At 38.9% G+C, this 72,089-nt stretch overlaps 2 protein-coding genes and 1 long non-coding RNA gene across 6 annotated transcripts; 1 reads left to right on the forward strand and 2 right to left on the reverse strand.

Moving 5' to 3' along the window:
• Positions 1–7,904: 7,904 nt before the first annotated feature.
• Positions 7,905–11,648, reverse strand: LOC130995146 (uncharacterized). Its single transcript, XR_009092075.1, has 4 exons — positions 11,118–11,648; positions 10,983–11,039; positions 8,839–8,901; positions 7,905–8,142 (listed from the first exon to the last, which is right to left on the reverse strand). It is a non-coding gene; the product is annotated as an uncharacterized LOC130995146 (long non-coding RNA).
• A 1,255-nt stretch (positions 11,649–12,903) lies between these two features.
• LOC130995147 (ankyrin repeat-containing protein At5g02620-like) lies at positions 12,904–20,029 on the forward strand. The gene is made up of 3 exons (XM_057920295.1): positions 12,904–13,353; positions 14,665–14,885; positions 19,038–20,029. Exons 1-3 carry the CDS (start codon positions 13,119–13,121, stop codon positions 19,734–19,736), a joined length of 1,155 nt encoding a protein of 384 aa, XP_057776278.1. The 5' UTR covers positions 12,904–13,118; the 3' UTR covers positions 19,737–20,029.
• Positions 20,030–39,891: 19,862 nt separating this feature from the next.
• LOC130995148 (CBS domain-containing protein CBSCBSPB3-like) lies at positions 39,892–47,700 on the reverse strand. 4 transcript variants are annotated; one of them, XM_057920298.1, is made up of 14 exons: positions 47,424–47,700; positions 44,979–45,144; positions 44,576–44,708; positions 44,270–44,446; positions 43,287–43,362; positions 43,075–43,188; positions 42,843–42,909; positions 42,435–42,540; positions 42,303–42,361; positions 41,109–41,215; positions 40,971–41,032; positions 40,450–40,532; positions 40,289–40,378; positions 39,892–40,199 (listed from the first exon to the last, which is right to left on the reverse strand). In XM_057920298.1, exons 1-14 carry the CDS (start codon positions 47,447–47,449, stop codon positions 39,990–39,992), a joined length of 1,476 nt encoding a protein of 491 aa, XP_057776281.1. In that variant the 5' UTR covers positions 47,450–47,700; the 3' UTR covers positions 39,892–39,989. The 4 variants fall into 4 exon arrangements, with proteins under 4 accessions (XP_057776281.1, XP_057776280.1, XP_057776283.1 ...); XM_057920297.1 differs by having other exon boundaries at positions 40,450–40,535; positions 47,424–47,635; XM_057920300.1 differs by having other exon boundaries at positions 40,058–40,199; positions 40,289–40,338; positions 47,424–47,635.
• Positions 47,701–72,089: the final 24,389 nt, after the last annotated feature.

The raw sequence follows: 72,089 nt of genomic DNA on the forward strand, positions 1-72,089 counted from the left end.
TAGGGCTCCAATTGGGTTGTCTCTTTTTTTTTTTTTGGTTTCTGGTTTCTGGGCGTCGAAACTCTGGTGAGGAAGAAGGCGTAGGTGATGCGACGGTGAGGAAGAAGGCGGAGAAAGGCAGAGGTGATGCGACTATGTGAAGGCGAAGTCTGGTTTGGGTGAGGGGGAGAATTTGGGGGTGGTTCGCCGGTCACCGGTCGCCGGAGAGTTACCGGCAGATTTGTGGTGGTTGTTGGGAGATTTACTAATTAAGCAATTAAGATAAACAAAAAGTCATTTAAAAATATAAACCACTCAATTAAAACATAACACTCAATTTCTTAATCTCCGTGCCGAAAAGAATGTGGCCAACAATATTAGGACGGAGGGAGTAATATTTTGCGAGAGCAAATTAAACAAACTACATCATTTTTTTCTTTTCTTTTTGTAATTATTTATTTTCAAACACTTCAAAACATGTTATAAGGCGCTTAATTTATAAGCTTCAATATCTTATAAAATGATACTAAATTTTATTTGAACACAAAAATTGCGACCCTAAAATGAAGAATACCATTTTAGGGCCTTAAGTCCGAGAGAAGTTGAATGCAGTATGTCTGGGCTGACCCATACATTAAGTTATTTTTTTTAATTATTTTTTTTTTGTTAAGGGGGTGTATTCAATTCAAAATTTAAAAATTTTTGATAGACTTTTTATAATCTGTGGATTCTACCAAATTTCATGGATTGTTTAATTCTATTTAGGGTGCGTTCTCTTTGGTTGTAAATTTATCATGGGAAAAAGAGGGATAAATAAAATTTTACCCTTTGAATTCCTTTCTTTTCCCTCATTTCCTACTTGACTCTTACTATTTCCTCATTTTCACTACAAACGAGGGATAATATTATCACACCATTTTTGAAGGGATAATATTATCCATTATTTGTAGTGAAAATGAGGAATTAGTAAGGGTCAAGTAGGAAATGAGAAAAAGAAAAAAAGGATTTGAAGGGTGAAATTTTAGTTTATCCCTCATTTTCACATGATAAATTAACAACCAAATAAAACACTAGAGTTCAGGAAATTCAGTTAATTTAATTTATCTATATTTTCATAGACTTTATAAGTCTATAGATTGTTATAGTAGTAAAAATATCTAAAAAAACATATGATACAATAAATAACTACAAATTACGTTCTTTCAAAGTTTTTATTTGGGTTAGATTTAGACTAATATTTGGATCCTTTCAATTTACCGAACTCTTAATTAAAATGGTTTTGTTGAGTTGAGATGTCGAAAGAATGAAGCACCAACGCGAAAAACTGTGTTGCTATACGTAGAAGATTTCTTGAACATTGAAATGAAACACTTTCGACATGATATGGATCTTGTTAATGTTTTGTTACATGACATAGAAGAGGTGGAGCGGCGGAAAGGCAAAGCCTTAGCCCCAAATCGGAGGCTGTGGAGCGGAGGCGGAGGCGGAGGCGGGTGAAGGAAGGCGAGGAGGTAGAGGAAGGCGGCGTGGGGTGGAAGAAATGGAGGTGTGGAGTGACGCTAGGTGGAGGGAGGCGGTGGAGGGCCAGATCCTCGCCGCCGTTCCTGCTATCGACGACAGCGGCGTCCTTGGCGACCCATCTCAGTGCGGCTAGGGTCCAGGCAAAAGTCATATTTCAGATCTCCCATGGTGATTTTCCGATGTGTGTGTGTGTGTGTGTGTGTGCAACGAGAGAGACATGAGAGAGCAGAGGCGAGGGAGAGTGAGAGGGAGGTCAGGGGACGGGGCAGCTGCCGGCGACGAGGTTGACCGCCGGAGAAGAAGAGAGAAGAGGGTGGGGCGCTGGGGGGGGTTGGCTGTGTGCGTGTGTTAGTGTGTGTTTTGTGTGTGTGTGTTTTTAAATAAAGAGGGTTTAGATTTAATTAGAAAATTTTAATTAAGGCGGGTGTATTCGTTGTGGAATTTAATAGATTTCTGTGGATTTTAAAAGTCTGGGTGTATTCGTTCAAGACTTTTAAAAGTCTGCAGAAATCTGGGTGTATTCGTTCAAGACTTTTAAAAGTCCATATAAATCTGGGTGTATTCGTTCCAGACTTTTTAAAATCCATACAAATCTAGGTGTATTCGTTATTCCATTGACTTAAAATCCGGAATGACTTTCATGGATTTCATCCAAAAAATACACACGATGAAATCCGGCCAAGAACCACGAGAATTGAAATCCATGAAATTTTAAGCGAGCGCTGAGTTCCAGCGCCCGCGGCCAAGAAGCCAGCGAGCGCCGGAACTCAGCACCCGTTGAGAAAGTTCAGCGCTCGCTGGGCTTGAGCGGACGCTGGGTTCCCAATAGTTATAGTTAATTAGATCTACCAGCTTCGACGCTTCATCAACAGGTGGAGGTGGTGATAAAGACTACGCTAGTTGTGATAGAGACTGATGTGATGGTGGTGCGTTATAATTCAGCTGCATATGAAGTATGAACCCCTTCAGAGTGTCGGAAAACGAGGGAATTGGTGGCAGCGGCGGTGGTGGTGGAATATCCGGTATTCCCAACATCAGCTTCACCTCAGGCTTCTTTATCACTGCAAATCGAGGAGCATTCGAAAAAAAATAAGAATTTGACAGGAGATTTTAAAACTGGAAATTTGAATACTACTCCATTATACATAAACAGGACTCACCCAATCCGTACGCAATGGAGAGAGAGAGAGAGACACAGACAGAGATAGCAAGTAGGCAGGCGACAAAGACATGTCAGGAACTCAGCGAAATATATTAGCTAACCATGGAAAAGGATTTTTTTTCTGGGAATCAAATCATGAGTTTGAATACTGATCTTAATACTTGGATCTTAATACTTGCCGGTATTTTCAAAGGAAAATCCCCAAAAAGGGAAACAATAAGTATCCGGATCATAGGAAGCAATAAAGAGGCATTGCTTCACAATTGTTTTTAAGGACGTGGAGACAATATGACGACTTCTTTATATGTGCAATACCACAATGAGGGTATATAATAAGTACAATAAATTTATCATGGCGAGGATGAGCAGTAAAAATGGAAGACTTGTTGTGATATAGGGCGTGACTTATTCCCAGCGGTCGCTGGGTTTCCAGCGGTGCTGGGACTCAGCGTGCGTTGGTTTTCACGGAATTCAATTCCAGAATTGTCCCGTAAAGTCTTCGAAAATCAGTGAAAATCGGGGTGAAATCCAACCACGAATTCTTTGAAAGTCATCTGGAATCTATGTAAATTCCATGGAATTTAAATTCCATGGACTTTTTAAAGTCTGTGGAAATCCACAACAAATACACCCCCCTAAATGAACTAATTGGACTTAACTAAAATAAATATTTCTATTTTTAGAAAGTGGCCAACTCTAGTGGGACAAACCAAAAAGAAAACGTGGCCAACTTTAATGGGACGGAGGGAGCACTAATATTGAATGAAAGTAGACTTATATTAATATAAGTATACATTTGTGATAACAAATGTTTAAAAGTAAATATTCCTATTAGGGTTTAGGATTTAGTGTTCAGAGTTTAGGGTTTACTGTTCAGGGTTTAGGGTTTAGAAAATATAATACTTTATATTTTAGTGTTGTTGTGTAAATTAATTATTGTTGTGAGAAAAAGTAATACTCCCTCCGTCCCAATAAACTTGTCCCACTTTTCTTTTTGGTTTATCCCAATAAACTTGTCCCATTTCTAAATTGGGTAAAATTTAGGGGAGAATTACTAACCTAATTAAACCACATTTTAATTAAGGGATCTTAATTAAGTCAAACCTATTATACCTATTCTACTCTCATTTCTCACTAGGATCTCTCTCTCTCTCTACTGCCGACTCTTCTCCTTCCTCCTAGAAAACCCTAAATCTCACCGACGTCGTCTTTCCCTTTTCCCCTCCGTTTCGCTGGCGCCTCGCCGCGTACCACATCTTGGTGTACCGGCGGTGGCTTGGATCGGTAAATCACGGTCGATTGGTGCTCTATTTCGTTAAATTCGGGGTTTCGCCGCCTCCCCCCTTGACCCTTCTGTTCCGCCGCTGCCCTCTGTTCATATTTGCACAAATCGATGCCAAGCAGCCCCGATCGGTAAATCTGCGGTGATGCGCAACCCTTGGGAGGGCTTCCTGAGCGGAACCTACGTTCCAGACACGGGAGAGGATTTCTCTACTTGGGGTGACCCGCCGGCGGTGTATTACCCGTTCTCAGCGACTTTCTCGGAGGATGAGGAGGAGTCTGACGTGGTGGAGGAGTTTGATGTTGTTTGTGAGTCGCCCGGAGCCCTAGCTTCGGAGAAATCAAGGTTTTCCTTGTTTAGGCGTCCTATGCCTTTAAATCGCACTAAATGTGAGGTTGTTCCTACTGTTGAAAACAAGATTTTTTAATTTCCATTGTTCTTCCCTTCTTTGTGAGGAAAAATGGGACGATGTAGTCCGTTATAATGGTCCGGAGGCCCCTGCAAGTAAGCTTTCGAGAATGTTTGAAGAATCGCCGAAGCTCCTAAAATTTATGCAAATAGTGCTCCCTTTTCCAGATTATTAGGTGAGATCTTCCAATTTTCTATTCTTTGAACTATTTTTGGCTATGCTCTTGGAACATGTTTGGGCTCTGATTGAGCCATTGTATGATTCTGTGTTTGGGCTCTGATTGAGCTGTTGTATGATGCTGTGTTTAGGCTCTGATTGAGCCGTTGTATGATTCTGTGTTTGGGCTCTGATTGAGCCGTTGTATGATGTTGTGTTTGGTCGTTGGTAAACATGTTTGAGATGATGACCTTATGCTCATATAATTGAATTTTTTAAGTAACCTATGATGAACAAGTAGAAGCCTGAGTTTGTAGACTTACAACCCCTAATATGTGTATATATGTTGGTGTGTGCCCTATATGCTTACATGTGTTGGTGTGTGCCCATGTGTAGTGCATTTTTTAGTGCTACATATGTTGGTGTGTGCCCATGTGTAGTGTTTTTTGTTGGTGTGTGCCCATGTGTACATTGTCTAAGGTTAAAACTAAACTGAAAATGCATTTCATTGATTACCTTGGCTGCTTGCTTTACATCATTTTCTATACAAAAGATTTTTCAAAAAACCAATCTACGAAAAGAACATATTCCACTGTGTTGGCAGTCACAGTGACCTCCTATGCTTCAAAAAAACTTGCTATTATGTGCAGCCTTCAAAAAAACAGCCTGTATTAAAAACCCAAACCATTCATTTGGAGTTCAATTTTATCTAATGAAATTGAATTTAATCCAAGTGCACTCCTTAGATGATCCATGCCACTAACAACACCGTTCTCCATGAGATAGTTAATGGCTTCCTTAACTAAATCATGTGGAACTTGAGTTCTCCCTGCCTTATCAGGGCCCTTTCTTCATATGTGGAATTTTGTAGCAATTGTGGCCTTTTACCTTAAGAATCTCTGTTAAACAACTTTGAAGGCTTAAGAACACATTATTGAGTGTTGTAGGAGATAGTTCGTCAAATGATCTCTTCACTGCCTCCACCAATTGATCAACGTTGGTACAAACTGATTCAGTTTGTAGGCTTTGCTCGAGTGTACCTGCCTCCCTGTTTTTGCTATTCCTCTTTGCCGGTACAAACTCTGTCAATGGGAAAATACCTATTTTTCCATCAAATAGTACAGTCCCGTCTTCTGCGAGGCCGTGCACACAGCGCACATGAACATGACTTTTTTTATGAACTTCTTTGATTTGTAACTCCTATGTGGTTCTGCCTCTCCGGGTGTCAAGTAGAACCTGTGATTTGCTTTGGTTATGTAAAATCATTTCTCATCGATATGCACCATGTTGTGCATACCCTTGAATTGAAAAACCTTGAGTATTATATCATACTCGATTGCTTCAAGAGAAAACCTTAGACGTAGCAACTTATTAGGGGTTGTTAAGTCGGGCTTTATCGCACTAGTATGAGCCCTGATCAAACCCTTGCTTATCCATCGCTCAACTGTGCTCTTACTGCAATTTATTACAGTTGCTAGCCGTCGAATGGTTGATCTTTTGCTTAGCTCCAATGTTGAAATTAATTCAATATCTATTTCAACTCTCTTGCGCCTTAGTTTGTTGATTTTTTCAATTATTGAATGCATATGCTGACCTTGACTTTGTTGCTTTTTTGTAGCGTTCCATAGCCGAGTCACCGTCCGACAGCAAATGCCAAATTTGACGACAGCAGCCTGCATTCTGCCCATTTTTGGCTTCCCACCATGGTTGTCTTCACGCACAAATTGCACTATGGAGTTTCTCTCTCCCGTTGTTAGATCTTTGCGCCCCATTTTTTTTTTTTTTGAAGGGTTTATTGTGGCTGCAAGTAGGCTGCCACAATTTTTTTAGTTTGAAGTGCAATAGTCGTGCAATATGTTGGTGTGTAGTGAATGGTAGATTTATAAAACTTGGCAATGTATTTTGGTGGGAATTTTGAAAGATGTTGATTTAATGAAAAATTTCAGATTTTTACTCAACTTTTCCCTCTTCTTTTTTCATTTCAATTTTTACTAACACTCCAACTTTTGGAGGGGAGAATTCTGCCGCCTACTAACTTAAACAATGGAAGTGTTTAATTTTAATTTTTGGCAGTTTTTAAAATTGAATTAAAATTAAAAAATAAATTTAAAATTAAATTAAATTTTTAATTTTAAAAAAAGTCGGTCAACATTTTATTAAAGTCAAACACAAGAATAATTAAGCTATACTTACTTTTTATTAAACACGTGGGGCCTTTTACTTTACAACACTAATCTAACACTCCTTAATTTATGTGCCCAAAAGAAAGGGGACAAGTTTATTGGGACGGAGGGAGTAATTGATATGAAAAATGTAGTCTTTCAAAATTATTATATTTGTTGTAATTATTGTTATAATAAAATGTAATTATTATTATGAAGAAATATAATATTTTTGAAACATTACATTTCTTCACAATAATGTTTATTTTTGTTCATAAGAACTTTTACTTTTAGTTATGTTCTTAAGTAATTATTTTTATAAGTAAAAATAATTATTGATGTAAGAAAAGTAATGTTATTTTCACTCGCTAGTACTTTTATTCTTAAATATTTTATCAAGTAATTATAGTCGTATAAAAAAATAACCATTGATATGAATAAAGATAAAATTAAAAAAGAAAAAATAAATGGAAAAAAGAAAAAAATTAATTATTGTCTTAATAAAAGTAATTATTCATATGAAGAAATGTAATGTTTCAAAATTATTACTTTTTTTCACGAAAATTATTATTTTTACTCACGAAAACTTATAATTTTAATTATTTGGTTAAGTAATTATAGTTGTAAGAAAAAATAACTATTAATGTGAATAAAGGTAATATTAAAAAAAAGAAATAAATGAAAAAAATAGAAAAAAATTAAAAAAAGTGTTGAAAAAAAAAAAACAGAAAAATAGAAGAAAATAAAGGAGCTAACAAAAAAAAAAGGAACAAAAAAAAGAAAAAAAAAGAAGAAAAAATGGAAAGTGTAAGAAAATCGAAGAAAAAAAAAAGGAACAAAAAAAAAGAATAGAAAAAAGAGAAGAAGACGGAAAAAAATGCTAAGTGTGGGTTTCGAAACCCACTACCTTTCGAATAGGTAAAATATCCGCTGTAATTCCCATTGCACCATTTCACAGTTTATGTTTAATTACCAAATTTATAATATATGTGGTCTGGGTTGAGCTAGTTGGCCGCATAGCATGCGGGCAGCCGCACCCGATACCAATTGCAAAATAAATACTACCTCTGTCACGACCGGCCTTAATTAGGGATAATTAAGTCGGGAAAACCATGACTGGGGAAGGGAAATTAAGAAGCGGGCTTAGAAAGGAGTGCATAAAAGAATACTCAAAGAGCTTGAATACGTGTGAAATATTCCTTAAAAAGGAAAAAGGCATAGTTCGCAATAAAAGGGTACTCAAAGAACTTGTATACGCGTTATATTCCTTAAAAGGAAAAAGGCATTTTTAGGGGCTTGGCTAAAACATTATCAGAGTTTGCAACGGAAGGTGCAACTGAAATAATCAGTGTTTACAGCGGAAAGCATAACTGAGATACATGTATGAAGACATGTATCCTTTCTGAGCCTACTTTAAGTTCGACAAAAGCTCTACTCAGCAACAACACTTCATCGCCCATCACAGCTCAACCTGCACAAACATAAATATCGAAGGGCTAAGTACAAGAGTACTTAGTGGGCAGTTGCCAAGCATATAACATAACATCATTAACAATTTCACAATATCGCATAAGAGGCATGAGTTTCTTTCATATCCTTTGCTCATTAAACATTTCCAAATTCATAAATAGCATAAGGGCATTCTTCATCATCAATCTTCATTAACAAACATCGTGTCGTGGAGAAGGCCTTCCCCAACGAACACGGGCATCGCGCCGTGAGAGGGGGCCTCCCTCAGCGGTCACGGCATCGTACTATTGAGGGAGGCCTCCCCCAATAGACGCTGTAACACTGGCATACTGGCATACTGGCATCGCGCCGCGAGAGAGGCCTCTCTCAGCGGACACGGGCATCGCGCCGTGAGGAAGGCCCTCCTCAGCGGACACGGCATCGTACTGTTGAGGGAGGCCTCCCCCAACAGACGCAAGCATCAAACATAAGCATAAACTTATCAGCGTAAAGCATTCAAGCGTAAATAAGTGTAATCAAGCGTAAATTACATAGGGCGTAAATAGTATAAACAGCATAGCGTAAATCATTTAACGTGCAGCATAATAAAGCTTAACTCATTTAAGCGTAATAAAGCATACCATACTTGAAGATCCAATTTGCATTTTAAAGCATAACATTTGCATAGCATTTTATTTACGCGTAAGGAATTGCCCACCTGATAGCAAAGTTTTGCTAAGGTACTCTAACTCCTTGTGTAGTTCTTACTCTCGCGCTTGACCTTAATCACGAGAATATAAAATAAGACATTGCCTCGAGGAAAATTCTTAATTAATGAGAAAGCGTAATTTAACTATGCATGAATCTGGTATGCATGAACTAATCTTCTGAGCGATAATCGGGAATTCTACTATTAATCCTCGTTAATAGATTTAGCTAATTCTCGTCTAGCGCGGTCGAATAAAACTGTGATTCTTCTTTCCTCATCGGAATATTCTAGTCGTGAAATAAACCTCGCATTTGTACTTGATTGAAAAAAAACTAACTCGGCTTTAAACGAGGTGTGACCTTGTAGAAATTATCGGGCTTTTCGATAGAAGCATCATTACTAGCGTAACCTCAAATAATTAATAGGCTCAAAAGAGAGTAGCCAATTAATTAAATAAACCAGTGGCTTAAATGAAATAAACAATAATGGCTTGCTTTAAAGTCGGAAGTCCAAAAACATTAATTAATAAACTGGGCGGCTCATTACTGATAAATAATTGGGCTCCATCAAAAATTGATACTGCTAGGCTTAGCTCAAAGGAGTAACTTCAGCTCAAGCTTTAAAAGAATTAAAGCCCAACTTAAAAAGTCTTCGACCCAAAACAGTTAAAATAGGGGTCCAAATAATAATTAATGTGGACTGAAAGGAATTAATCTAGCTTACTTATTCAAATAAAATTGGCCACATGAAGAAATAAATAGGCCGGATGAATTTATTTGGGACATGGAATAAAAAGTCTATCACAACTTTACATCAGCCCAAACTTAAAACAATTCGAGCCCAATCTTTTAAAATCAAGCCCAAACTTTTTTAAATAATATAGCCCAAATGAAATAAATCATCCAGCCCATCTCCTTTAAAAATTTAGAGCCCAACAGTAAAATAATAAGAATGACCCAACTGTAATAAAATAAATTAGGCCCAACTTAAATTAAAATCAGAGGCCCATACAATAATTAAAATCGGCCCAATTAAAAAAATAGAGGCCCAATTCGAATTAAAAATTGAAGCCCAAGTCACTAAAATATGAAAGCCCAAACTCTCTCTCTCTCTCAAAATTCTCGGTTCTTCCCTTTTTCTCAAATCTCACAACCGACACTCTCTCTCTCAAACTCAAAGCAGAACACGCTCTGCTCTTCTTCTCGATTCAAAAACCAGTCGATCGGCCCTTCCCAGCTCGCTCGACGTCTTCTTCTCCGGCCATCCAGCCGCCTGCTCCGGTCGTCGTCATCTGTCGACGCGTCAAAGCCCCGGCGCCGTCCTCTTTCCTCCCCGCAGAGCCCCGAAATCGCGCCCTAGATCTGAATCGTCATCGTTGCCGCCGAAATTGGGCGGTTAGTCGCCGCCTGGGAGCGGCGTTGCTCCGTACTCTGACCATTCCAGCCACCGGCGACTGCTGCTGTTTCGCCGGAGTCGCGGCCTGGAGTTGCTGCTGTTGCTACTCTTTCGCCCGGAATCCGGCGAGCGGTCGCCGTCTGAGGTGGGCGATATTTTGGAGCGTTGTTTCTGTGTTCAAAACCCGGCGGAATCCCGTGCCTGGTTTGCACCCATCGTCGTTGACGTTCTGGGAGTCGGCGGCTTTACCGCGATTCTGATTCGGAGCGCCGGTTGGCTTCTCCTTCTTTGGCCGCTGTTTCTGTCATTCCTATGCAGGCAAGACTACGAGAGTTCGCTGCCCATCTTCTTTTCCCGTTCGGCAGTAGGTGGTTCGCTGCCCCTTGGGCAGCCGGCCCTTCCCTCCTTTAAAGCTAAGTAACTCCCTCTCAATCCATTTAATCGATTCTTAATCGGACAAGGCAAGGTGAAATCTTCTTGTTTTGCTTACATCTCAAATTATGCTCGTTTACTCAATTCATTGTGAAACTATGGTGTTCTGTAATAGTCTTTGTTTCACTAGTTCTTGCGTGAAGTCTATAAGTATAAACTGAATGAGCTATTCATCAGCAACATATCATGGTTTATGCTGGATTATGGAAAGTGTGACTTTGCTAAGTCTATACGCATATATACTCGTTCTAAACTTTGTATCCTTTACCAAATCATGTATGTTGGATGAAATGCAAATGAATTGAATAAGGGAGCTTAGTATATACCTGTAATTGCTTGTTGTTGGTGGCTGTTTGTTGCTATTGAATTTAATGAGGAGATAGCTGAAATTTTCAGATGCTTATTGACATATGCAGGGGAATCAAGAATGGACTGGTGGAAAAACTTAAACCAAAGCTTACCTGTTCGAAGTTTGGGAGCAGTAAATGAAATCTCTCATTCCTTTGGTTGTTGAAGAACTAAGGAATGAGTAAAAGGGCTGATAATAACCTTAAAGAATCGAATATGGTGGGGAGCAAAGGGTGGTGGGTAGCCGATGAAGTAGGTGGGAAGTTTGGTGGAGCAAAGGCGTGTAAACTTTAATTGATTGGAAAAACTTTTGCTTTTGCTAATTGATTTGGTTGTCTTCTTGATTGATTCTGTATATTCTATGTCTCGGTGATTCTATAACTGTAATAAAATACTGGCTTCGATTTTCAATCATCGCATTTCTGTATCTTGCTTGATATCTTTTTCCTTGCCTGCTAACTTGATAAACTGTAATATAACTTAAATTAAATCCGTAGATTTAATCTGCGTTGCAGTCGGAATAATTTCTCGACTTCTAGTAGCACTAATAAAATATAACTGCTTCTGTTTTTCGATTAATAAATAACATGACTTTGCTAAGTCAGTTATAACTTGGAAATAATAATTATTGAATGGCTCAATAATCCTCGTCGCGTTTTTCTCATAGGTTATAAAAGTATAAAGCTAAAATAATAACTCCGTTTCTGATAAAAAAAAAAATCAGGACCATAAACTGGATTCATTTATAAAAATTGCATTTACTAATTTTAATCATAATTAAAAGAGCGGGCTACTACAACCTCCGTCCACCAAAATTGTAATACAAACACTTCTTCAAAACATGAATGTGATGACATCCACAACTAGGGGCCCTCTAGAAAGCCACCCCTCTCACAATAAGGCACTTTATAAGGTGGCTCTATAGATTTTTCATCATATTTTTAAACATTGAATCCTAAATAAAATTTAAAATCAAAATTTTCATTAAATTTAAATTAAGAAATTACAATAATCCTAAAAAAATTACATTAAAAAAATGAAATTTAAAATTATATTAATTTAACATTTCCTGAAAATCAAACCAAATATCCCATGTTCGATGTTGTGCGATCTCCTCCACCATTCAGTTATGTATGACTAATTCTTTAGCCCCTATTAGCTAAGTGTTGGTGTTTAAAATTCGGTTGTCGGCTATGCCACAATTCACTTGTTTTTGTTGGAATATAAGTATATATAATGGAGAATTTATTTAATTGGTAGGAGGAAATTTGGAGAAATTGGTTGTGGACGTGTGTATGCTTGGGAATTTGAGTGGGAGGATTGTAGTTTACTGGCTCAAATTTTTTTCAATTCACTTGTGGCTTGATTGATACAATCTCCACACATATATATAGTAGAATTCTAGAATTCTCTTGATATTTTACTATTTGTTAGTTGTACCATAGTACTTAGCTTTTAGAGCCTTCAAGTAATTAATACATTCTAGATAATTCTCTAATTTTCTTTTGATTTCTATCTAGATTTTTCCTATCAAAATATCTACTACAAAAATCAAGTCTATTATTTTTCTGCATTCCAACAGTTTTGTATCACCGAGCTTTTCAACGACCTTTTCCATTAAATTGTTCGGGACCGACAACGACTGACTCAACTTTTTTCCCTCTCTCTTTGCCGCATTAATTTTTCCGCGTTTTGACCTGGAGGTCTATTCATGCTGCTAAGGTCAAAGGGCCATCGGTAGAATTTTCTTTTGAATCAACCTTACTTATATGTGGTTTTTTCTTTAACAACTAGTGTGAAAATTAAAGTAAAATTTTCTTTTGAGTCAACGTAATTAATATATGGTCCTTTCTTTAACACTAGTGAGGAAATTAAGTAGAATCCTTCCCTCACAAGAAAAGAAAAAGAAAAAAGAATAAATTAAATAGAACCTTATCATCATGCCCTCAATTATGGCCTTATATATTGCCAGAGAAAGAAAGAAATGCATTTATAATTAGTGGGGAAGGAAGAATGGCTGCAGAACTCTACGATGCTGTATACAAAGGGGATGTAACAAAATTTCATAAACTAGTTGAACAAGATCCATATCTCGTTGAAACTGCTTCATTTTCATGTTCAAGAAATGTTCTTCACATCGGAACAATGCGGGGACAGACAGCCATGGTGGAAGAGGTGCTGAATATGAATCCGTGGCTTGCTCGGAGTTTAGACTCCCAACAACAGTCGCCTCTGCACATAGCAGCAGCAGAAGGGCGCTTCGAGATCTCGAGAAAATTGTTATCAGTAGCCCCGGAGACGCGCTGGTGGCGCGACTGTCGCGATATGAACCCGGTTCATATCGCGGCCGTAAATCACAACCAGAATCTGGCCGAACACCGACGGAATATTCCGTCGGTAAGAATCAAAATTCCGTCGGTAAATGGAGATACCGACGGATTACCGACGGATTTCACCCGTCGTGAAAACGCTCGTCGGTAAATGATTTACCGACGGATTTTTTCTGTCCGTCGGTGGATACCGACGGATTACCGACGGATGTCGCCGTTGGTAAGTCTCCGGCGCCGGCGTTGGCCGTGGTAGGTGGCGCGTTTACCGACGGATTACCGACGGAATTTTCCGTCGGTAAATTATTTTTAATTTTTAATTTTTAAATTTTAATTTTAATTTTTAATTTTTTTTTTTTTTTATCAACCTATCTTCGTATTCTACAAGTATTTCGTATTTCTAATGTATTTTGAACTTAATTGCATATGATTTGGCCAACTTCCCAGTGGGTCACCCATCTTACTAGTGCTCTGAGTCAAGCACGCTTAACCTTGAAGTTTCTTTCGAGTGGTCGCCAGTAGAGAACACGCGTATTATTGATATAACTAGCACCTATTAATTCATTTAAACCCTATTTCAATATACAATATCATTTATTCATAACCTTAGAATATGTCGAGATGATATCTAAGACTTGTGGTGCCGGCGAAAAAATGACGGTAAATATATGATCGAATTTAAGATAATAAAAAAAATTAATATTATCGTTTATTAAAAAGAGAAAATATTATTGCTAAAAATAACTATCAATTTTAAAATATTTTCAATAATTTAAAAATAATAATAATATAGAAAATTAATTTAAAATAATTTAAAAAAAATTAAATAATAAATAATAAAAAAAATAATAAAAAATAAATAATAAAAAAATAATTTACCGACGGACTTTATCCGTCGGTACTAATTTTAAAAATAATTTAAAATAAATAAAATAAATAAAAAAATAAAAAAAACAATAAAAATACAAATAATAATATTTATTGAAATTACCGACGGAATTTTCCGTCGGTAATCCGTCGGTAAAAATAAAAATAATTAATAAATTCGAAATTATCCAAATTTCCGACGGAGTTTAATCCGTCGGTAGGGCTTCCGTCGGTATTCCGTCGGTAAAAAATAAAAATAATTATTAAAATCGAAAATACCGAATTTACCGACGGATATTGTCCGTCGGTAGTGATTCCGTCGGTAGTCCGTCGGTATTTTCATCGGAAATAGATGCCGGCTCCGGCGATGTTGCCGGATGACGATCCGTCGGGGATCCGTCGGTATCTACCGACGGAAAATAGTCCGTCGGTGATTTCCGTCGGTGTTCGACCAGTTTTCTTGTAGTGAATGGGCATGTTGAGATGTTGGAACATCTCCTTGAAGAGAGTCGTTTGCCTGCAATGGAGAGGGTGGGTCGCGGGCAGACTGTGTTGCACTTGTGCGTCAAACACGGCAAGCTTGAGACATTGAAGGTTTTGGTGGGCAAGTTGTGGGAGCTTGTGGAGGCAGTTGATGAGGATGGGGAGACCCTATTGCATTTGGCTGTTAGATCCACTCAACTTGAGGTAATTAACCACCATCATTTGAATTATTTCATTTTATTAAGTGTTAATATAATAGCTATAAATAACTATTTTACTTAACAAAAGGTTAATGATAGTCATAAGCATAAATATGTATTAATTGTAATAATTTTATACTTAATGAAATTGTAACAAAAATAAAAATAAGATAATAAAAAGGATATTTTTATCAAAATATTTATATTTATATTATTATATATATTTTGTGGTTACTATTAATTAACTAAGTAAAGCGGCTAATTAAATATTTGCTTCTTAAGTGAATATACATTAACCAAGTATATGTTAAGACCATCTTGTGGAAATATGAATCAGATCCTTTGTCCCACAATTGATTGCGTACCACCCTGTTTCTCTTTTAATATTTCTCCATTTTATAAATACTTGTTATAAAAATAGAAAATATTATGATATAATTAGCTCTAATTAATATTTATCACTAAAAATTTGAAATTAAAAAAAAATTATATATCATAACTCTGAATTAAGCAATCCTGATACTCCCTCCGTCTTATTTATAATAGTCTATTCCAGAAAAGGAAACTACCTTCTCTTACAAAAGTTGTGGACTTCACTACATTCTACCACTTTTTATCATTTAATCATGGGTTAAGTATCTAATAAGCCCCTATCATAGTGGTCTTTATCACGTTTAGCTCCCTATAGTCGAAGTCGGGCCAACTAAACCCTCAAAGTGGCTAATTTTTAACAAACGAGCCCTCGCCTCTAACGGTTAATTGTCGCCGTCCGATTTTTTATTTTTTTTTAATTTTTTTTTATTTGAATGGCTCGTCGCCGCCGGATCCCTCCTCGCCAAGATCTCTAAAATAGGAATTTAACCCTAGTCTCAGCTCCGTCCCGTCAGCACCAGCCAGCCAACCTGAAAATATTTGAAAGTATTTTTGGGCTAAGTACTAATGTACTTAGTGGACATGCATTTTCTGAAACATTTCATATTTTCGTAAAGACAGTTTATCCAATTATACTTGACATAACTTAGAAGGTTTTAAATTGAAATAACTTCTAAGTATGTTAAAATAATTTCTTTCATTTGTGCGCACATGTCACACTCCCTTTCTGTTACTCGCTGTGATCCCGGACCTTTTAGCCACCTCTGATCCATTTCTCCCATTTATTTGAACTGAGGGCGTAACCTAGACAAGTTTCATTTGACCTCGGGACGCTATCCAAGCAGGCCTTACATTACATGCTCCGGAACACATCCAGCAAGCACCCTTATAACACCTCTTAGTTAGTGTCCGATGGAGATCAACCCACCAGGTCAGCTAACGAGTGTACACAATTCTCAAATAACGTGTTAGGCTATAAGAGAACTTCAATTGACTCGTTGTGGCGAGCCTTAAACAGAGCAGAGTGCACATAAACATTTTATTGGATAAACAGTTTGCATTTCATTGAATAAATAATTTGCATTTCATTGAAACATTTAGAGTTTAATAACTCGATCATACTTTATACATTTGGAAAGTAAGCCCACCTGATTAGGCAAAGCCTGTCGTTTAAACTTAACTATGAATCGGAATAGCAGCGCTAATCCTCCTGGTCCACAAAGTCTACAAGAAATTTATAATCTTAATAGGTCTCCAGAATCTAATCTTAAGTCATAGTGTAGTGCTTAACATTCTATGATTCACTTAGCCGGGTTTTCAAAAATTAATGAATAGATAATTGAAAACTAAAATTCTTGAGTTAAGGACACCAACAATATCCTTACTCGATTTTCTTAAATAATTTAATTTATAAATAAACTCAATTAAATCATAGTAAATACTTCCTATTGCATAATGCAAGTGCAAATGCAAATTCATTTCATGCTTAACTTATATAATAATACGTAATTACACTTAATGCAATCATCTTCTAAAGTAATTAATCAAACTCAATTACAAAGTCAAAATAAAAAATTAATTAAACAAGTCCAATATTTTGAATAAAGGCCCAGCCTAACAATTAAATATAGGCAGCCCATTTCATTATTAAAAATCGCAGGGCCCAAAACTTATTAAAAGAAATCGGCCCAGTTGATTGTATAAGGGACAGCCCATGCTATTAATAATTAAATCAGGCCCAATCAAAAATAATCTCAGCCCAACTCCTTTACAAATTTCGGCCCAGCCCTCTAAGGCTTCAACCACATCTGCCGCTCACACACACACATCTCGTCTCTCCCTTTCTCTCCTCGGTTCAGGAAGTTCGCCCCCTTCTCCCTCAGAATTTGCCGCCGAGCAGATCGCCGGAGGAGCAGCGGCGAGAAGCCGCCGCCACCACCTTTCCCTCTCCTCAGACACTGAGCCCCTGTAACACCCCCACCATTCCCTCTGCTCTCTCTTCTCCCTCATCTCCAGCAACTCAACAGCACCCTCCCCATTCGCTCAAGACCGAAGATTAAAACAGGGCTTCAAGACTAAATCTTTTCTTTTCCTTTTATTAAAAAAAAACATGTTTCATATGTAGTATGTAAACACAGATGGTATGCACATGTATATGAATGCCATTTGTTCAAAAGTCTTGGTTCAATTTATATGTGAAAGTAAGTGACATGCATACACAAAAACAGGAATTGTTATCTGCTGCACATTAGAGACTTGAATACTGGAGAAAATCGTTGAAACTGAATTTGGGGTGCTAACCGTGAATGGAGGTAAAATGGGCAGAGCGGTTTGTAGATGAAGTCTTTAGAGCTTTCAGCTGAGTTTGTGGAGTCTGAAACGTGTGGTATAGCTGAACTTCTGTGGGTGGAGCTCTGCACTTAGTTCCTTGGTATGTTGGAATAAGAGAGTAAATTGAAAGAGAAATGAGATAAGGTCTTACTAAGTGGAAGGGAATGGGTCTTTTGTTGGAGTATAATGACTTCGCAGAGAAGTTTGGGTAGATTTGATTGTTGCTTTAGGCATGGCTAAAGCTTGACTTTTGGAGTTGATTGGATTGACAAGGGATGGTGTAGGGAGGTAGAGTATGGGGTGTGGATTTGACAATCAAAACTGTAGGGATGAAATAGCGAATTTGTAAAAATTCATCGGGGTTCGCTAATTAAAAGCTCGTGTAAATGCTTAATGCTTAAATTAAATTAATATGCAATGCATGAAAATTTAAATAACTAAATTTACAAATACTTTTTGTAAATCATCTTTGTTGGAATTAAAATAAATTCGTTTTCTTTTATTCTGCGTGAATCATCTTTAATTCTAAATTCAAAATTACTCTAAACTTAGCTAGGGAAAAACGGGGTATTACAATGCTCATTTCTCGATTCGAGAGCTCGTCGTCGTTGCCGTCTCGCTGATTCTCTTCGTCGGCGATTCGCCGCGGAAGTGCATGTTCGAGGAAGGGGCTTTGGGTCCTCTGCTCCGATTCATGAAGCATTCCCGATTAACCGGCGATTTCGACGAATCGTCACTCGAATTTCAACGGAAGATTCTCGAGAGGTCATGCCTCGGCGACAAGACCTACATGCCGGAGGCGATGCATTCCATCCCACTGCAACCGTCAATGCAGACAGCGCGATAGGAGGCGGAGGAGGTCATATACGGCGCACTCGACAAATTGTTCGCCAACAAGTGTCAAGCCCAAGGAAATTGGGGTTTTGGTTGTCAATTGCAGCCTTTCAATCCGACGCCGTCTCTATCTGCCATGATTGTGAACAAGTACAAATTGAGGGGGAATATCAAGAGCTTCAATATGGGAAGAATGGGGGTGCAGTGCCGGCGTGATTGCTGTCGATTTGGCCAAGGATATGCTGCAGGTTCATCGGACTACCTACGAATTGCTTGTTCAGAGTGGGAGGCGCGACGGTGCTGCTCTCGAACAAGTGGGGCCCACCAATTCAGAAAAAAAATTAAACCATACGGTGTTATCTCGTCGTTAGGGCAGAGGGCCCGATTATTCGATTTTAGGTAGTATGAGGATTTAGTTGGCCCAACTTCGACTATAGGGAGCTAAACGTGATAAGGGCCACTATGATAGGGGCTTATTTATACTTAACCCTTTAATCATTCTTCTTTTTAATAATCATGGTGAATAGTAATGAGTCATTGTCAATGGGACGGATGAAGTAATTCATTATTAGTTCAAAAGAATTATAAACCCTAATGAAATGATGCATGAAAATCTCAGACTCTCCAATACTTGGTGCAAATCATGAAAATAAGGAGCAAGCCGAATTCCATGGGCAAAACACCGGCGCAGATCTTGAATCGGAGCCCTCCGGCAGGTACACCTCACTATTCCGAAATGGGGAGAATCATAGATACTTGGTTTGCACCAATTGTACATTATCACGAAATCCTGCCCAAGATGAGCGACGCAGTGATGGTGGTGGCCGTCCTGATAGCAACGATGGCGTTCCAGAACGCCGTCAACCCACCCGGCGGCGTGTGGCAGGACGACACGTCGTCGCACAAGGCCGGCGATGCTGTCATAGCATACACTCATCCCGACATATACCAATACTTGTTGAAAACTAATGGCATAGCATTCTTGTCATCCCTCCTCATAATCTTCGTCATCACCTCCGGAATGACATCCAAAAGCATCTATGTCTTGGGCAGCGCCATCTTCTGTATGTTGGTGGCGGTGACGGCTATTGCAATGAGTTGTGCTGCTTCCATACAGGCGACCACTCCGGGAACCAAACCGACGAGATCAACTGACACTATTGTTTTTAATTTGACAGAGTTATTAACGTTGTTTGCAATCTTTACCTTGTTTCCAATATCGACATATTTTTACGTCAAGAAGAAGAGAAGAATGCTGCGGCAGGGTGTTGCTGATCTTACACCCTTACGCGTCCTCCATCGGATGTTCGACATTTAAGTTGAAGGGATGTTTTAGAGACTATTATTCACCGTCCATTAGGGGACACCAAGCAGTGCGAACTCCTGTCTGCGAGTGAGGTCTAAGGTTCAAACTCCATCGCTCCTTCATCCCCAAGTAAAAAAAAAAAAAAAAAAGAGACTTATTCACCATTTCTAAGTGTTATAATTCAAACATAAAGGTCAAAAATATTTTATACTTAAATTAGTACTTTCTCTATCATTGTTCAATTCTAAATCTAATTATTTTCGATTATGTACTCTTTATTTATGCTAGTTGGGATTTTATTCTTAACATAAGTCATTCAAGAAAACATTCTCTCTACACATGCATCAACAATAGGAAGAATCAAAACCAATTTAATGAGTGTTTAGATGAAGAGTGCGCTTACACTTGCATCTACAATGGGCAGATTAATCAGAACCAATTTAATGAGGGTTTGGATAAAGAGTGCCTAGTGCAGTTGGTTGAAGTTCTTTATTGTGAGTAGAAGGTCTGCTGTTCGAATCTTCTACATCTCATTTGATAGATTTTTTTTCTTATAAATATTCAAATTATAAGTATGCATGGTTTGGCCTAACGATAGGAGGTTAATGCCCAAGACTGTCCTGATTCAAGTCCTCCGTCTCTTTAAATTTTCGTTATTTATTTATGTAATTTATCAAAAAAAAAACCAATTTAATGAGTAAAAACATAAATCATAAGTCACATGTTTATTTGTTTTAACAAGCTTCATCACATGTTTATTTGTTTTAACAAGCTTCATCGAAAGAGAACTAACACCGTAGATTACAAATACAAAAAATAAAAGTAATTTTCTTTATTTACTTCTTGATTCAAGTCTTCCATCGCGCGATCTTTAAGTTTTCTTTATTTACTTATGTAATTTATAAAAATAAAAAAAAACCAATTTAATGAGTAAAAACACTAAATCATAAGTCACATGTTTATTTGTTTTAACAAGCTTCATCGAAATAGAACTAACACCATAGGTTACAAATACAAAAAATAGCTAGAAGTAATTTTCTTTTATGGGATATTGGCATGTAAATACTCGAACTTTTTCCATTTTCTAGTTTTGCACCTAAACTTTAAAATCTGCCTATAAAAATACATGAATTTTGTATTCTTTGCACCCAATACAAAATACCCCCAAATCGTTGCTGACTTGGTAGTTGGATTAATTGACGTGACATGATCGGGGCAGTGCAACAAAACGACGTAGTTTCACACTTTCTAAAAATATCATCCTTTTGTGTTCTATCATTTTTTTTTGTATTTGGGGAATTGCACTGTGAATTAAGAGCATAGTTTTTTTTGTTTTTTTTTTTTTTTGCAGCATAGAGGAGATTGAGAAGAATCGAGCTAAGAACTGGGAGAGAAGAAACGAGCAAAGAACCGAGAGAGGAAGAAGTGCAACAAATCGCTCACCATGGCTAGTTCTTCGACATCATCATGGAACTTGCAGATGAATAATGGTCTTGAAACTCAAATCTGCTCGCACAATGTACCTGCTGAATCGAAAATATATATTGCACACCGATAAGAATCTAGAGAGGCGTTATCTTCTTTGTCATCACAGAAATGTAAGAATAATTTAGTGTAAAATTTAGTTTTTTTTTTAGTTTCATTGTATGACAATACATTATACATCTCTGGTGGTTTAGTGGGATGATTGTGAATTATGGGTGCAGGTTAATACAGAGCTTGTCTCACTACAAGCTTAGTTTTGCAAAAATGAAGCTCGAAAAGGAGAAGACAAATGAGCAATTGAATTATAGAATTATTTTGATGGATAGTGTGAACCAAGAAAAAATCAAAGAAGTGGATGCACTACAAGAATTAGGGTCATAGACATCAAGATATAGACGATAGGCTTCGAAAATCGTCGTCTAGTCGTTTATAGCTTGGCCGTAGGCTATAACCGAGATTTCAGACGACAATTCACCAAAACCGTTGTCTAATATATGCATAGACGACTGTAAACTTAAGCCTTTCATCTATATAATACGGTCATAGACGACGCTGTTGAAAACCATCGTCTATGTGATAATGGGCGACGATTTTTGAGGCCCATTGCCAATGACCGCATTATATAGATGACGGGCTTCCGTTGATTGTCGTCTATGTGTATAGTATGCTTGAAGAAATCTTACAAAGAAGCATGTGCCTCCATGGAAGAGCTGAAGATTATGAAGGAAGAAGAGATCAAGCTTAAGAATCAAGAATGGAAACTTATGATATTGCATGTTAAATTTGTTGTGCTGACTTTCTTATTTGCCTTCATGATGTTGTAAGAAGTCTTATTGTGGAAACAATTTGGCTGTTATGGGAAAATAGAAATGAAAGTCGTTTTCAGGGCAAATTTTGGGATATTGATAGACTTGTCTTGCAGATTAAGGGTAGGCTCTGGAGTTAGAATGAGGTTTACAAAGTTTTGGAGTTGTCCTTAGACTGCCTTAGCCTTTTTTTCTATTAGTATAGATAGATATATTGCGAGAGTAGGAAAAAGCAGAGAAAAGAAATAAAGAAAAGAATGGCTGCAAAGCATACATTGTAATCGTTCCCTAGGCGTCTAGGGTTTGTTGTTCTCTAGGTCTTACTAGGGTTTGGTTCTCCTCCGAGTTTGTGTCTAGGTTTTCTGCCCACTCCCGGTCGACGTGGTCTTCGTCGGTCCCCTTTCTCCGTAGTTTTCCTTTGCCCTTTTCTTTTCTGGTTTTTTTTCTCTTCTTCTGTTTTGACCGCTCCGGCACTTGACTCTGTGGGGTTTTAGGCCGGCGGTTGGCTCCTGGTTTTATTTTCTTTGTGCTGTGCAAGTTCTAATGGAACGTGGAGGAGCCTCGCAGGGTTATGGTTTTGACACTGGTCCTTAAGAGAGGACTGCTAGGGAGGCGGCTGTGGTGAATATTGATGGTATCCCTAATCTGGATGGGAACTCTGAAAATAACTCGTCGTGCTGCTTGGTGGGTAGATTAATTTGTCAAAAGTCCCCAAATGGATTCCATCTTTTGGAAATCATGAAAAAATCTTGGAGAACTCCAAATGATTTTACTGCTCGTGAATGGAGGAATAATTTATTCTTGTTCACTTTTGTAACTACGAAGATAGAGATTGGGTCATCCAAAGACAACCATGGCATTTCGATGGCCATCTCTTTGCCATTACTTGTTTGGATGGATCGGTTCAGCCATCTAACATTCGGATTGATCGGGGGAGTTTCTGGACTCGTGCTTATGATTTACCTATGAGATGCTTGACGCCTACAATCCTCCATAGTATTGCGTCACAGATTGGAAAGGTCGAAGAGGTGGATACAGACACAAATTTTGCGGGGTGTTTTGCTAGGTTCAAGGTTAACATTGACGTCACAGTCCCGCTCCTTAGGGGTATCACAATCTCTTTTGAAGGGAAGCAACTCTGGATTCCTCTAAAGTACGAAAATCTTTCCATCTTCTGTTACCAATGCGGTATTATGGGGCATCAAACTCGGGCTTGTGAAATGGCGTCAGAGGAAGATGATAATGGCAGGCACTTCGAAGATCTCTTGTATGGCCCGACCCTCAAAGCTTCTCCTCTCAAAAGATTACGCCATATTGGCAAGGTTGGAAATCTAAACAAAAATGAAAAACCCCCTCAACCCCCTCAGCCTCTCTGTCAAACACATGGAGACCCAATGGAATCTGGCCCTACTCACTTTTATGAGCAACCTAATCACACCCAAAAGCCAACAGACCCCGCCCTCAACCCCTCTCCTACAATCCCAATAAAGCTTGTGGTCCCAACCATCGACATGAAACCGAAGAGGCTGATTTCGAGGTTATTTTTTCCAAAGCTCCCCAGCCAAAAAACTCCGAAATCCAAGCTCTGAAGGAACCCCTTCTGCCCACTTCCACCAAAAACAGCAAAAAACTTTCGCACCCACTCCCATCGCCCCAGGTCTTATACAGTTCAGATCCTAACACCAAACCTCAGCTTGATATTTCGGCCCAAAACTCTTCTAAATCCACTCTTTTGCCAAACCCCGGTACCATGATGCTAATTTCTCTAAAGATCCCAAGCCAAAGAATTCCACTAACCAAACTCTGAAGGACACCCTTCTGCCCACCCCCAACAAAAACAGCAAAAAACTACCGCTCCCAACCCCATCACCCCACGCCTTATACAACTCAGACCCTAACACTCACCCCCAACTTGATTTATCAGCTGAAAACTCCTCCAAATCCACCCTTAAGCCACAATCCAGTACACTCTTCCATGATCAAGAATGCAGTGCAGCTCCCTTCACTCCAACCTCTAAACTCCTTGATATCCTCCAAATAAAACCAAACATCACCCAAAAAAAATGGACCCGCCATACCCGATCTCCAAACCAAAAGCTTAACCAGAAAACCCCTAACCTCCCAAAAAACCCAAAAGTTACTTCCCTGAAATGGCACTCGTGCGAGGAGGAGAGTGCCGTGGATCCTTTTAATGATGGTGCAGTTGAGCTCGTTCAAAAAAGGCTCAAATGTGCGGTTATTAATGATGAAACTCCCAAAAATGCATCAGCGGCGGAGATTGCTACGGAGCAATCCCGCCGAGCACAATGAGTTGCTTGATTTGGAATTGTCGGGGGCTTGAGAACCCAGCGACAATTCGTCAGTTAGTTTGGCTCACCAAACAGAAGCGCCCCGATTTGGTTTTCCTTATGGAAACCAAACTCGTTACTAATGAATGGAACCGAATTCTGGTGAAAGTTGGTTTTAGTAATTTTGTGGCTGTTGATTGTGTCTGCTCAGAGAGGGGTCGTAGTGGAGGTCTTTGCTTGTTATGGGCTGATGATGTTCAAATCTCGCTTAAGTCCTCCTCCAACAATCACATCTTGGCTTCAGTGAATGATAATTTGCATCCGGAGTGGGACTTCTGCGGATTGTATGGGTGGAGCAAAACTGAGGATCACCATCTCACTTGGTCCCTTATGAGATCTATTCTTCCTTTCGTGACTGAAAAGTGGATTTGTGGGGGAGATTTTAACGAAACAATGTATCACTTCGAGAAGGTGGGCGGACAATCCAAATCTGACTCTCGTCTCCAGGCTTTCCGAGAGGTGGCAGATGACTGTGGGCTAACGGATCTAGGTTTTACTGGAGACACTTTCACTTGGAATAACAACCAAAGTGGCAACCAAAATATTATGGAACGACTAGATCGCATCTTGGGCAGCATGCAATGGATGGATTCGTTCCCTGGTTTTGAAGTTATTCATCTGCTCCGTAAATCCAGTGATCACTGCCCTCTACTCCTCACTTTGGAAAGTTCAAGCGAGGAAACTCAAAATCGCCCGAAACCTTTTCGTTTTGAAGCGATGTGGCTAAAGGAATAGGGTTGTAAAAATAAGTGTAGGCAACTTTGGGAGGCGGGTGGAGATACGCATTCGGTCAGTGGAGTTCAAAAAAAGTTAGCTGATATGGGTCCGGAATTAAAACTTTGGGAAAAATGTGAATTTGGGCACGTGAAAAAAAGGTGTGAAAAAATTCGTAAGGAGTTGGCGGACATGCAGAAACCTTCGAGAGACCCGTTCACAAAAGAACAACAACAGGCCCTTGAGAATGAACTTGATGATTTGTTACAAAAGGAGGAGATAATGTGGAAGCAGAGATCTTGAGCGGACTGGATGGCAGAAGGAGATCGAAATACGGGGTTTTTTCATAGAGTGGCTGAGGGGAGGAAGAAGAGAAATAACATACGAGAGATCACGAGGGCTGATGGTTTGGTGACAAGAAAGAACCAAGAGATGGACGAGGTTTTTAAAGAGCATTTTCAGACTCTCTTTACGGCTGGTGATTTTCATAACCCTGCTGAGGTGCTCCGTTCTATCGAACCCATGGTCACTGACGATATGAACGAGGTCTTAACTGCCACCTACACCCATGAGAAAGTAGTCCAAGCTCTCAAACAGATGCCCCCTCTCAAGGCCCCCGGGCCCGACGGTATGCCTGTCATCTTTTATTCCTCTTGCTGGGCTACTGTGAAGTTTGATGTCGTGCCTATGATTCTTAGTATTCTTAATGAGGGTGCGTGTCCTCGACCTATCAATTCTACCTATATTTGTCTTATCCCAAAGAAAAAGAAGTGTTCCCTTCCCTCTGATTTTCGGCCTATTAGTTTATGTAATGTGATTTACAAAATTGTCTCTAAAGTCATCACGAATAGATTAAAGATTGTGTTACCCTCTATCATCAATGAGAGTCAATCCGCTTTCGTCCCAGGTCGTCATATAACTGATAATGCTCTATTAGCCTTTGAAAATTTTCATATGATGAAGCTTAATAAAGCTAAGGCTCATGGTGTGTTTGCTTTTAAACTTGACATGGCCAAAGCTTACGATAGGGTTGAGTGGAGTTTCCTCGAGTCTATGATGCGGAGGTTGGGTTTTCATTTTTCGGTGGTTGACTTGATTATGAGATGCGTTTCCACTGTCTCTTTTCGTGTTTTGGTTAACGGTTTTCCAGGTGACCAATTTGAGCCGGGACGTGGCTTAAGGCAGGGAGATGATCCGTTTCTTTTTCTCTTTTATGCAGAAGCTCTCTCCAGCTTACTCAGAAGGGCAGAGACTCAAAATATGATACACGAGGCTCGTATTTGCCGCTCTGCTCCCAGAGTCAGTCATTTGCTTTTTGCCGACGACTGCATCATTTTCGGAAGGGCCAACGCGGATGAAATTAGAAGGATTCGTGATATTATCGGTGACTACGAGCATGTGTCAGGGCAAAAAGTTAACCTTGAGAAATCCTCCATTTCTTTTAGCAGCGGAGTTGGGGTAGAGTTACGTGGTGAGCTTGCGGGTTTGCTTGGGGTGCAGTATATCGAGCAAGGAGGTAGATATTTGGGTATTCCAAGCACCGTGGGACGCTCGAAGACTGAGATATTCCAAATGTTGGTTGATCGGACTAGGAAAAAATCAAAGGATTGGAAGAGACAGTTTTTGTCGGGCGCAGGGAAAGTTGTTCTTATCAAGGCGGTCCTTCAAGCTATCCCGTCATATCTTATGAGTTGCTTTGTGATCCCGGAGCAGATTTGCCACAATCTTAACGGCATCGCGGCACGCTTCTTTTGGGGCCAAAAATAGGAAGAACGCCGCATTCATTGGAAGAGTTGGAAGAGTTTGTGCGTGCCGAAGAAAGAAGGGGGACTCGGATTCAGGGATTTGAGTCTCTTTAACCGTGCTATGTTGGCAAAGCAGGTTTGGCGAATTATTCAGAATGATTCTTCCTTGTTAGCACGTTCTCTTAAAGCGAGGTACTTTCCTCGGACGGACATCCTCCTTGCTAGTAAAGCCCATAATCCTTCTTACATTTGGACTAGCTTGCTTGCAGGTAGGGATCTCCTGAACGAGGGAGTGGCGTGGAAGATTGGTGATGGTTCTCGTATCCGCATTGGTCATGATGCCTGGTTACCTGATGGGGAAGGAAGGTTTCATGTTGCTCGGGTTGGGGAGAATCTCAGGACCATGAAGGTGTCGGATCTCTTCTTGGAAGATGGAGAGATGTGGGATGTGGAAAAAGTTCAAGAGGTACTTCCTCATACGGAGTGGTGGAAATTTACTGATTGTTTTCATGGAAATCGGACGGATGTGGACATGCCTTTCTGGCCCCATGATAAAGGGAATGTTTTCACAGTTAAGTCCGGTTATTTTCTTGCTATCTCCAATAGACGTAGATGAGAGGCTTCAACCTCTTCGAGGGAGGATCATCTCTGGAAATGGATTTGGGGCCTTGATGTCATTCCTAAAGTCAAACTGTTCCTCTGGCGATGTCTTTCTTCTTCATTACCGATTGCTTTGAGTCTTAGAGGACGATCTATTGATGTTGATCCCATGTGTAGAAGGTGCGGTCAGTTTGAGGAGACGGCAGAACATGCTCTGCGGGATTGTCAATGAACTGCTTTATTTTGGGCTTCTTCGCCGCTACGCTTGAGACCTCTTGGAGGTGAGGAACTGTGCAATATCCCCTCTTGGTTCGAGAAGATCAGACAAATCCCTCAGATAGAAGTTCACAACCTGTTTGCTACTCTCCTGTGGTCAGTTTGGTATGCTAGAAACTTACTCTTATTCCAAGATAAAATTATTGCCCCCATTGAGTGCTTCCAGATTGCATACAGAGCTGTCTGGGCAAAACCAATAAGCATTCCTAATGTCCAAAACTCCCCTTGTCAAGTGGAGTGCAGTAGACGAGGTCAATTCAAAATCCGGTGTGATGCGGCTTTTGCCTCTGGAGTGGGAATGGCTTTTGGGGTGGTGATTTCTGATGCTGAGGGAAAGAAAGCGGGATGCTGTTACGGGTTTAGGCCGGGAGCAGTCTCGGTGATGGAGGGGGAAGCTACTGCTGTGTTGGAAGGTGTTCGCCTCTGCACTGAGAAAGGCTTATCGGACGTGATTATTGAAATGGACTGCCAACGTCTCTACTGGAGTTTAGTGAACAAAAAATCTGATCCTTCTTATCTGGGAACCACTCTTGACAGAATTTGGTCTGCTGCCATGGCGTTACAACGGTGTTCTTTCAGCTGGACGTCTAGAGAAGGGAATGAAGATGCCGATCGCCTCGCCAAATTTGCTTTATGTAATCGTTTAGCTCCTTCCTCTGTTGAGGTGTTTCCTTCTTTGTTGAACTCGTTTTCAAGCTAGTAATATCAATACTGCTTTTCCTAAAAAAAAAAAAGAATGGCTGCAGAAGCAGTAGAAAAGAAACTCTATGATGCTCGGATTTTAGACTCCCCAACAACTGTCACCTCTACCCATTACAGCAGCAGCGCAAGGGCACGTCGAGATCTCGAGAAAATTGTTATCAGTAGCCCCGAAGACGCGCTGCTGGCGAGACTATCATGATATGAACCCGGCTCATATCGCGGCATCCCACCATTCAAATGAGTGATTGATAATCAACTCACATCCAATCATTCAAAATAGTGATTATTTACCACTTCAGAATTGGGTAGATTTTTTAATCAATTACCCCTCTAATCCTATTAATCTTATCTATCTCATCCACCAAACCAAACGCTTCCCGAGTGTTTTATAACTTTTTTTTTTATTTTTTATTTTTTTTATTTTTTATTTCTGGGTGAGATGAATGATTACATAAACATTGTTCAATCTTAAACCTAAGTCACTTAATTCAATATTATCACTCATTTTATACATGACGGGACCCTCTATATATATATATATATCTATTAAAAATACAATAGTCATTAACTTTCTTTATTAAAACTCGTGTCCAGCCAAAATAGTATATATGTTAAAAAGATAATTATGAAAGCTAATTGGATTAGTGAATCTAAATTAATTAATAAATGTAGTATCAAATTAAAGCAGTAGAAGTTTAAAAAAGTAATGATATATATAGTGGAACATGAAATGCAATACTAACTACGTTGATACCAAGGGCAGGTGTTTGAGTTTTTATGTTGGATTAACTAACTAACTATGATTAATTACTAGTAATTACAAGGCTCTGACGCCAAGCTCTAACATAGTTGCAGAAGGAGGACACCATGGGTGGACTGTATGGAGGTCGATCGGTTGTAGTAAGGAACAAGTCCAAGAAAGCAGAAGTAGGAAATGGCAGCTGATATGATGAGAGAACGATGTTTTGTTGGGTGATTTAGCATCCGCATGGAAGTCGTAAAACTTGTGCAGAAAAATACCAACGAGAGCCCCATGATTGTTAGCAATGACCAAAGAAAAGCACTCATGTTAGCATCTACGAATTCTTCGTACTTCTCGGGATCGGTAGACCCCATGATCGGTGTGCCGGCTTTGTGTGTTGCCGAGTCGTCCTGCCACACACCCCCGGGAGGGTTGATCGCCGCCTGGAACGTCATGCCGGCGATCAGGGCCAGAATCATCAACACCACCTCAATCGACACCTTGTTCAAACTGGTATTTGACAATTTTATCGTCGTTATATGTTCGAGGATTTTTGTTATCTGAGATTGAATTGTGTCTTGGGGGCTCTGGAGGGAGATGTCCAAAGCTGTTTCTCGATTGGAATTCCTTGAACATTGATATTCTACTCCATTGTTTTCTACCAAATACCGCACAATCTAAGATGATCAAAGGTCAGTAGTTTGAAGTATAAAGGTGAATTACTCATATTTAAAAAGTAAAGGTTTAACCAAATACACATACCGAAATTTGAACGAATCGAAATCGAAATTGGTGATTTTTTTACTAAAGATTGTTTAAAGTTGTTAGAAATTGATGATTTTTTAACTAACCCAAGTTGAGAGAAATTGAAATTCCGTCCCCATATAGGGATTTCAACGAATCGAAATTGATGATTTTTTTAACTAACCCAAGTTGAGAGAAATTGATTAATTTTATAGAGTTTATTAATTTACTAAAGATTGTTTAAAGTTGTTTAGTTGTGTAATCAAATAGATCATTTTTCCAAGTAAAAAAATAATACTAATATTAAATCAATATTTGATTAAATAATCTTTGCTATTATAAAAATGTTTAAAACCAAAATTGAGTCAATTAATCAAGTGAGAAAGTCGATGTAGACAACTTACTACCTAACAGCCAAATGCAAAACTGTTTCTCCATAATCATCCTGCAAATGGACAAGCTCACGAAAATGGTTCTTATAACATCAACTCTGATGGATACCTTAGGACTTGCTTCCTCATATTTGTTAAGAGGTATCCGTTCTTCGGGTACGGGAGGTCAGGAATCCCGGATGCCATCCTCATCATAATCCTAGTTCATAACTAGTTAGCTCAAACCGCTAGTGATTTAGTTGTTTTTTTTTTTTTTTTTTTTTTTTGTATATATGTTATTTGTATTTAAATTATTAACGAGCATTTAGTATTTTTTTTTTGTTATGTGAAGAATATTAGTGCGTCAAGTATTACGCTTATTTTGAGATATCAAGTTATTATTATCAATCCTAATTTTTATTATGTAAGTTGTTAAGACATGTTTTGATTAATCTTAGTACCTCACATCGAAAGAGATTTTTTTAATTTCATGTTTATAGTCATGGCCAGCTATTATTTGTGAGGTTGGCCCATTTCTCATTCCTTCTTCCTTTCCTTTTTGGGTCTAGGCCAACTTCAGGGCCCAGAACCGAGCCCACCCACTTATCCCAGCCCATTCCCAAACCCTAGCCCACTCCCCTTTTCGGATAAACCCCTCCCGCCTATCTCCTCTCTCTCAGACTCCTCGAATTCTCCATCTTCCACCGCCCTTTTACCTTGGTTACTCCACCGCCTTCAATGGCGCCCCCTTTTTACCGTTGCTGTTACTTCCCTTATATCCCAGATGCTCTCTCATGTTGAAAAAAACATAGTACGAAGGACAAAAAGGCTCTGCTATTCCTTTTGTGGTAGATTCCTTGATAATACGGGATTCCCTGCTTGGGTGGAGGTATCACCAGGCTTTCCTGACCATCGGAGCCCTGTTTGGTGGTTACTTGAGTAGATCTGAGCCATCAGAGTTCTGAACTTGGCTCCTGCTGTTGGCGGTTCTGTTGAGATCTGAGAAGCTGCTCCGTCGTCCATCCCTGGTCTTGATCATTCAGCTGCCGGAAGGGTTGCTGAATATAAGGGGGAAAATCTGAGCCCCTGTGTCCCGAGGACACCTTTTCCCCTTCTCTAACTTTCCTTGTCTTTCTTTCCTCTGACTTTCCCTTGTTTCTCTTTTACTTTCTGCTTGTCTTTGTGTGTTGCAGAGAAGTGGAGAAGACCAGAGGAATCGAGAAGGCCAGAGGGATCGGCACCAGAGGAATCGAGAAGGCTAGAGGGATCGGCGCCAGAGGAACCGAGAAGGCCAAAGAGATCGGCGCCAGAGGAATCGAGAAGACCAGAGGAATCGAGAAGGCCAGAGGGATCGGCGCCAGAGAAACCGAGAAGGACAGAGGAACCGGCGCCAGAGGAACCGAGGCCAGCGGGTTCCAGTCCAGCGGGATCGAGGTCAGCGGGTTCCAGGCCAGCGGGTTCCAGTCCAGCGGGATCGAGGCCAGCGGGTTCCAGTCCAGCGGGATCGAGGCCAGCGGGTTCCAGGCCAGCGGGTTCCAGTCCAGCGGAGTCGCCTCTCCAGTCCAGCGGAGTCGCGTCCTCCAGTGCAGCGGATTCCAGCAGAGCCGATTCCAGTCCAGCGGAGTCGGAGGCGCCAGAGAAATCGCGGCGAGCAGGGAAGTCACCCCGAGCAGAGAAATCGCGGCGAGCAGGAAAGTCACCCCGAGCAGAGAATTCGCCCCGAGCAGGGAAGATCAAGTGCTTGAGCACGAGTGGGGGAGACAGGAGGTTCGGGAACCAAGAGGTGTAACCCTGGCTAGGCGAAGATACCCAACAGTGGTATCAGAGCCACGGTGACCTAGCCAGGGCACCCTCCGAACTCATCTTACCCACCCCGCCGCCCTTTGGTTGCGCCAATTCGCTCCCGACGAGCAAGGATTGTGGTAGGTCCGGCTCTTCCTCCTGAAGAGTTCGGCTCTGGTAAAGCGGCTGTAACCTTAGCTCCTAGATTTAGGCTTGGTCAAGGTGCTGCTTTTGTTTTTATCTTTTGGTATCTTGCGTTCCTGAGTTTTTTGTTTGCTTCCGCTTGTTGGCATCTTAACTCGATAATCCCTTGGCATTTCAAGCCAAGTTAGATCTCCCTTGTAGTTGGTCCAGTTCGTCTGGATTCTCCTTTAAAGGAGTCTCCTCGTGCGAGTAACCTGGAAAGCAAGGAAGAAAGGGATTTATTCAGTTTGGTTGTCTGTGTTCTGCTTTCGTGTTACTTTTACTCTGTGTTTGAGTTCTCTGAAAGGTCTGTGTGCCTTAAAAACTCTCTTGGATTGAGAGTTTGTGGACTGAGTTAGTCCCCTTGGAACCTCTAGGGTGACCAGTGCGAACCTTGCTCCACAGATCAATCTGTGCTGAGATCTGGGCTCTCCACTGCTCTTTAACTCTAGGTGGATCCTCTCAGGTCAGTTCTGACCTCCCTTCTGTTGTGTGATTCCTTTGTGCTTGTGTCTGTTGTTTTCTCTTTACCTGTTGCATTTGCATAACCATGAACAACATGCATGTAGTGCCATTTAATGGCAGGGATGATTTCCAGAATTGGAAAATCAAGATAGAGTGCATTCTTGTAAAGGAAAAAGGTAAAAAGGGCTATAACCACTAAGATTGATGAGTCTGTCACTGATGCTAGGCAGCATGAAATGAATGATAGTGCTAGAGCCACTATTTTGTTAAACTTGTGTAGTTCTGTGGTTAGAAAGGTGTCTCATCATGAATGTGCTAAAGATTTGTGGGATGATTTGAACTCCATATATGCTGCACCTACTGAAGTGTCAACTTGGTCTTTGCAAAATCAATTTATGTCATTTCAAAGGGATTCTTCAAAGGATGTTGATACTAACATGGATATTTTCAATAAACTGCTGCATGATTTAAAACTAGCTGGAGATGACTCCATTGAGAAATATGCTCCCCAAATCCTTTTAAACTCCATACCCGAGTCTTTTTCTGAAGTAAAGTCTGCTCTGAAATATGGTGGTTCAAAAGTCACTTGTGAAATGATCACCAATGGTCTTAAGTCTAAAGAGAGTGAACTCAAATTGGTTAAGTCAAAGCCTCTGCATGGTGAAATCCTCTATGTGAATAAGAACCAACCCCAGAGCTTCAATAGGGGTCAGAACCTTGATAAGCCTAAGGACATGAGACCTTACCATCAGAAGGCTGAGCATAGTGGTCAAAACCAGAACCAAAACTCTAACCAAAAGCCTAGGAAGGTCTACTGGAACTGTGGAAAACCTGGTCACTTTATCAATAGGTGCAAACTCCCTAGGCAGAAAAGGCAACCTGTCCCTGAAGAGCCTAAACAAAATGCCCATAATGTGTATGAGGATGACTGTGTTTATATGATGCATGATTATGATTTCCAGTTCATCAGTTACTCAAATGTTATTTCAAAAACCATGAGCTCCAGTGAATGGCTCATTGACTCTGGCTGCACTTTTCATGTTACTCCATTCGAGCATATGTTTCATAATCTTCAACCTGTTAAGTCAGGGCATGTTGCATTGGCTGATGGTCAGAATTGTGAAATCATGGAGAAGGGTGATGTATGTTTAAAATTTGAAAATGGAAAGTGTCTCACTCTAACTGAAGTCAGATTTGTTCCCAATTTGAAGTTCAGTCTGTTGTCTGTGTCCCAAATTGCTGATAACATGATAACTGGATCTGTTGATCACTTGAGTTTTCAGTTTAAAAGGGATTCTGAACATTACTTCTCTGCACTTAGGAAGGGGAATTTATATGCTGTGCATGCTGAATCTGTGCCCTTACATGTTGCAAATGTGGTTCATGATGATAAGTCTGCACTTTGGCATGCTAGACTAGGTCATATAAGCAATAAAGGCATGGATATTTTGAAAAAGGCTAGTTCTTTTGGAGATGACAAGATTTCTGACATCACTTTTTGTGAACCCTGCATTCTAGGAAAGCATCACAAGTCTGCATTCCCCATTTCTGTTCCCTATCCCAGAAAACATGTTAGCACTGAAATACTTGAGTATCTGCATGCTGATGTCTGGGGCCCTGCAAAGGTGCCCACTCATGGTGGCAATGTGTATTTCTTGTCTGTGATAGATGACTTTTCTAGGAAAACTTGGGTGTTTCTCATGAAGCAAAAATCTGATGTGTTTGATAAATTGTCTAAGTGGGCTGTTCAGATTCAAAACCAAACTAGAAAGAGCATTAAATGCATAAGAACTGATAATGGCCTTGAGTTTTGTAATCATTCCATGGATAAATGGTGTTCTGAGTTAGGCATCATTAGGCATAAGTCTGTCCCATATACTCCACAGCAAAATGGAGTTGTTGAGAGAATGAATAGAACTCTCCTTGAGAGAGTTAGGAGTCTTCTTGTTGCTTCTGGTCTCTCTAAGCATTTCTGGGGTGAAGCCCTTATGACTGCTGTCTACTTGATTAACAGATCTCCTTCTGTGCCTCTACTTGGTAAATTACCTGAGTCTGTATTCTGGAATAAACCTATATGCTTGAAAAACCTGAGAGTCTTTGGCTGTGCTGCTTATGTGCATCAAAATCTTGACAAGCTTGAACCTAGAGCTAAGAAGTGCATTTTTCTTGGGTATCCTGAAGGAGTTAAAGGATATAGGCTGTGGGATAGGTCTGTACCTGGGTTCAAAACTTGCATTAGCAGAGATGTTTCTTTTAATGAGCTGAGTTTTCCTTGTTTGCCGAATTCCTCACATTCTGCTGCTCCAAGTGAGGTGGAGAACCTGAATGCTTATGATGCTGCTAGATATGAGTTTATGTATACTCCTGTGATTCCTTTTGAGGTGGAACCCGAGCCAAACCCTGAACCTACTCCTCCCCTTGAACCAGTAATTCCTGAACCTATTGTGAATGAACATGATGTGCCTGTGAATAATGATTTGAATGATTATCAACTTACAAGAGATAGAGAGAGAAGGCATGTTAGGCAGCCTGCTAGGTTTGATGATTACAACATGTCTATGTATGCCTTTAATGTGTTTAACAATGTGGATCAGACTGAACCTTGCTCTTATTCTGAAGCTGTTAACTCTGATGAATCTGCTAAGTGGTTGACTGCTATGGAATCTGAAATGAACTCTCTGCATAACAACAATACTTGGATTTTGGTCCCTAAACCTGCTGACTGTTCTATTGTTGAGTGCAAATGGTTGTTTAAGATTAAAAATGAGGTGGAAAATGTCAGATATAAGGCTAGACTTGTTGCTAAAGGTTTCACTCAAAAAGAGGGCATTGATTACAATGAAATATTTGCTCCTGTTGTGAAATTTACTACTGTGCGCATCATGCTTGCTCTCTGTGCCCATTTCAACTGGGAATTGAAACAAATGGATGTCACCACTGCATTCTTGCATGGGGAACTTGAAAATGATATCTATATGAAGCAGCCTGAGGGTTTTGTGGACAAAAACTTTCCTGATCATGTGTGCCTCCTCAAAAAGTCTTTATATGGTCTAAAGCAGTCCCCTAGGCAATGGAACCTGAAATTTGATCAATGCATGAAAAGCTTGAACTTTGTTAGGAGCAGTTTTGATCATTGCTTGTATCACTTGGGTGGTAAGTCTCCTGTATTCTTGCTTTTGTATGTTGATGATATGCTTATTCTTGGTCCCTGTTTGAAAACTATACAGCATGTTCAAAAGTGCATTTGTGAAATGTTTGACATGAAAGACCTAGGTGATGCCAAGAAGATTCTAGGCATGAGCATAGAAAGAGATAGGGAGAACTGCACACTTTTGCTGCATCAATCTGAGTATGTGAATCAAGTTTTGCATAAGTTCAACATGTTTGATTGTAATCCTGTCAGTGTGCCTCTTGGATCCCATTTTGAGCTTAGTAAGAAGCAATGCCCCACCTCTGACACTGATCTTGAAGAAATGAGAAATATCCCATATGCTAATGCTATAGGCTCTGTTATGTACTTGATGATTAGCACTAGGCCTGATATTGCATATGCTGTTTCTTGTTTGAGCAGGTACATGTCAAATCATGGTCTCCCTCACTGGGAAGCTATGAAATGGCTATTTAGATATCTAAAATCTACTATAAAACATGGTCTGCTTTTCTCCAAGTCTAATAATGGTGTGAAATGTGTTGGTTATGTGGATTCCAATTATGCTAATGACAGAGATAGTAGGAAGTCTTCTACCTCTTATGTGTTTACTTTGTGTGATGCTTGCATTAGTTGGAAGTCTCATTTACAAGGCATTGTGGCCTTATCTACTACTGAATCTGAATATATAGCTGCTACTGAGGCTGTGAAAGAAGCAATATGGTTCAATGGAGTGCTCTCTGATATTAACTTTGTTGATGATAAACCTGTGCTTTTCTCTGATAGTCAGTCTGCTATACAACTGTGCAAAAATCCTGTGTTCCATGATAGAACTAAACACATTGAAGTCAAGTATCATTTTATCATAGATGTTGTGGAAATGGAAGATGTTATTCTGAACAAGATTCCCTCTGAGTTCAATCCTGCAGATATGGGCACTAAGTGCCTACCAGTTGCAAAGCTGGAATCTTGCAAAAGGACTTTGAACATTGGGCCTGGTTGATCCCTCTGTGTCTTTGTGACAAGTTCAGCCTTTGTGGCTGCTTGTTTCTGTTCTTTCCTTTTGTTGTCTTCTTGTTTGCTGCATGTGTTGAGTCTGCTCTGTCCTGTGTTTGTGTGCTCTGCATGTTTTTTCTTTTGCTCTGTGTGTCTGGTCTTCTGCTTCGTTCTGTTGTCTTGTGTCTTGTCCTGTGTCCTTTTCTTCCCTGAATGTGTGTGTCCTGTGTGTGTGTGCTCTGCTGAGTCTGTTGAGTCTTCGATGATAACCTTTTTTTGGTTTGAGAATTGGTGATTTCCCTTGGGTTGGTCTCTGTGGTTTGAGACTGAGTTAAATATTCTTGATATTTCTCTCACCCTCTCTTATCTTGACTTTGTGGCAGATGAGAGTAAAAATTGGGGCTGTGATGATAACTCCAAAGCAATGGCCGGCCCTTTCCTGGTGACAGAATGATCAATGTGCCAAAGGTGGATATGTGAGGTTGGCCCATTTCTCATTCCTTCTTCCTTTCCTTTTTGGGTCTGGGCCAACTTCAGGGCCCAGAACCGAGCCCACCCACTTATCCCAGCCCATTTCCAAACCCTAGCCCACTCCCCTTTTCGGATAAACCCCTCCCGCCTATCTCCTCTCTCTCAGACTCCTAGAATTCTCCATCTTCCACCGCCCTTTTACCTTGGTTACTCCACCGCCTTCAATGGCGCCCCCCTTTTACCGTTGCTGTTACTTCCCTTATATCCCAGATGCTCTCTCATGTTGAAAAAAACGTAGTATGAAGGACAAAAAGGCTCTGCTATTCCTTTTGTGGTAGATTCCTTGATAATACGGGATTCCCTGCTTGGGTGGAGGTATCACCGGGCTTTCCTGACCATCGGAGCCCTGTTTGGTGGTTACCTGAGTAGATCTGAGCCGCCGGAGTTCTGAACTTGGCTCCTGCTGTTGGCGGTTCTGTTGAGATCTGAGAAGCTGCTCCGTCGTCCATCCCTGGTCTTGATCATTCAGCTGCCGCAAGGGTTGCTGAATATAAGGGGGAAAATCTGAGCCCCTGTGTCCCGAGGACACCTTTTCCCCTTCTCTAACTTTCCTTGTCTTTCTTTCCTCTGACTTTCCCTTGTTTCTCTTTTACTTTCTGCTTGTCTTTGTGTGTTGCAGAGAAGTGGAGAAGACCAGAGGAATCGAGAAGGCCAGAGGGATCGGCACCAGAGGAATCGAGAAGGCCAGAGGGATCGACGCCAGAGGAATCGAGAAGGCCAGAGGGATCGGCGCCAGAGGAACCGAGAAGGCCAGAGGGATCGGCGCCAGAGGAACCGAGAAAACCAGAGGAATCGAGAAGGCCAGAGGGATCGGCGCCAGAGGAACCGAGAAGCCAGAGGAACCGGCGCTAGAGGAACCGAGGCCAGCGGGTTCCAGGCCAGCGGGTTCCAGTCCAGCGGGTTCCAGTCCAGCGGGATCGAGGCCAGCGGGTTCCAGGCCAGCGGGTTCCAGTCCAGTGGGATCGAGGCCAGCGGGTTCCAGTCCAGCGGGATCGAGGCCAGCGGGTTCCAGGCCAGCGGAGTCGCCTCTCCAGTCCAGCGGAGTCGCGTCCTCCAGTGCAGCGGATTCCAGCAGAGCCGATTCCAGTCCAGCGGAGTCGGAGGCGCCAGAGAAATCGCGGCGAGCAGGGAAGTCACCCCGAGCAGAGAAATCGCGGCGAGCAGGGAAGTCACCCCGAGCAGAGAAATCGCGGCGAGCAGGGAAGTCACCCCGAGCAGAGAATTCGCCCCGAGCAGGGAAGATCAAGTGCTTGAGCACGAGTGGGGGAGACAGGAGGTTCGAGAACCAAGTGGTGTAACCCTGGCTAGGCGAAGATACCCAACATTATTTTTAAACGATGCATTATATACTTAAAATAAATTGATAAAAAATTAAATTTTATTTTTAACTTACATTTATATTATTTTAAAATTACTACAAATTGGGTCCCCTAAAACAAAATCCTGACTACGTCACTTCTCGCCACTAAAGAGTCTGGGAACTTGATAGTGCCCACGCTTGCTTCGCTAATAAAGCTTTGTTAAACCCCTGCGGATGTTTAAGCGTTTTACTATGTCAAAAACACTTGAATTTCAACAACTCATCACTATCACTATCACTATCACTGTATATATTATTCCAGCCCATGTCCAATATTTTGGTCTCATTGTTTCTTGTTCTTCGTTTATGGCTTCAGGTCTCTCTCTCTCTCTCTCTCTCTCTCTCTCTCTCTCTCTGTTTATGTGTAAGCCCACGTTTGGTTGGGTGTTTTTAGAGGTTGGAAAGGGAATCAAGTAATTGAATCCATTACTTGTTGTTTGGTTTGGGTAATGAGATAATCATTACCCTTACTTGAAGGTAACCCAATCACCCAATTTGTTACCCCTCAAAATAGAGAAACAAAAGAAAGGGAATCCCTTACTAATGATTTATTTCCATTGTTAAACCAAACACTCAATAAAAGTAATGGTTATTGTTACCATTCCACTCCTTTATTTGATTCCATTCCCTTTCCATTCATCTACTTGAACCAAACGAGCACTAAGTCTACTAGCACTCACACGCATACCATCTCAATCCCAACCTCTATGCAAATGGGAGAAAGGGAGAAAGATTTTGAAATCATGAAATTTGATTTATGGAAACATATTCAATATGCATCTTAAATTAAAGATTATGTCTCTTTAATTTAGGATAGAAAAATCAATCAAAACTAAATTTAGAATGAATAAGGTATTATTATTTAAATTCATCTATCCTATTTCCTCTCTTCTTTGAACAAATTATAATTTTTTCTTTAATTTTTTATATCAATTTTTATGATTCTATTTGCATTTTTTAATTATTGCAATTAACAATAAATAACTTATGCCGATCATAAATACTTGTTCTGTTGGGCATAGTTTCAAAGACAATACGTTGTCTGCTGTTGATACTTTTTGTGAATACTTACTTTCACGAAAATCTTTGGCATCTATTTCTGAAACACCTCAGTGTATAATATGCAACCTTGTTTCTTCCCTTAAGGTTGCTATTGTGGTGCAGTTGTACTGAAACTGAATAGCCTTTACTCTTATAATTTAATCACTGGAGGGTTACATGGGCTGTTTCTTGACTCGAATCATATAGGCCACTTTATTGCCTTAGCTCAACTCAGCTTGAAAAATAAGTAGATAGCTAAGAACCCAACGACGACAACTACTGTAAGTATGGCCCAACCACTCCGCTCTGCTGTAGTCAGAGTGGCAGATGACAGCACCTTCGTTTCTTCACTCCGCTCTATTGTAGTCATGGTGGTGGATGACAGCTCCTTCATTTCCTGTCTCGAATCATAGTACTGCAAATGTATCCTCAAGACCTGGGGAGTTAAAGACATGACATCAAATGAAAATATAACCATACACTTGTTACTTCGAATCATGAATATCACTAGCAGATTTCACTTACCTTATGACCCATAGATTTTGCTTGGGAAACAGCAGCAACCAAATCTCCATCCGTTGTCAGCACAATTTTGTCACCTTCATCATCTTCATACTAAAAGATAATATGCATAGGAAAACCATTAACGTCAAAACACACCAAAATTAAAGAAATCTACTACCCACCAAAAGTTGAAAGCCCTTTTGATCATCATATACACCCGCCCGTTGCATAACAGCAGAAGCAAGTTTAGCCAAATTATCTGTGACTGCTTAGGAAGAGAAAGAGACACATATCTTAGAACAAATAAAAGCTCTTATGCTATACACATCTCTATTAAAACAATAACAAGTAGTAACCATGCATCTAAATCTCTCATTAAGATCAACCAGACTGTAAGTACGACGTTAAACACATCACCATCGATACTTCATAAGTAAATCAAACATCACAATCACTTCAACTTTAAAAGCATGCATAGCATTTCATAGAGAGAATACATTTAACTATCCTCAAAGTCCATTTTCAATAAAGAACCATCCGCAAAAAATTATAGGTATCTATTATCACACTTTGCTATAATGCTTTATAGAAAAGACATACAATTCCAAATAACAGAAAATTCCAAATGATACCAAGAGATTTCACAAGTCAGGGAAAGCAAAAGTTAAAGAAAAAAGCAAGGTAGCATATAAGCTTTACTCACCCAAATTAAATCTGTGCACACATCCTTTATGGTCTTCGAGTTTGAAAAAAAATGTCATCTTACTGTATAAAAGAGAATGCAAATGATTAGTATATATGTTTCACCGTCATCAATATACTAAACAATGGTAAGCAAGACCTTTGAGTGTCACCATCATCAGAGGGCTTCAATATAAGTTTTGAATCCATAAGCGTTTCCATCACCGTAATCGCAGCCTCAGTAGATGCAACTAAGATATTCTCGAGCTAGAAGAAAAATGGAAAGCATGTAATTTTTGCTCTTGAGAAATAACATCTCTACACTACTACAATGTTCACTTTTTGAATTAGCAGATATCTCTATAATTATCAATATCTTATGTTGTACAACAATTCAACCAATCATTTCTTGCCACATCATCACCACTAGTTACATATGACTTGGTGCTGCGCTTACCAATCTAATATATTCTCTCTCTTTTTGATGATGTGGTTTACCCCCACACCATCCACCAAGAATATACAACTTTTGGCGGACAACAAAATTGTGGACCAAAGTTTTCTATCTTACAAAACTTAAGAAAGTAAAGGTATCTGGTTTACATTTTACAAAATGAATATTATTTGTGCAGTAACCAACACCTTACTTTTCTCAGGATAAAGTTCAGTCACTTAAGAAACACAAGTTGAGAAGAATATTGATGAAAAATACGAGAGATACAAAGATGATACTTGATAGAGAATGAAGACAACAAGCTCTATTTTATATGCATGACTTAAAAGATAAATGCATATATCCGACTTCAGTTAACCTCAAAATCAGGATGGGGTATCCTTTTGAGTATAAATAAGCTGCAATCATATTAGGATGGGGAACCATCAGAGATATTTGGCATACTTGGCACATGACTTGTGAGCAAGCTTGTGAGATCTCATTAAATATTGTTTGACACTAAATATGATATTTTATACTTTCACTTGATAAACATACGATACATATAATTAAACTTATCCCACGGATGAAAATCACAAATTTTGGCAAATACATGGTAGCCTTTAGAGAACAAAACCTATTTCTTTTAATGAATTGTCAAATAGTTCAATTTATATATGAAGCTCTTTAAATGAAGTAAAATACAATAAGCCCAGGCTCATAACAAACAAGACAAGCTTGCCTTGTCTTGCATGAATGAATTACTACTCAAGTTTTGGCAATACACCCAAATATAGAGGTACACTGAACAGTTGTCTTAATAAACAACAAAATGAAATCAATAAAATCACGCCAAAAAGAAACAACAAAATACAAAAATGCAGAGACACTTGATATAGGCCAATCAGGAAGGAACTTTACCTCATAAATTACTCTCTTAGTTATCTGCAAAACATCAACACAAGCTGCAACATTTCCATCTGCAAAGGAAAATGTCATTGTTTCTATATAATAAACAGTGCACACATTCACAGATAGAAAACTAGTACTGACCTTTGTCAACAACAGGAAGAGGTGCAAATTTCCCATCACGCATTATGTACAGTACTTCAAGAATAGTTGTATCTAGTGTTGTGCATTTAGGGTCGGGTGTCATAACCTAGAGACCAAATAACACGAAGGAACAAGAAGTCAAAACCAAAAAATCAAACAATGATTATAAGATGAAAGTTAGGGTTAACCGCCCCACTTCCAGTAAAATTCAAACTAGTGTAAAAGTATCACTCCAAACTTCAAGGGGTCATAGCAAAAATTCATTTAATCTGAATTACATTAAGGTGCAAAGGCAGCTTCGCAAGTGGTGGCTAAATCATATCAATAAAGATCAAATATTTATGCCACCTTCTGCAAAGATAATGTATGATCTACAAGTTGGAGCACTAAGAAAATAAGTAGTCAAACCTTCTCCACTAGAGTAACCTCAGGAGAGAGGTTCTGGGCCACAACGCGCATAAGAATATCTTTTGAACTGAAAAGTGAAAAGAAAAGCATAAATAGAAAAAGTTAATTTTTTTTAAAAATGAACAAAATCATTATAAATCATTTTGGAAAGATAAAATGTCAATCAAGAGACATTCTTTCACATTCCTAAAGTATATAAAGACAATTAGAGATTTTTGATCAAAGATAGTACGTGAGTATCCCGCGAATGTTGTTTCCTGTCATAATAAGAACATAATTGACCCATGAATCCCGCATTTTTTTAGCAGCAACATAAACTGTGTCTGAAGGTGATACAGTTGCAACCCTGAATAAACGATATAAATAGAGTAGCATAAGCAATACTGAAAAACTGATTGTCCCATCTCAAACGAAATATAAACCTTAGGAAGTACACCTTCTTACCTATAAGGCTCCAAAATAATAGTAGATATAGAAGATCTGAACAAGCGGTCACGAATGCCCTCGAAAGCTGCTATTTCTAAAACATAAATACAAACAATAGAAACAGAATCTCTTGTCAAAATTACAGACCTTTATACAAATCAAAAATAGCAAACCAATCAAGTGAAAACATAAGAAGCATTCATTAGTGGCAAAACAAAATAAGATAGTATTTACAATTCCTTTAAAGGGATAATATTATCACATCAAAAAAATAGATGAATTATATTATTACTCTTTGGGTGAAAAAGAGAAATGAGAAAGAGTGAAATTTTCTTTTGTAGAAAATGAGGGGAAAGAAAGAAGGAATTTAAAGGGAAAATATTTGTCTTATCCTTTTTTTCTCATGATAAATTTACTTCAAAAGAGCCCACATGGAAGTTTGAACTAGCAAACGTTTAGGTCCTTGAATCTAAGCAAAAAGCTTGAATATGAACTAGTTTGGACTTTGGATCCACTGCTACCAAACATAGTGTCGTATATCATCTTCACTAATCAACCCAATTAAAAAAAATGAACATGTCAATCTAAGTTGTATGATATGTAACTTTATCCAACTTTTAACTTTAATAACTCTCTAGTTCATAGCATTCCATTGCATTGTAAGGACACAATACAACTTAATTTTACTACGACAAGGTTATCATGCATATCTATTACAAGAAATGTTCCTTACAGACATGTAATAAGCAACCACAAATTAATATACCTATGAAAGATAGGGCTAGCAGAAAGTGAACATATGCAAGTAAGTTGTGTTCTCTAACACTAAGTAGATCTTCACTTTAGTTAGAATTCTAGTACTGAGCTTCCCAATATGACTCCAATATTTACAGCAAATATGCATTGAATATGTGTTCTCTAACCCTAAGGAGATATTTTTTTCATTGGAATACATGCAAACTGATATTACAAATAAACACTGACAAGAATAATAAACTAACCAGGTAAGTCGTTTCCATATCGATGTTCATGTCCTTGTTCATACACTCTTGCTGTCATAACACTTTTCTTCTTGACATATTTCTCTATACTTAATATGGTATCATCAAGGCAACTAGTAATATCTAACAGGGCTATGATTTGATCGCTCTCAAAAACCGGAAGATGCCTACAATTCCCTGTTAAAAAAGTAAAAGGAAATGTCGAGTATAAGAAAGTAACTAGACAATGGAATATTGCGTTTCTTTGTGAAACACAAAAACTTCTTAGGCAATTAAGAGCAAGCAACAAGCAAAGGAAAAGGTAACCTATGACCGTTATCTGCAAAGCTTCAATAATCGGAGCACTTGAGCTCACAATAGATCGGTCTCTTGTCATAACTTCTGAAATTAATGTCCGGTCGGGTTTCAATTGCTTTGCTACAACCCTAGTCATAATGTCCTGTGCACCAAAAATGAACCAATATAGCTAACAAACAAGGAGATATTGATACATATTTTAATTCAATTGATTTCAGAGATATATATTCCAAGATATATACATACATATACACAAATACAACATATGCAATAAAACTGCTCTCAGATCTTTACTTTCAAACTTCAATTTTGCATTAGCATATGCAATAAAACTAGAAAACAAACAAAAGAAAGAGTAAGGAATAATATGACGACTACACACAGCTCATATTATTATCTCTCATAATATTACCTTATCAGTGACGATTCCTGAAACCAAATTATTAGTATCATTCACCAGAACAGCATCTACACATATGGCCGCCATTCTTTTACAGACATCTAGTACAGTCGTCCCTTCGGAAACTGTGAGTTTCTTGGATAATTGAAGATTCTTCAATGTTCTCTCTCCCTCACCACTACATGTACATATATAACTCAATCATGTCAATTGACCAAGCAAAGAAATATAATCACTATATGAGAATGAAAATACGTCAATTTTCAAAAATCAAGATATGAGTTTTTATTTTTTATTTATTATATATTATATACTAGTATATACTAAAAGTCCATAATTCATGGGTCTGACATATTCATGTCAATAGCCATTAATAATCAATTTTAAAATTCCTATTATCCTAAAGCATTATAATTTATAGACATAAAATCAACAATTACTTAATTTACTTCCCAACTACAAAATCACCGGATACCAATTAATTCCCAATAATTAAAAAAAAATAGATCCTGCTAGGGATGTTAAAAAAGCCCAAAACCGACGGTTCGACCCGAATAGACTGATAAAAAATGAAGGTTAAGGTTGAAAATTTTTAGCCCAAAAAAATTTATCCCGAATGGCCCGAGCCCGATAGGGTTGGCCCGATTAACCAAATACTTTCTTAATAATTGATTTTTAAACTTCAATACTTTACTTTTTAATTCGATAATAACATTTTGATGCTTATAGAATATGCTTTAATTTTTTTCAACGGTTAATAACAAACTTCTATGATATAAAAGTCAACGAAAGATAATCATTTATGTTAAATCTCCATACAATTTTTATCGAAAATGAAGTTAAAGTTAGACATTGTGTAAACTTACGTTAAAATAACACTAATTTTTGTATCTAAAACAAGACGAAAAGTCTTAATTTAAAAAACAAGACATATTTTTGTTACAAGAATATGATTATCTATAAAAAAATAAATATTAAAAAATCGTAAACTTACGGGCCCGAACGGGCTAGCCCGAGTTAGGGTCGAAAAATTTTAGCCCGAAAAATAAAAAAAAAAGAACCGACTAGTCCGAACCAAAAGTAACCCGAAACCGAGTGGATTGACCCGATTGACATTAGGGATGGCAATTTACCCGCGGGTAATTAATACCCGCAAAAATCCGAACCTATTATGGTGGGTTTGAGAGGCATTTGATATCCACGGATAGTTTCGTGGTTGCAATTCACTATCCATTTAGTTCCATTTAGTTCGTGGGTATGAGTTTTGATACTTATTATCCATACTTGCGAAATCCGTTTACCCGCGAAAAATATCCGCAAAAATACCTGTCAATTACTCGTGAAATATCCGTCAATTACCCTTTAAATTTGTTATAAATTTATAATTAAATTTTATTTTGCGGGTATTCAATAGATAGTGGATGGCGGGTATCCGACGGATAGCGGTCGGCGAATACCCGACGGGTAGCGGGTATCCGCGGGTGGCGGGTTTGGATACCATTTGATATCTATGGATAGTTTCGTGGTTAAAAATCACTATCCATTTAGTTCGTGGGTATGAGTATGAATAGTCACTATCCGTACCCATCGTACCCGATTGCTATCCCTAATTGACATCCCTGGATCCTGCCAATTGATGTAGGCGCGGCCAGCAGCGCACAAGTGCGTGAATAGCTTCGGAGTCAGCGGTGATGATTGAGAGGGTGTTTGGCTAAGCTTATAAGCTCCTTAAAACAACTTACAAGCTTCTTCAAAGTGTTTGGCAAAATAAGCTCATAAACAGATTATAAGCTCCAAAAATAAGCTCCAAGAGCTTATAAATTCCCAAAAAAATAAGTTCCTCTGCCCAACTTATTTTTTTATAATCTCATATGCAACAATCATTTTACAATTATTTTTCAACTATAATTTATTATTTTCATCATATATCATTTATGTTCATTTTTCTTCGATTTTCTCTCTCTAAATTTTTTTTTTCTCTCTTTAGCAAAAAATTCACTCTCTAACTTATATGCTCAATTATCCAAACACTTTGACAACTTATAAGCTCTTAAAAATTACATTTTATAAACTTTTGAAACATCTTATAAGCTCCAAGAGCTTATAAGCTCTTTAAAAAAAGCTTAGCCAAACACCCTCTGAATGAGGTTTGAGAAGAATGACACACGGGCTAAGGTTTACAGTATGACAACAATTTTAATTAACATATTAAACACTTTTACACAATAACACACATATTAACCAATTAATTGGACAAATAACACCAACATAACAATAACATAAGTCAAATCTCATTTTTCTTTAAGAAAAAAAAAAAAAAAAAAAAGACCACCACTCAAATCTCATTCCATATAATATACCAAATTCAGAAACCAAATAATAAGTCTACAAATTCAGAAACACTGACATAACAGATCTCATTCCAAATAATAAGCACGCAAATTCAGAAAAACTAACATAACAGGGATGCGCGACTCGGCCATGTCGATCTCTAAACCCTCTGGTATCTCTCTCGAGGCTTTGTTTCCTCACACCACTATCTGTTGCGCCTCTCTGGCAATCTGGCAAGCTCTATACCCTCTGGCTATCTCTCCCGAGACTTGTTTCCTCACACCACTATTATCTTTTATATACTTCTTCTTTTATATACTTCTCCTCCTACGAATAGAGTCCCATTTTCTTTTTCTTTTTTTGAGGATAATTAGAGTCCCATTCGATGAATTTCCTACCATACTATACACAGACACACGTTTCCTACCATGGGGGCACGTGCCCCCACAACTAATTTTTTTTTTATTATTAGTTATGTATACTTCTCAAGCCCAAACATCCTAATTCCCAAGCCCAAACTTAATCGGTGCCCCCTTCAGATATTTTTATATGAATTCCCAAATCCCAAGCCCCCCAAAACCCCAAAATCAACTCCTTTTAAGAAATTCGGCGGCTCTGTCTATCTCCATTAATTTTTTTTGAAAGAGTCTCTCTCCATTATTATAGCACTAGTATGCCCGTCCGTGCGATGCACGGCAAATATCGAAATTAAACGAAATGTTTATATAAATAAATAAATAATATAAATATTAAAGAGAGTAAAAAATATGAACAAATACTAAATTTTTTTTAAAAATAAAATAATATAATGAACAAGAATTAGTCAAAAAACTCAAATTTGAAAACATCAAATTTTCAACTTTATATAAAGTTTAATGATAGTAATAATTATTAAATAATTAAAAATTATTTGATAAATTATTATTATTATACGTCATATTTGATACAAAAATATAACTAATATTTGAAATTATATTTATATAACTATTTACTATCTACAAAGTTGTATTAAAATTAATACAAAAAAAAATATTTAGAAAAATAGTTATATTATGAACCAATATATTTTCATTCACCTTTGTTACATTCTAAACTGTTATAATTATAAAAAAAACAAGTAAAGCAAAAAATATGCTATTTACTTATTTTCCATTTAAAAACACAAAATAAAAATAAATACATATATCGAAGAAAAATATAGCATAAAAAAGTAAACATGTCATTAAGGAGAGAGGATTAAGAAAAACAATAAAGAGAGTAGAGAGGAAGTATACAAAAAATTATTTAAAATTTTAAATTACTATAACTTATACATTTTAAAATTTTTTTTTTTTTATGATTTTAAATTTTAAAAGGTCTAAAATTTTATAAGAAATCTTAGCAAAAAAAAAAGTGTCAATATATTAAAGTAGCCTATTTTATATAGCAAAATTAAAATTTAGCCTATAGGATAAAAACATACTCCATCCGTCCACGAAAGAACTTCCTATTTTTCTATTTCGGGACGTCCACGAAAGAACTTCCTACTTTTTCCTATTTTGGGACAATACGCCACCACTTAAAAAATACTCCCCTTTTAAGACAATTCCCACCACTCAAATAACATTAATTAAAACAATAAAATAAATTATTAATACTTTTTCACAATTCTCAATACACTTTACAACTTTTTCTCCACTCTCAATACACTATACAACATTTTATTAAAACTCGTGCCACTCCCTCCTAGGAAGTTCTTTCATGGACGGAGGGAGTAAAATTTTAGCCACTTTTAGCGCGAAAAGACTGAAATATCCCTCCATAAATATGGGCAAATTCTGTCTCTGTAGCATCGCTCCTTCTCTTCCTTCTCTCTCTCGCTCTCTCGCTTTTGCTCTCTCTCCCCTCTTCTCTTTCTCTCTCTCTGCTAATCGTATAAGCGTCGTTCATCCGCAGTCGGAGGCGGCGCATCATTCTTCTCCGACGTCGGTGCTGGCGCTGGAGGCGGTTCCTCGCCGACGTAAGTGTAAAGAGAGAAAGAGGGGAAATAGAGAGATAATTAGGGTTTGCATATCACCGTTTAAAATGAAAGGGGGTCCGGCGTCGCAACCGTCGACCGCCTCAGTGGGCTCGACAAACCGATGGGGGCATGGCTTGGCGGCGCAACTGTGGTGGTGAGGAATCATCAGAGTAGTGAATTGAAGGGAAATTGGGTTAATTCTTTCTCGTGGACGTGAGGAATTAGGGCTTTTTTGTGCGATTGGATTTTGGTGAAGGGTGAATTTGATTGGTGATGAAGAGCTTGGTGGCGACGGCGTCTTCCACGGCCAGGGCCAATTGATTAATATCAATATTGAGTATTTTGGTACCGATGAACTGCTGCACTACATTTCTCAGAGGTAATTCTGTTTTCTTTTTCTTTTTTTGTGTGTGTGCATAAGTGACCGCAATTTATCTGGAAAATCAATTATTTATGGGCTAATTTTTGTTGTAGATTAGCTTCAATTTATTGCAGAAGTTTTCATTTTTCTTTGGTTTTCGTAGAGAAAAGGGTGTATTGACTATTGAGTGCTCTTTTTGGCTGAATTGCATCCAGTCATCGTATTGTTTGTTAATGGTGTGAATTCCATGGCTATCTTCACTGAGCAAGTCGCAGATTTATCTGAGCAAACATCATGAATTCCTGAATGGAGGGAGTAGCTCTAAATTGGTACCTTAACTTTTCATTTAATTTGTGATATATATATAGAATTAATAAATGATGCAGGTTGGTGGTAGTTTTCTTCTGGGTGCTGTATGTGAGATATCATGTCGGCGTAACGACCAATGAGATGCTGGCTGTTCCCAAGTCGCCCTTTGTTGCGATTGGCTTTCTTTGTGTATAAATGGACCAATTATCACACCCTTTGAATTTAATTGGCAAAGCCCTTACCATACACATGAGATCATATAACATTAATTTACTCATTTTTTATTCAACACCATCTCTTGCAGCCATGCTTCCGGGACCAGCCATACCCTTATTATATGTCACGACCGAACCTAATTAAGGATAATTAAGCCGGGAAACCGTGACTAATGGAGGGAGATTAGAAGCGGGGTAGAAAGGGGATAATCAAACAAGGAAAGATCGCAGTATCATTGTTAACAACAGGGATATTTATAATATAACGGAGTTTTAGTCGTATAGACTCAAATAACTAGTAAGTTCGGATAACTCCGACTTATCCAAAATAACATAAAACTTCTGAGTACGCAGCGGAATAAGGTTCTGATTACATGTATGAAGACATGTAACCCTAGAGTTCATTAATACATAATAAGACAAAAGAGTCCCGCTCGTCACTTCATCACCATCGGCAGCTGCTCAACCTGCACATTTAGAAATATATGCAGGGCTGAGTACAAAAGTACTCAGTGGGCACATATGCCTACTATGAAATATAACATGCTTCGTAAAGTTGTAAATTGTCATGCCATCATAAACAGTACAGCAAGGGAGTTTTTCGCTAAAAAGGCCCAAGCTTACTAAATTCATTTGTGATTCTTAAAGTTCGTCTGCAGACTAAGTTCTCTTGTAATCTATCATATCTGGAACTATGTGCCGGAGAGGTGGCCACCTCTCACGGACACTTGACCGGCCAACCCGCTAGATGACTCACGGTCACTGGTGTACACTAGCCCTGGCAGGATAGCTATCAACTGCTCAGGACCCGAATTCGATTTCATAATAACTGGCAAAGCCACATCAGATAGATATCATACCAAACATTGAAACATTTATGGCAAGACAACAGTTGAAATAATTTTCAGTTCAAAGATTTTGCTATGAAATAACTGTTCAAACATAACATTAAACTCATTTGATATATATGAAAGTAACCCACCTGTTAGAAACTTTCTGTGGTACAGTAGCTCCTTGACTGATTATTAATCTCGTGCTTGACCTTTATTATGAGAATATAAATAAGATACTACTCGAATAAAATCCTCAATTAATGAGAATGCGTAATTAACTATGCATGATCCTTATGCATGAATTATTATTCTGAAATAATAATTAGGGAATTTCTATTGTTAATCCAGGCTATCGGATTTAAACAAAAGCTAAGTCTCGTCTCATGAAGCCGGATAATTAATAAAAATTAATCCGTTCTATTAGGATGTTCTAATCCGCCAATTAAATAAATCCATCTTTCTTGGTCGTTACTAAGAAATAACTAATTCAGCTTATTCGCTGAATAACCTCATAAATTACTCGGGCTTAATAAATAGGAATAAATAATGTTATAAGATTAAATAATTAAAAGGCTCAACATAAGACAGCCTAATAATTAATTAAATAGAATTGGCTTGAATAATTAACATGAGAGGCCCAATTAAAATAATTCATCGGCTCAAGTAATTAAATAAATCTTGTCTCAATAAATAAATAATTTGATTAGCTGGGCTCAATTAAATAAATCACACGAGGCCCAACGAAAATAATATAACAGCCCAATTAAAATAAAATAGATGGGCTTTAATTTAAATAAATTTGGCCCAATGAAATAATGTAATAAAAGCCCATCTGAGTAAAATAAATAAGGCCCAACTGCAATGATACAGTAACCCAAATATGTGAATAATTAAAGGCCCATATAAATAAATTAAGAGGCCCAATCAGTAATTAAAATCGGCCCAATCTTACAATTAAAATCGGCCCATATAAATAAAATCAAAGGCCCAATTCATAATTAAAATCGGCCCAATTACAATAAATACAACAAGGCCCAAGAATAATAAATAATGAAGCCCAAAGAAAAATAAAGGCCCAAATTTTCGGCCCAACTCAATTAAAATAGAAGCCCAATTTAAAATAAAAGAAAGAAGCCCAATTAAAAAAATACACTCGGTTCTCTCTCTTTCTAAACTCACGTTTCTCTCTTCTTTTTTTCTTCAGATACATTGTCTCTCTCTCTTTCAACTCAATCTCTCTCTTCTTCTCAAAAATCATTCGACTCTCTTTCTTCAATGAGGGCTCGCCGCTGCTGCTCCGAAATCCGGCGAGGTCGACAGCCGCGCCAAGGTCCGACGCCTTCTCGCCTCTCTTCTTTCTCTCGTTCTCAGCCCACCAAATCGGGCTCCATCGATTCAGCGCCGCCGTCTTCCGATTCAGAGTAGTCGCCGACTCCTCTCTAGTTTCCGTCGAGTTCCGTCAAGTAGCAAGGCTCTGCCTTTGTCGTTCACCATGGGTCGCCGTCACTGAGCAACCGGCGAGCACCGCCGCCGCGGCTCTCTCTCCGCTCACCACCAGATCCGCCTCTCACTCTGCTCCCTCGAATCTTCTCCGGTCGTGGCTGAGCAGCAGCTGATCGACCCGTCATCTTTCCCTCCGTCGACCAGCTCTGTGTTCAGCCGCCGTCCACCCCCCTTTTCTTACTCTAGATCGACGGCAGCAGCTAAGCCGTCTGCTGTTGTTGTCTCCGGAAAGCTCGCGAATGGCCGCTGCTGTCATCTGACTTCCGCCGAGCCCCGACGCCGCTGCTGCTACTGGAAGGCCGGCTTCGCCGTGCCGCTGCACTCCAGAATCAGCGAGATTCGCCGCGCTGCTACTTCAGAATCGGCGAGAACCATCGCTGAGGTCGGGAGTCTTCTACCTTTCACCGCTCGACGCCGTCGACGCTGCTGTCCTCGCGAGTCGCTGCTGCGCACGAGTCCGGCGGCCTCTGCACGTCGCCGTGATTCACGGTTGGCGCTTGGATCCCCTTGAGCTGTCGCCCGATCATCGCTTCTTGGCTCGACCGAACAGGCTGCGCCATTTCCCTAAAGTTAAGTAAAACTCGACCCTCTTTCTATCGGCTCTCAACGCAAATTAACTACAAGGCGTAATCTATGTTGTTTGTATAAACTCAGTTCATGATTCTATTGAGCTCTAATATTTCTATAATTCGATTATGCAGTGGGTAAAACTAGCCATAGTGATTTGTTTCTATTTCGAAAGTCCTCATTGTCTGACTCATGAATAACACATAAAACTAACTTTGGTTGATTGCTATGTCCATTATGCAAAATATACTCATCTTCTACTCTGTATTCTTTATCCAAAGTGTGTTTGATGGATGATGCGTGAACTGGAATTGAAATAAGGGAGCTTAGTATTTTACCTTGTAATGTGTTTGAACTGAGTTAAGCTGAGGAATTCGTTGGAAAAAAAAAATCTGAAATTGAATTGTATATTGTTCTTCTTAATAATTGTAGGCTAAACAAGAAGTTGAAAAGATTTGCTTCAAGGCTTACGTCTTCAAGGTACAGTTTGGAGTTGGAGGAAACTCTCTCTCCCTTTCTCAGCTTCTTCTGCACGTTTTAGTGAGGGAAGAAGAGACTTGATGGCTGGAACAATTTGTGTTGCTGCATAATTGAGTGGTGGGGAAAATGGTGGTGAAAGTGGTGGGGAAAAGTGATGATAATGGTGTGTAGGAGTTGGGGAACAAAAGTTGATGGAAGAAAAAGAAATAAAAAGTAGAGAAGAATTAATGATGTATTTTCTCTGTCTCGGTGATTCTGTAACTGTAAAGTGGATCGCGTGCTCATATTTGCTTGTACTGTTTATTTAAATAAATCCCGATTTCAACATGTGATATCTCGCTAAAATCGATAAGTTATAAAATGAATCTAAATTAAATCCGTAGATTTAATTCGTTCGTTGTTCTGATATCTAAATTAAATCCGCAGATTTAATTAACTCACGAGTCGGAAATAATCCACGACTTGAGTAAAAATAAATTCTAATTCCATCTCGCTTAAATAAATAACGTGACTTTGCTAAGTCAGTTATAATTCTGAAATAATATCATGACTGCTTTAACAATATAAATTCAGGATCATAAGCTGAATTCATATCAGGATAAAAACCGTTTTCATTCACTGATGAACAAAAATAAACACTCACTACTGGATTTAAAATATATAAAAGAGCGGGTCACTACATACTACCCCTCTTAACAAAAATTTCGTCCCGAAATTTGCATATTTCTTCTAAAACAGTTCGGGGTATTTCTCCTTCATTTTGTCTTCAAGCTCCCACGTGGCTTCCTCTTGTCCGTGGTGTCTCCATAAGACTTTCACTGATGTGATTGCCTTATTCCTGAGTTGTTGTACTTTTCGATCTAGAATGGCCTCTGGTCTCTCTTCATAGCTCAAGTCTGGGCAAAGGATCATCTCTTCTTGGTGGATTATGTGCTTAGGATCGAAAACATATTTTCTGAGTTGTGATACGTGGAAAACATTGTGAACGTTTCCAAAACTTGGCGGTAATGCCAACCTATAGGCTACTGGGCCTATTCTCTCCAAAATCTCATAAGGTCCTATGAATCGGGGTCTAAGTTTTCCCTTGACACCAAACCTAGTTATCCCCTTGGTAGGAGATACCTTTAGGAAGACCTTGTCTCCTATTTCAAAACATAACTCAGTTCGACGTGCATCAGCGTAAGATTTCTGTCTATCTTGTGCCTCTTTTATTCGCCCTCTGATCTGGCGGACTATCTCAACCATCTCATTGACCATGTCTGGTCCTAAAACTTTTCTCTCACCCACTTCATCCCAATAAAGCGGTGATCTACATTTTCTTCCATATAATGCCTCATATGGTGCCATATCGATAGTTGACTGGTAACTGTTATTATAGGCAAATTCAATCAACGGCAGCACTACTTCCCAACTTCCACCTCTGTCTAACACCACTGTTCTCAACATATCTTCGAGGGTCTGAATTGTCCTTTCAGACTGCCCATCTGTCTGCGGGTGGAAGGCGGTGCTGAAATTTAGCCTCGTGCCTAACTCCTTTTGTAAGCTCATCCAAAATCTAGAAGTAAATTTTGAGTCTCGGTCTGAAGTAATTGACACGGGTACACCGTGTAAGCGTACAATCTCTCGAACATACAACTGAGCTAGCTTGTCTGACCCGTGTGTGATCGGTATTGGTATAAAATGAGCACATTTTGTAAGTCGATCCACTATTACCCAAATGGCAGTGTTTCCTCTCTTTGTTTTGGGCAAACTGGTCACAAAATCCATTGCTATGTGCTCCCACTTCCATTCTGGGATCTCCAATGGTTGTAGCTTTCCATATGGCCTTTGGTGTAGGGCCTTCACTTGTTGGCAAGCTAGGCATCTCTCTACAAAGGATGCTATGTCTCTTTTCATGCCTTCCCACCAAAAATGCTTCTTTAGATCTTGATACATCTTAGTACTGCCTGGGTGGGCAGTATAAGGGGTATCGTGAGCCTCACTCATGATTTTATCCTTAAGCTCATCATCATGGGGGATGCATATCCTTCCCTCAAAGAGGATAGCATTATCTGATGCTTCTTGATAATTCTTGACGCCTCCTTTCCTTACTGCTTCCCGTAGTTTTTTCCATCTTCCCATCTTTTCTTTGTGCTTCTACGATCGTCTTCCTCAAGTTAGGTACCGTTGCCACAACGCTTGCTATCGTCCCTGGTGGTTTAATCACTTCTATGCTCATTTTGCTAAATTCCCTTATGAGCACCGTCTCTCGAGTGATGAGAGTTCCCAATTTAGATTGAGTTTTACGACTCAATGCATCAGCCACTACGTTGGCCTTGCCTGGGTGATAGTTAATACTACAGTCATAATCTTTCACTAGTTCGAGCCATCTCCTTTGTCTCATATTAAGGTCCTTTTGCTCGAAAAAATATTTCAGGCTTTTGTGGTCTGTGTATATCTCGCACCTAACTCCATATAGGTGGTGTCTCCAAATCTTTAGTGCGTGCACCACTGCAGCTAATTCCAGATCATGAGTCGGGTAATTTAGTTCATGTGGCCTAAGCTGTCGTGACGCGTATGCTATCACTTTTCCTTCTTGCATTAGTACACAACCGAGTCCATTTTTGGACGCGTCCGTGTAGATCACATATTCCTTGTCAGCTGTTGGGACGGCTAACACTGGTGCCATAGTAAACTTTTCCTTGAGTTCTTGGAAGCTCTTCTCGCACTCCTCTGTCCAAGAAAATTTTATTCCCTTCCTGAATAGTTGCGTCATTGGCCTTGCAATTTTGGAAAATCCTTCCATAAACCTCCGATAGTAACCTGCCAATCCTAAGAAACTTATTATCTCATTAGGGTTAGTAGGCGATTTCCATTCGCGCACTGCTTGCACTTTTTCAGGGTCCACTTTAATCCCTTCTGATGACACAATATGTCCTAAAAACGTGACTTCGCTGAGCCAAAACTCGCACTTGCTGAATTTGGCATAAAGGCGCTCCGTCCTCAACGTTTCTAGAACAATTCTCAGATGTTCCTCATGGTCTTTCTCGTTCTTCGAGTAGATCAGGATGTCATCTATAAACACCAAGACAAATTTATCTAAGTACGGATGAAACACTCGATTCATGAGGTCCATGAATACGACTGGCGCATTAGTTAGCCCGAATGGCACAACTACAAATTCATAGTGGCCATACCTAGTTCGAAATGCCGTCTTAGGTACGTCTTCTGGTCGAATCTTCAGCTGGTGATAACCAGACCGCAAATCAATCTTCGAGAACACGCTTACTCCCTTGAGCTGGTCGAAAAGGTCATCTATCCTTGGTAAAGGATATTTGTTCTTCAGTGTCACTTTGTTCAGTTCCCTATAGTCTATGCACATTCGCAATGTGCCATCCTTTTTCTTCACGAAAAGTACGGGTGCACCCCAAGGTGATACACTTGGCCTAATGAATCCAAGTTCCAAAAGTTCTTGCAGTTGTATCTTGAGTTCTTCCAACTCTTTAGGAGCCATTCGGTATGGTGCCTTCGAAATGGGAGCTGCCCCGGGCTCCAAATCAATGGTAAACTCAATTGGTCTGTCCGGTGGTGGCCCTGGCAGAATCTCTGGAAATACATCTGAAAAGTCCCGTACAATTGCTACATCTTCTATACTCTTTTCAGTACTCAGTTCTCCGTGCAAGTATACGAGGTAAGCTGGGTATCCCTTCTTCATCATTTTCGTTGCTTGTAGGGCGGAGATGATCATCTTTCTTCTTCTCATACTAATTCCGTGGAAATGTGACGGCTCACTTCCTGGGGGTCGAAACGATATCCGTCTTTCGTTACAAAGGATGGTGGCATAGTTCTCGGCTAGCCAGTCCATTCCTAGGATTATGTCCACATCTCCCATCGGAATAACATACGAGTTGTTCACTACAATCTTGAGTGACCCTATGTTCAGTTCTAAGTTCAAGCACACATGATCTACTGTCGTCATCCCTCCTATAGGTGATGATATACTCAACTCCTGATCAGCTCTTTCCATTTTAAGTTTTAATGTGTCGACACATGTACTTGAAATGAAAGTATGCGATGCGCCCGTATCAAATAGAAGTACAACAGGAGTATTGAGTAGCATGCCCATACCTGCCAGGTTTCCCTGGTTGTTCTCGGGCTGCTTCTGCCTCATAGCATAGGCTCTAGCATGACGAGGCTTTTCATGTTGTTTCTGTTGTCGCTGCTGTTGTTGGCGGGCCTGTTGCTGATACGGTTGTTGAGGTTGTGGTTGGTACTGTAGCTGTTGGTGCTGCTGTGGCTGCTGATACTGTGATTGCTGCCTTGGGTATGGTTGGGGCAAAGCTTGGATTGCTCGCAGATGTGGAGCCTGGATAGGTGGATTCGGCCTTGAACTCGTTCCATGTTGCTTATTCGGGCACCGGTTTGCATAGTGCCCCTTCTGGTTGCAGATATAGCAACTATCACTGCCGGCCTTACAGATTCCCACATGACTTTTGTTACATTTGGGGCAATGTGGGGCCCTCTGTTGGTTATTTCCCATATGTTTCGGTGCGCCCTGGCTTCCATAGCCCTGTGACTGGAAGACCTGTCCCTGCCATGGGCTCTTCTTGCCTTGGTTCGGGTTACTGTTGTCCCATCTCCTCTTTCCTTTTAAATTCTGATTATGATTTTGATCATGTGAAGGTGCTGGCGTAGGTACAGTTGCAGGTCTTTCTCCTGGCATGGCTGCCTCAATGTCCAACGCTCGGCTGAGCGACTCAATGTAGGACAATCCTCTGTGGCTTGCCAAAGCCATCCTAATCTCGTGCCTCAGACCGGCACAAAACTTTTCAGCCATCTTCTCATCTGTGTCAACTTGTTCCGGCGCATATCTAGACATATCGCAGAACATCCTGTCGTATTGAGTTACCGACATCTTCCCTTGCTTCAGATTGTAAAATTCAGCTTCCTTATTCTTGCGGTAGCTCTTGAGTATATACTTGTCATATATACCGGCTTTAAATTATTCCCAAGTCAGGTTTTCTAACTGCTCTGCTGTCATCGTTTTCATCCTTGCTTCCCACCAGAAATCAGCTGACCCAGTCAACTGAAAAGGGCACGCAAGTTAGGCGCTCTTGGTCAGTGCAGCGAAAAAGCTGAAAATGCGCTCCATCTTTCGTACATATGTCTCAGCTTGGCCGGATCTCTTGTCCCACTGAAGACAAGTGGATTTTGTCATAGGAATAGTTCTTCTATTCTATGTTCTGTTCCCCTTCTCTCGGACGCCTTTGCTTTGTTGGCATTCCGATGAGTCGACATATGTTCACCAATGTAATACACATATGCATATCGTCGATTCTGTAAATCATTTTCTTGATTCTCAAATCTCGCTCATACTCTATCTCATGAAAGTATATAAATAACATAGCAGAAGTGACTTGCCGCAAAAGACTGATAGGGTCGCTACATAGACATGGGAAATTAATATTAATGAGGACTATTTCATCAACATTTGAATATAGATATGGTAATCTATCCAAGCATTATACATGATGAACTGGCTATCTTGCAAGGTCATCATGAGAGGCTCAGTTCTGAAATGCCCTATGAACCAGCGTTTCCGTACTAATACTAGTCAAAATAACTAAGCCAACATAGGGGCATACAAAAGTATCGAAATGATCGTCGTTTTTGAAATACACAAATAACGTCCTACTAAATGCACAAGAGATTGTCTGTATGCATTACGTGCTTGACCCTTGGGTTGAAGCATACGTGTTTGACTGATTTAATCTGATGAGTATCTGTTTATCCTTGGGTCACAGAAAATCTACCAATAGCTAGTATATCGCAATGATTCAAATCACAAATGGCAATTAGGCAAAGTGTTTCAATAATTTGCCAAATAATTGAAAATGAATAACCATAGGGTAGAAATGAATTGACTGAAAGGTCGAAACGAAATGACCTAATAGTCTGAACCCGTTTGGCTTTTCAGATGAAGGTTTAAAAAATATATAGGTTTAAAGACCCATATATGACGACTACTGAGATTTTGGCCATGTGGACTGGCCAGGTCCGACATAACTACTTCTCTGTCACTCGGAAATACTTTTCCGAACTTGGAAACTCTTATTCCTTGGCTGCAAAAGGTATATTTGGTTTAAAATCACTACTTTCTTCTTAATATCTTGAACATGTCCTTGAGAATATTCTAGAGCTTCTCAAACTTGGAGTCTGCCTCCTAGTTTAATGCAATCCTTAAACATCTTCTATAGGTGAAATAAGGTAGGCTCGACCTTACTCAACAATGTTCCTCTATATGATCTTACTATAGTACTTCTAGTACTTAGTGTTCCTTCACATAGCTCTTGAAATGCAACCATATAATTTGAAGCACTCTTCCGTGTTATTGCAAAAGACCTTCTGAATCATCACGCATTCAATAAGGAAATAGCTTTTGCTCATCTGAGTACCTTTATAGGGTATGTGTCTGTAACACCCGGGCTTTTGATGACGTGTTAATTGCTTAAGTTTGAGTAATTAGGGTTTAGATCCCTTGTTTGATTTACTTTGTAAAGAGATGAAGAGTTATATGAAGTTTTGTTGTTATATTTTAAAGATGTTGAGATGTTCTTTTGATGATGTGAGGATGATGTGGGATTTTATATCCGTATTTGAGTTTGAGTATTTGAATAATTCTAGATAATTATTTGAATGAGAACGGTGAACTCGGAAGTGAAATCTGAGTCCGTTAAGACGTTTTTGAAATTTTTGACTTTTTGACGATGAATAGTAAAGTACGGCTATTTCGTCTTTTTGTCGACTTTCAAAATCTTACGTGCACGTCGTCGAGAAATATTCTTAGTTTTTCGATACGAGTCCAATAATGAAAGTTTTTATTTTTGGACGACGAGTGAATAGTAAATCGGGATTTCTCGATAAACGTGTAAATCTCGTTTATCAGAATTTCGAGAACGAGCTTGTATTTTCTATATTTATATAGAATTACGAGTGTAATAAAAGTGAGTAGGAGTTGAGAGGGCGAGTAACGAAGAGTATGGGTAGTTAGTCGTTAAAACGAGACGAGACGAAACGAGATATTTAACGACTAACGGGTTAATATCCTAAATATCTAACCTACCCTACCCCTAACCACCCCCCCAACCGCCCAAACTCACTCACTCACACATATTACACGTTTGTTTCAGCCAAACACTTTTAACTCACACACACAACACCTAAAACACACACTAAACTCACGCATAACACCATTGTTGAGGAGTTGGAGCTTTTGACCTCCGATTTGAGCACCGAGACGAGCGCCGATCATCTTTTCGATCACGTATCTAAGTAGGTAAGATCTCTACCTACGTTTTGATGGTTTTCTTTTCGATTTTCGTCGACGTCGAAAAACGTCGATTCTCGACTTTATTTTGGAACGACGTCGGATCGTCGTGAAATTTTAGTATGTTGTTCTTGGGTAGATGTTGAGCATGTTTAATGAAGGGAGTAAGAACGGAACGAACCGTAGCTATGAAACCCATGAGGGCAGCCCCGTTTTTCACATATTAGCTTGTCTTTCGATTTTTGTTTGATCGTTTTGACTTGATATTTGTGCTTAGGGGTATGCTAGAATCGATATATATTAAATTCGTATTTTTCCAAGCACGAAAATTGTATAAATTTTTGGAGTATGATTATTTAAATTCGTGAAGTTTGAGACGTTGCATAATGAATATTATTGCGTATATGTGTTCTACGATGTCACATGAGCATGCTAATTGATTTACAATTTATGGATGATAATTGTTGAACGAAATTAAAACTGGAATTCTGTCAAAATTTTACAGCAGTTTCAAGCTTATGTTTCGATGAGTTTTCATTGCTTGATGGCTCTGAAATTTTAGTATGTTTATCTATGATATGTGTATTTCGTCGCTGCAAAATTTCATGTCTTTTGGATGATGTTTGGTATTTTAAAGATATTTTGAAAAAAATCCTTGACAGAATCTGTCAACTGTTGGTAGACTTCACAAAAACGTTTATATCTATTAATCCATGAAGGATTTTGCATCACCGTTTTTTTTAAACGAAACTAGACTTCAATACTTTTCTAAAAACATAAGATTTCGATTTTTATGACCTCTGAAACAGAGCAGTTTATTATTTCAAAAATGCCCTGTTCTGCTGTCATATTTTTCCAACAGTAAAAGTGTATGAGTTTCATTGTTTATTTGGCAGATCATATGAACGTTTTCTCTTGTGAAATTTTAACCAAATCTTCAAGGATACCTTTAGTTTTGGCTGATTAAATTTGATGGAATTTTATTAAGGTTTGCCTTGGTTTCTAATGGCCTAAACAAAATTGGCAGAAACTGTCAATCTTTGACAGCCTGCACTAAAAGAGCAATATCTCCAAAAACCTTTAACCTTTTTGGTTAACTACCATTTTTAGAGTGAACTACACTTCATGGAGTTTTTGAGATCAATTGGTATGAGAGTTTATGATGATTGAGTTGGTTGTTATGAATTTTTAAAGATGACACAAAAACAGCAAAACTTTCTAGAAAACAACTTGATTATATTTGTTTTGATGGATGATACGATATGACTAAATGGTGTGAGTTGTGAGAGTTATGATTAACGCACATAAATGTTGGTATCTGACACTCGAACAATTGGTGTCGAGTATAAATGATAGTTTACTGATAAAGAGTTTTGATGATTTTGAATTGTTTGGTTTGCGTTGAAAAGATGTCAAGATGTTAAGTTTTGAGTCGAGAGACGAGTTCACGTAGTGAGATTCACGCGTTGAAATCTCGTGGCTGACATTATATATGAATAGGTCATGTCGAAATTTTTAGTGAAATTAGAATTTGAGCATAGTCAATTCTTGTTGACCTGTGACTCAAATACATACCTAATGGAAAGTTTAACTTTCTAATTGGTTAATTAGACGAGATGAGAGCGAATAGATCTGCTAAGAAAGTGGACTTTTCGATGTGTTAAATATTTCTTTTAATTGAAGCGCTGCTAATTATAACATAAGGATGTTATAATTAATGAGTAATGACGAGAGATAATAATTGTTATATTGATTAACAATCAAGAGAGATGAACATTAGAGATACTAATGTTTCATAAAAGAGATTAGATTATTAATCGAGGTTTCTTTTATAACTTCTCACCAATTCTTCATAACGATGAAGGTCCTTTTGGGAAGTAACGACTTGAGGGAGAGAGTGACGTTACTCATTGATACAGAGACACAACGAGGTGGGCATTACTTTTACTATACGTATATAGAGATCCCCTGCGTGTCGTAGGCCTCTTATACGAATGAATGCATGAGATGATTTAACTGTTAATTTCAGTTTTATATATCTATCAAACGAGTTTAATGCTACCTTTGAACAAGTTATTTCGTTACAAATCTTTGAACTGGAAAATTATTACAACTGTTGTCTTGCCATAAAATGTTTAAATTTTAGTATGATATCTATCTGCTTTGGCTTTGCCAATGATGCAATCGAATTCGGGTCCTGAGCAGTTGATAGCTATCCTGCCAGGGCTAGTGTACACCAGTGACCGTGAGTCATCTAGCGGGTTGGCCGGTCAAGTGACCGTGAGAGGTGGCCACCTCTCCGGCACACAGTTTCAGATATGATAGATTACAAAAGAACTTAGTCTGATCAGACGAACTTTAAGAATCACAAATGAACTTAGTAAGCTTGGGCCTTTTTAGCGAAAAACTCCCTTGCTGTACTGATTATGATGGCATGACAATTTATAGTTTTGAAGCATGTATTTTTATACCTAGGCATACGTGCCCACTGAGTGCTTTTGTACTCAGCCCTGCATATGTTTTCTAAATGTGCAGGTTGAGCTGATGTGATGATGGTGCTGCAATGAGCGGAGTCTCCAGGGTTGTTAATAAATAGTTAACCTGTCTAGAATATGTCTTCATACATATGTCTAGCTACTTTCCGCTGCAAGATGTTGTTGATGTTATAGTATGTTATGTCATACTTTGAGTCTTAAGAGAATGGTTTCATATGATGTATAACTTGATTAATGATATTAATTAAGTTTTATGCTGTCTTTCATAGACTGTTTTCAATTGAGTATTAATGAATAAAAATGACGAGTTTTATTAAGATGAGTAAGTTTTACGGCTATAAATGACGCCCCTTTTCTTCCCCTTCTTCTTTAACCCCATCCCTAGTCGTGGATCACTCGGCCTAACTATCCCTAGTTAGGGCGGGTTGTGACAGAGTGGTATCAGAGCGAAGGAAAGCTCTGAATTAGAAGTCTTGAGTTTAGTCTAGAATGAGTCACTAGACTAATAGTTATTAACAACCGTGAGCTCAGCGCACCATCACACCAGGCTCAACGAGGTATGTAAAATTTCAAAGTTTATTGGACGTTAAATTTTGAAGAGCATGATGTTGAGGTTATATGATGAGTTATGATGTTACACTTTAAAGGTGCATAGTTTGAGTTTGAGGATGACAACATGATTAATAATGAGTTATTATGTTGTAAGAGCATATGTTGATGTTACATGATGAATCATGAGAGCGTTTATATCATATGATGTTATATGATTGAGGATGCATAATTATGAGTTATGATGTGATGTATTTGAGATGTTTTGTGATGAGAATTGTTTGAGCAGTTGTGCTAAGTCACGATGATTTAGATGAAGGAATCTAATGTCATTGTTAAGAGAGATTTTTTTTACTAAGTAGAAGGATGAAATGAGAACTTAGAGCTAAAGCTTGAGAGAATTAGCAATTGCTTTAAGTACTTGTTGGTTTGAGTTATGAGTTTGAGTTATGAGCTTGAGTATAATAGCATGATTAATGATGAGTTATTAGCATGCTGCAATGAGATATTGTACGATATGTTGAGTTATTTTGTGACGCGAGTTTTGCTCACGCAACCTTAATGGTACTTGAGGAGGTATCATGAGCCATAGTCTTTGGAGATGGCTTTGAGAGAGAATTGTTGAGTTGTCTTACTGAGTCACGATGATTTAGATTAAGGGATCTAATATCATTGTTTAGAGAGATTCCCTACTAAGTAAAGATGGGACGAGATGAGAATTTAGATGTTTTGAGCTTGAGTTTTAAGATAACAGTACTACTTAATAGGAGTTTTGCTAAGTTATGTTTTGTTTATTTCTGTTGCTGGAGCCAAGTAGAGTTAGTTCCTAGAGTCACCTTTAAATTCTCCTTATAGGTTGGCCAGGACTGTTGGCACTGCACGAAAGTGGACTGTTGTGAGATCGAACTCAGGAAAGATCGGATACGAGGACGAGGCATACAGTATGTAGTACAGAAATACCCTAACAGATTTTCAAACACATGTTCATAGACTATGAAAGGATGAAAGCCTTATGGTTGTTACTAGACTGGATGGCATCGTGCACCTAGTCCCCGTGCTACCAATCGAGTGGTAGGATTGAGCAAGGAAGAAAGCCACTCAATATGATGGGACATGTCGTCTTGAGCATTGGACCCACAGGAGATGGGATTTGTTACAGATACCCAGATTTTCTATGCGGATCTACTGACCGGATGCTTGTTTTCTACCAGGGACTCTAGAAGAGTGTAGTAGATATCGAGTCGATCCTTGAGTATCAGTTACCAAAGATGATAAAATGATAAACGATAATGAGGATGAGAAGTAGCCGAGGAGGGCTAGAGTTGATGAGGATGAGAAGAGAAGTCGATGTAGGCTAGAGCTAAGGATGATCTTGAGAGTATGCGCGGTACACCCTCGTTTTTGATTAGTTGCAATTACATTGCGATGTATATAACTTACTTAGGAGATACTGGTACTTGAGATTTTGACATGATGATAGATAAGCATGCGAATTTAGTACCCTACTGATGTTAAATAGATGGATGTTCCTAGTGTGCTAAAGTAGCAACTAGATGAGTTAACTGGTAGCAATTACCGTAGGAGGTCCAGACCGAGACATAGTACTATTAATGGTGTCGATTTAGAAGGGACATTACGATAGATACTATGGTTTTTGTAGGGTTTAAATAACCCCTTTATGTAAGCCCTCTAAAAAGAGGCATTCTACTGATGGATATATTAGGTTGACCAGAGTGGTCTTTTTGTTAGCATTTCGTGAGTGCTTATTGCCTTACAGATGAATGTTAAGGTGACCGTGAGGGTTTCCTTAAAGTTGAGTTAGTAAATTGAACTTGAGTTTTGAGGATGCTTAGAGCGTTGGTCGAGTTGAGTTTTCCTTTTGTGATTTCAAAAATGCCTCAAAGATGTCATCAAGAGTGTGATGTGAAGGATAGGCGGGATAATACTCCGCCACCACCACCGCAACATGAGAGGAGAGTAAAAAAATATTGAACTTTCGAAACAAGAGTCTAGAACATAGGACCCTGAGTTTAAGCTTTTAGCTTGCTGGTGTGAACTTAAGTTTTGTTATGTATAGTATGTTGAGGGTTTAGAAGACACAGAATTTCCAAGTTCGGGATAGTATATCCCGTGTGACTGGGGAGTGATTATGTTGGACCTGGCCAGTCCGCATGATCCAAATCTCAGTAGACGTGTTTTGGGTTTATAAACCCATGTGTTTCAACTTTCGGTTGAAAAGCCAGATGGGTTCTTACTCTAGGTCATTTTTGTTCGACCTGGTAGTTACTTCATTCCTACCCTCTGGTCATTCATTTGAGTCTCTTGAACAATTTGTTTTGATGTCATTCTAGGGTTGAACCCTTACAACTTTTGAGTTATCCTAGTAGATTCTTTTGATGTATAAGACTAGTGAGAGGCACGTCAGAGGACTTTAACACCTGAGCAACTGGCAAACTACACTTGAGAACAATTGAAGACTACTCTTGAGAAGTATGTACAGAGGAGTACAGTAAGCAGCGAGAGGCTGATTATCGAAGTTTGATGCAAGGAAAGAAATCGGTTGTAGAGTATAATCGAGAATTCTGTGAGCCTAACACGTTCGCTCATCAGAAGATGGATACTGATGAAGAGATGTCTGAGTTTTAAGTGCCGGTTTAAGGCAGGACTTTAAGGTAGTATGGGCAAGTTATTGGATGCACCAGTTAGAATCCTGTTTAATACAGGAGCTTCGCATTCTTTAATTGGTTGAAGCATGTTACCTTCAAACTCGAACCAAAACAAGCTAGTCCCGAGTTGAGAGTAATCACTCCTGTAGGAAGAGCTACTACAGTTTCTCACATGATTTCTAACTTAGAGCTTGAGTTATGATCACTAAAGATGAAAACAAGAACCTTGCACTTAATGCCTATGTGGAACGTAGACATTATTCTAAGGATGGACTGGTTAGAAGAGAACTTTGCCCCGATTGATTGTAAGAAGAGACAGATAACTTTCCAACCACCTGGGAAGGAACAGACATGTTTTCACGGCATTGATAGAAAGAAGAGAGTTCCAATCGTTTCGGCACTTCAGGCGTCGAAATTGGTAAAGAAGAAAGGAGCACAAGCTTACCTAGTTTACTTGAATGATGAAGGAGAATCAAGTAAAAAAAAAACTTTGAGGATGTAGCAGTGGTAAGGGAACATAGAGATGTATTTCCCGAGGTCTTACCAGGATTGCCACCAACAAGATAGTTGGAGTTCACTATCGACCTAGAACCTGGATCAGCACCAGTGTCGAAGGCACCCTATAGAATGGCGCCTAAGGAGCTACAAGAGCTGAAGATTCAGCTACAAGAATTGCTCGAGTTAGGTTTTATTAGACCTAGTGTTATCCCGTGGGGAGCACCAGTCCTTTTTGTCAAAAAGAAGGATGACACGTTGAGAATGTGCATAGATTATCGAGAGCTGAATAAATTGACACTCAAGAACAAATATGCTTTACCGAGGATAGACTGACTTGTTTGATCAATTAAGAGGAGCGAGCTTTTTCTTGAAAGTTGACTTGAGATCAGATTACCACCAGTTGAAATTTTGACAGGAGGATACACCTAAGACAGCTTTTAAAATGAGGTATGAGCACTATGAGTTCATAGTTATGCCATTCGGTTTGACGAAGGCACCAGTAGTTTTCATGGATCACATGAATCGAGTGTTCCATCAATAACTGGATAAATTTATCCTAGTTTTCATAGATGATATTCTCATCTATTCGAAGAATGAGAAGGAGCGCCAAAACATTTGAGAACGATGTTGGAAACGCTAAGAGTTGAGAAGCTTTTTGCCAAATTCACCAAGTGCGAGTTTTGGTTGAACGAAGTAACTTTTCTAGGACATATTGTATCATCCGAAGGAATTAAAGTTGACCCCGTCAAGGTACAAGTTGTACATGAGTAAAGATCACCAACTACGCCTAACGAGATTCGCAACTTTTTAGGTTTAGCAGGATACTATCAGAGGTTTATTAAAGGATTTTCCATGATAGCAAGACCGAGAAAAGAAGTTAAGTACAATTGGAAAGAGGAGTGTAAAGAGAGTTTTTAAGAGCTTAAAGGAAATTGACTACAGCACCAGTGCTGATAGTCCTAGAAATGGATAAAGAGTATACCATCTACGCAGATGCGTTAGAGAGTGGGCTAGGATGTGTTTTGATGCAAGAAGAAAGAGTTATAGTCTATGCATCACGATAACTTAGACCCCACGAGATAAATTATCCAACGCATGATTTAGAGCTTGCAGCCGTTGTGCATGCCCTGAAAATTTGGAGACATCATCTCTACGGAGTTAGATGTGAGATTTTCACGGACCACAAAACTTTGAAATACTTTTTCAAGCATAAGGATATTAACATGAGGCAAATGAGATGGCTCGAATTAGTAAAGGATGTTAACTGCGACATTAACTATCACCCTGGCAAGGCCAATGTAGTAGCCGATGCATTGAGCCGAAAGGTCTCGTCAAAGTTAGGATGTCTTCTCACGAGAGGGGATGAGCTTATAAAGGACTTTGACAAGATGAGGATAGAGATGATAAAACCACCAGGGACGATAGCAAGTATTGTTGCGACGATGCCTAGTTTGAGGAAAATGGTGATTGAAGCACAAGGAAAGATGAGACAATGAACAATTTATGAGAAAGGATAAGAGCAGGAGATCTCAAGAGTTACAAAAAAAAAAAAAAAAAAAAAAAAAAACATCAGACAATGCTATCTTATTTTAAGGGGAGAAGATGCATTCCCCGCGATGATGAACTTAAGAATACGATCATGAGTGAGACTCATGACACGCCTTACACCGCCCACCCAGGAGGCACAAAGATGTATCAGGTTGTGAAAAAAGAGATTTTTGTGGGACGGAATGAAACAAGACATAGCTTCGTTTGTAGAGCGATGCTTAGCTTGTCATCAAGTGAAAGCATTACACCAACGACCCTATGGGAAGTTAAAACCGTTGGAGATTCCCGAGTGGAAATGGGATCACATAGCAATGGATTTTGTGACAGCTTTACCCAAAAGTCAAAGAGGAAATACAACAATTTGGGTGATTGTAGATCGACTAACAAAATCTGCCCATTTCATACCGATCCTAATCGCGTATGGACCAGATAAGTTAGCACAATTGTACGTTCGTGAGATTATAAGATTGCATTGAGTACCGGTGTAGATCACCTGAGAGAAAAATAATTTTTTTTTATTACATCACGTTTTTGGATGAGTTACAGAAAGAGTTGGGTACAAGGATGAATTTTAGCATAGCAGACGATAGAAGATATGATAAGAACTACTATCCTTGATAGAGGAGTACATCGGGAGAATGTGTTGCCACTACTTGAGTTTGCCTATAAGATGTGAGACAAAGTTTCGAGATAGGAGACAAAGTTTTCTTAAAGGTTTTACCCTCAAAGGGGATGAATAGATTTGGAGTTAAAGGACAGGTTAGACCCAGAGTTATAAGTCCTTACGAGATATTGCAAAAGATAGGTTCAATAGCGTATAGGTTGGCTTTGCCACTTAGCTTTGGAAATGTGCATAACGTGTTTCACGTGTCACAATTGAGAGGATATATATTTTCGACCCAAACCATGTGGTTTACTAAGAAGAAATGATCTTAGAACCAGACTTGAGTTATGAAGAGAGACCTCAGATGATGCTAGATCATAAAATTCGGCAATTGAGTAATAAGTCGATTGCATTGGATAAGGTCCAATGGAGATATGATAGTTAGAAAGAAGTGGAAAGAGAGCTTGAGGATAAGATGTGAGAGAAGTACCCGAAACATTTACAGGAGGTACAAATTTCGGGACGAAATTTATTTTAAGGGGGAGGGTATGTAACACCCGGGCTTTTGATGACGTGTTAATTGCTTAAGTTTGAGTAATTAGGGTTTAGATCCCTTGTTTGATTTACTTTGTAAAGAGATGAAGAGTTATATGAAGTTTTGTTGTTATATTTTAAAGATGTTGAGATGTTCTTTTGATGATGTGAGGATGATGTGGGATTTTATATCCGTATTTGAGTTTGAGTATTTGAATAATTCTAGATAATTATTTGAATGAGAACGGTGAACTCGGAAGTGAAATCTGAGTCCGTTAAGACGTTTTTGAAATTTTTGACTTTTTGACGATGAATAGTAAAGTACGGCTATTTCGTCTTTTTGTCGACTTTCAAAATCTTACGTGCACGTCGTCGAGAAATATTCTTAGTTTTTCGATACGAGTCCAATAATGAAAGTTTTTATTTTTGGACGACGAGTGAATAGTAAATCGGGATTTCTCGATAAACGTGTAAATCTCGTTTATCAGAATTTCGAGAACGAGCTTGTATTTTCTATATTTATATAGAATTACGAGTGTAATAAAAGTGAGTAGGAGTTGAGAGGGCGAGTAACGAAGAGTATGGGTAGTTAGTCGTTAAAACGAGACGAGACGAAACGAGATATTTAACGACTAACGGGTTAATATCCTAAATATCTAACCTACCCTACCCCTAACCACCCCCCCAACCGCCCAAACTCACTCACTCACACATATTACACGTTTGTTTCAGCCAAACACTTTTAACTCACACACACAACACCTAAAACACACACTAAACTCACGCATAACACCATTGTTGAGGAGTTGGAGCTTTTGACCTCCGATTTGAGCACCGAGACGAGCGCCGATCATCTTTTCGATCACGTATCTAAGTAGGTAAGATCTCTACCTACGTTTTGATGGTTTTCTTTTCGATTTTCGTCGACGTCGAAAAACGTCGATTCTCGACTTTATTTTGAAACGACGTCGGATCGTCGTGAAATTTTAGTATGTTGTTCTTGGGTAGATGTTGAGCATGTTTAATGAAGGGAGTAAGAACGGAACGAACCGTAGCTATGAAACCCATGAGGGCAGCCCCGTTTTTCACATATTAGCTTGTCTTTCGATTTTTGTTTGATCGTTTTGACTTGATATTTGTGCTTAGGGGTATGCTAGAATCGATATATATTAAATTCGTATTTTTCCAAGCACGAAAATTGTATAAATTTTTAGAGTATGATTATTTAAATTCGTGAAGTTTGAGACGTTGCATAATGAATATTATTGCGTATATGTGTTCTACGATATCACATGAGCATGCTAATTGATTTACAATTTATGGATGATAATTGTTGAACGAAATTAAAACTGGAATTCTGTCAAAATTTTACAGCAGTTTCAAGCTTATGTTTCGATGAGTTTTCATTGCTTGATGGCTCTGAAATTTTAGTATGTTTATCTATGATATGTGTATTTCGTCGCTGCAAAATTTCATGTCTTTTGGATGATGTTTGCTATTTTAAAGATATTTTGAAAAAATCCTTGACAGAATCTGTCAACTAGTTGGTAGACTTCACAAAAACGTTTATATCTATTAATCCATGAAGGATTTTGCATCACCGTTTTTTTTAAACGAAACTAGACTTCAATACTTTTCTAAAAACATAAGATTTCGATTTTTATGACCTCTGAAACAGAGCAGTTTATTATTTCAAAAATGCCCTGTTCTGCTGTCATATTTGTCCAACAGTAAAAGTGTATGAGTTTCATTGTTTATTTGGCAGATCATATGAACGTTTTCTCTTGTGAAATTTTAACCAAATCTTCAAGGATACCTTTAGTTTTGGCTGATTAAATTTGATGGAATTTTATTAAGGTTTGCCTTGGTTTCTAATGGCCTAAACAAAATTGGCAGAAACTGTCAATCTTTGACAGCCTGCACTAAAAGAGCAATATCTCCAAAAACCTTTAACCTTTTTGGTTAACTACCATTTTTAGAGTGAACTACACTTCATGAAGTTTTTGAGATCAATTGGTATGAGAGTTTATGATGATTGAGTTGGTTGTTATGAATTTTTAAAGATGACACAAAAACAGCAAAACTTTCTAGAAAACAACTTGATTATATTTGTTTTGATGGATGATACGATATGACTAAATGGTGTGAGTTGTGAGAGTTATGATTAACGCACATAAATGTTGGTATCTGACACTCGAACAATTGGTGTCGAGTATAAATGATAGTTTACTGATAAAGAGTTTTGATGATTTTGAATTGTTTGGTTTGCGTTGAAAAGATGTCAAGATGTTAAGTTTTGAGTCGAGAGACGAGTTCACGTAGTGA

This window comes from Salvia miltiorrhiza, chromosome 7 (genome assembly GCF_028751815.1).
Source record: "Salvia miltiorrhiza cultivar Shanhuang (shh) chromosome 7, IMPLAD_Smil_shh, whole genome shotgun sequence".
NCBI classification, from domain to species: Eukaryota; Viridiplantae; Streptophyta; class Magnoliopsida; order Lamiales; family Lamiaceae; genus Salvia; species Salvia miltiorrhiza.

Excerpts from the sequence above, each read along its gene's own strand:
- LOC130995147 (XM_057920295.1), top strand. The coding sequence starts at position 13,119 with ATGTTCAAGAAATGTTCTTCACATCGGAACAATGCGGGGACAGACAGC. Across the intron at positions 13,354-14,664 it reads ACCCGGTTCATATCGCGGCC|TGAATGGGCATGTTGAGATG; the intron begins GTAAATCACAAC and ends GTTTTCTTGTAG. Across the intron at positions 14,886-19,037 it reads TTAGATCCACTCAACTTGAG|ACTCTCCAATACTTGGTGCA; the intron begins GTAATTAACCAC and ends TGAAAATCTCAG.
- LOC130995148 (XM_057920297.1), bottom strand. The coding sequence starts at position 47,449 with ATGGCCGAGTCGCGCATCCCTGTTAT. Across the intron at positions 43,363-44,269 it reads ATATGGAAACGACTTACCTG|AAATAGCAGCTTTCGAGGGC; the intron begins GTTAGTTTATTA and ends TTTATGTTTTAG. Across the intron at positions 41,033-41,108 it reads GATGATGGTGACACTCAAAG|TAAGATGACATTTTTTTTCA; the intron begins GTCTTGCTTACC and ends TCTTTTATACAG.